The sequence below is a fragment of the Crocuta crocuta genome, unplaced genomic scaffold (assembly GCF_008692635.1).
Source record: "Crocuta crocuta isolate KB4526 unplaced genomic scaffold, BGI_CrCroc_1.0 scaffold727, whole genome shotgun sequence".
NCBI lineage: Eukaryota > Metazoa > Chordata > Mammalia > Carnivora > Hyaenidae > Crocuta > Crocuta crocuta.
The window spans coordinates 307814-379465 of record NW_027527964.1 but is presented as its reverse complement, the minus strand read 5'-3'; the positions used below and the strand labels follow the sequence as shown (position 1 = coordinate 379465).

Genomic DNA, 71652 nt, shown 5'->3' with positions numbered 1-71652 from the left:
AGACACAGAATCCAAAGCAGGCTCCAGCCTCTGAGCTGTCAGCACAGAGCCCAGTGAGGGGCTTCAACTCACGAACCGTAAGATCATGACCTGAGCTGAAGTCGGATGCCTAACCAACTGAGCCACCCAGGTACTCCTATTTGCTTGTGATTTTAAAATCTGGTTTTAGTATTAGAGTAATGTTGGCCTCAAAATATAAGTTAATGTATCGCCTCTTCAATTTTTGAAAGTTTGCGTGCAGTTGGTATTATTTTTTCCTTAAATGTTTAGCAAAATGATCAGTGAAGACAGTTTGGTAGAATTAACCAGTAAAGCCATATAGGTCTAACATTTTCTTTGTGAGAAAAAATTTTAAAACTTTTTATGTTTATTTATTTTTGAAAGAGAGACAGACAGAGTGTGAGTGAGGGAGGGGCTGAGAGAGAGGGAGACATAGAATTCTAAGCAGGCTTCTGGCTCTGAGCTGTCAGCACAGAGCCTGACATGGGGCTCAGACTCATGCACCGTGAGATCATGACCTAAACCGAAGTTGAATGCTTAACCGACTAAGCCACCCAGGTGCCCCTTTTGTGAGAAAGCTTTAAACTATAATTTCACTTTAATTAGTAGTTACAGGGTTATTCAGGTGATCTATTTCTTAAATAAGTTTTGGTAGCTTGTGTCTTTCAAGGAATTAGTTCATTTTATCTCAATTGTCAAATTTATTAGAGAAAAATTGTTTTTAATATACCCTTGTTAACTTTTTAATAGCTGTAGAGTTCTCCTCTCTCATTCCTGATATTGTTAAAAAAAATTTTTTAATGTTTATTTATTTTTGAGAGAAAGACAGAGAGTCAAGCAGGGGAGGGGCAGAGAGAGAGGGAGACACAGAATCTGAAGCAGGCTCCAGGCTCTGAGCTGTCAGCACAGAGCTTAACGCGGGGCTTGAACCCATGAACAGTGAGATCGGACTTGAGCCAAAATCGGATGTTCAACTGACTGAGCCACCCGGGTGCCCCCTCATCTTAGCCGTTTTGAAGTATACAGTTTAGTAGTATTAAATACACTCATAATGTTGTGCAGCCATTGTCACCATCCGTTTTCATACCAGGTGCCCCAATATTCCTGATACTGTTAACTTATTCCTGATATTGTTAATTTTTCTTTTCCTTATCAATCTGGCTATAATTTTATCCATTTTGATGGTCTTCCCAAATAACCAGTTTTGGTGCCATTAATTTATCCCATCTTTAGCGGAAGAGGAAATCTCCATGTCACCCTGCTTTAATTCTCTGATTGGTACTTTTCACTTTTTGACATCTTGTTTATTTACTGATTTTTTTAATTAATAGTCTCCCCCAGAATGTAAGCTCCCTCAGAGAGAGAACTTATCTGATTTCTTCATGACTGTATCCAAATCCCCCTAGAACATGACAAATTTCTTTAGAACCTTTCATGCACATAATGTCGAGTGATGAGCTAAACATAAGAGTATGTTCATTACAAGAAAAATCCTCCTCAGGACGCCTGGGTGGTTCTGTTGGTTTAGCATCCGACTCTTGATTTCGGCTCAGTTCATGATCTCAGGGTCATGGGATCCAGCCTACATTGGGCTCTGTGCTGAGCCTGGAGCCTGCTTAAGTTTCTCTCTCTCTCCCTCTCTCCCTCTCTGCCCCTCCCCCACTCTCCCTCATGCTCTAAAAGAAAAAAAAAAGGAAAAATCCTCCTCTTCAATATTTCCCCTCTTCCTGTAGAGAAAGTCGTTGGTATACTACTACAGTCAGGTAAGGAGGATGACTAATGAACAGATACAACAAACATGAATGAGGGAAATTAGGGTGAATATTTAAGCTGGACTCTGAGATAGAGACAAATATCAATTCATGGAAAGAGAGTAACTGTCATCCCCAAAAGAGAGCACTACCACAATGAGAAAAGCCTCAGAAGAGAAAGAAAAAAAAAAAAAAAGAGTGTGTATTTAGCGGTAATGAATCCAGTCTGTCTGCTCTTCTGACAGGTGAACAAGAATCGGAGATAGAGTTGAAAGGTGGATTGAGATGGTGGCAGAGAACATTGCATACTAGAAGGAGTGTACATTATAGTCAGGAAGCTTTAGCAACATGCTAAAATATTTTTAACTTGACAATAGTCAGTATGTAGAGAGTATTTAAGTGGGAAGAGACTTGGATCAGAAAGACTTATCAAAAAATTACTCTGATTCTTAATAAGGGAAATGCAAATTGACTCCACAATTTCTTCCCTATCAGATGGGCAAGCATTCTAAAGTTTGACCACACACTGTTGACTCTCATGTATTACTGGTAGGAGTGCAACAGGGTGTTAACTCTGTGCAACAGGGTTTGGCCCTATCTAATAAAGCTATAAATGCACTTACCCCCTAACCCAGCAATTTCAGTTTTAGGAATTTACCCTGAAAATATTCACCTAATCCATATAAAAATAATATGTATATGATTACTCATCTGGTAGAATTTGTAATTGCAAAATATGGGGAATAATCTAAATATACTTATACAGAAAGGAGGCTGATTTAATAAAACTGTGTTATAGCCACCCAGTGAAACACTAGAAAGCTGTAAGAGAAAATGAGGAAAATCTCCTTGACTTAATATGGAGTAATTTCTAAGACAGACTGGTTTTTAGGGGGTTTTTTGTTTTTGTTTTAAATATCTTATTTATTTCTGAGAGAGAGAGAGAGAGAGAGAGAGACAGTGTGAGCAGGGGAGGGTCAGAGAGGGAGGGAGATACAGAATCTGAAACAGGCTCCAGGCTCTGAGCTAGCTGTCAGCGCAGAGCCCGACGCGGGGCTCGTTCCCACAAACCATGAGATCATGACCTGAGCCGAAGTCGGACGCTTAGCCGACTGAACCGCCCAGGCGCCCCTTTTGTTTTTGTTTTTAAGTTTATTTATTTTGTTAAGTAATCTCTACACCCGACCTGGGGCTCAAATTTGGGACCCTGAGATCAAGTGTGTCATGCACTTCCAACTGAGCCAGGCACTCCCATTTCTAAGCTACATTGTGACATAGGTGCTGATATGGAAGCAATCTATGTGTCCATTGATGAGTGAATGGATAAAGAAAATGTGGTGTGTGTGTGTGTGTGTGTGTGTGTGTGTCTTCATGTGTACACACAATGAAATATTATTCAGACATATAAAAGAAGGGAGTTCTGCTACTTATGACAACATGGATGTACCCTGAAGGCACTGTGCTAAGTGAAATAGAGAAAGCTGGGGCACCCGGGTGGCTCAGTCAGTTAAGTGTCCAACCTTGGCTCGGGTCACGATCTTGTGGTTTTGAGTTCAAGACCCACATCAGGCTCTCTGCTGTCAGTGCAGAGCCTGCTTCAGATCCTCTGTCCCTCTCTCTCTGCCCCTCCCCTGCTCGGGCTATCTCTCTCCCTCTCTTTCTCAGAAATAAATAAACATTTAAAAAAAAGAAATAGAGAAAACCAAATATTGTATGATCTCACTTATATGTAGAATCTGAAGAACAAACAAACAAACTTACAGATACAGAGAACAGTTCGGTGGCTGTCAGAGGTAGGAAGAGGAGAGTGTGTGAAATGGGTAAAGGTGGTTAAAAGGTACAAATTTCCAGCCATAAGATTTTTTTAAAAGTCCTGGGCGGGGGTGGGGGGTGCACCTAGGTGGCTCAGTTGGTTAAGCAACCAACTCTTGATTTCAGGGAAGTAAAACTGGGGGTTAGGGCTGGGGCATGATAACTGAAAGAAGGCATGCCTGACTCGCTCTATAAATTTCTGTGTTACATAACTCTTTTCTTAAAAGTCAGGTTTATTGGTGTATAATTTACATACAGTAAAATTCACCCTTATTAGGCATACAATTCTGTGAATTTTGACAAATATAGTCATGTTACCACCACCAAAATCAAGACTTAGAGTATTTCCATTGCCCTCAAAAAAGGTCCTTCAATCAATTTTATAGTGAGTTCTCTCCCTCACACCCAGCTCTTGATCTGATTTTTATTCCTTGTAAAAATTTTGTAGAGTAGGTGCGTGTGGGTGGCTCAGTCGGTTAAGCATTCGACTTCAGCTCAGGTCATGATCTCACAGTTCATGGATTCGGGCCCTGCGTCGGGTTCTGTGCTGACAGCCAGCCCAGAGCCTGGAGCCTGTCTTTGGATTCTGTATCTCCCTCTCTCTCTGACCCTCCCTTGCTCATGCTGTTTCTATCTCTCTCTCAAAAATAAATAAAACATTTAAAAAATTTTTGTAGAGCAATAACACATTTGTGTACTACCCATATAAATAAATGTTAATCTCAGTAAGGTTACTTTTCCTCATCCCGTTATTCACATATGTTCATTTCAGGGGAGAAAAAAGGGCAGGAAATATAAACATGGAAGTGGGAGACAACTTCCAAAAACATCTTGGTGCATATTCTTCCAACTTTCTCAAGTAGATGCTGAGCTGAGCCAGGCAGCTCTGACACACTCCTTTAATATGTTTGCTTCCTGCTCTCCAAACTGACTCACAGACTTTCATTTGCCTTAGTAATTGACTTGTTATCCCAACAGCCTTTATTGAATGAAATAAGGTGAGGTTCTGTGGTCCACGTGAGTGAGGTAAAGATCTATATCCTGATGGTGAAGGTGAAGTGAAGATGAGAGACATCTCAGAGATAGAATGGACACAATTTGGCTGCTGGTTGGTTTGGATAGTGTTGGAGATGAGCACTAAATGGGGACACTGAGGTTACTCGGTGAGTATTGAAAGTTTCACGATATCATTGCAAAAATAGGAGAGGCTGGTTTTAGGGGCAAGATAATGGGTTTGGGTTTGGCATGTGGGGCATGCAGGAGGCTCAGGTGTGATCAGAAATACCTCTCTAGATTTGAGAGAAGGTCAGGGATGGAGCTATGGATTTAAAATTCAACAACAAGAGATGGTTGTAGAAGTCAAAGTAGTAGATAAAGTCACCAAGGGAAAAGGACAGAGGGGAAAATGGAGACTTGAGGGTGACCTTGTGCACAGTGGGAAAAAGAAAATATGCTGGTGATGGGGAAAAAAAGGAAGGGGCCATCAAAGAGGCTGGTAAGCATTCAGAAAGTGAGTGTCAGAGAAGGGGGTGGAATCCACAAGGAGTGAGAACAGAATAAGAGCTGCCATCATTAAGATGCTGGTGCACATACATCAACACATTGAGGCTGAAGCTGGTCTGCAGAAAGTGAGAGGACAGAGGCCCCCAATCCTCTATAAAGACCTGAGATCCATAACTCTCACTTCCCTTGATCCTTTCCATCTTTGATCTGGGCTGTGGGTAGTGAGTGTAAGAACATGGAGGTCAGCAGTGTAGATGGTACTATCATCTATTGACCAAGAAGGAAAATTCCAACCTCACACACACTGTGTCCCAGCAAGTGTATAAATATCACACACAAAAAATTCTGATGGGGCCTCTGACCCCCAAGCAAACACCCTGGGATGGATAGGGTAATTTGCACCAATCCTAGACTTCTCTATTCTAAGTCATCTGAGCACCCACTGCCTGGGGGCCTTTTCTAATTAATTTCTCTAAACTATCATTTCTTTTCTTTTAATGTTTATTTATTTTTGAGAGAGAGAGACAGAGACAGAGGACAAGGGGGTCGAGGTGGGGGGGGAGGGCAAGGAGACAGAGACAGAGAATCCAAAGCAGGCTCCAGGCTCTGAGCTGTCAGCACAGAGTGTGATGCAGGGCTTGAACTCATGAACCATGAGATCATGACTGAGCTGAAGTCAGATGCTCAACTGACTGACCCACCCAGGTGCCCCTCTAAAGTATCATTTCTTTTTTTTGTTTTTTTATAAATAGTTTATTGTCAAAAGTATCATTTCTTAATGCACATATTCTCTCTGCTCTCTGCACCCAACATCATAGCAATTTAGACAGGTTTTTTTCTTTCTTTTTTAATTAGTTGCTTTACAAATACTCTATAGCTGCAAGTTCTTTTTCCTCTGCTGGGGGGCATATGGATATCTTCCCTTTCTTTGGTGTCCTGACTCATTAGAGAGTGGGCCTTGGCCAACAGGGAAGAAATGAAGGTCACCCTCTGCACAGGAGTTTTGTCTAGCATAGAGCCACTACAAGAGTTTCTCAATAGCCCCAATCACTCACTGTCTATCCTACTGATCTAGAGGCACCCCACCCAGCATCTTTGTTTGGTGGTCACTCCACTCTCCCATGAGTCACTCAGGCCCAACAGCAGCAAGGCCAGATTAGGACTCAGAACCCCAAAACACGTTATTGTCCTTGTAGATAATTGGCACTTTTTGCCCTGATTGCTTTACCTGAAATGGTCAAGAATGGACCTCTAGGTTCAGCTATGAGCAGCTGGTCTCTGTCAGGCTGGAAGCTGGCATTGGATGACAAGCTGGCACTGAGAAAAGGCCTAGGCCCTAATGGGTAAACCGGCCCAGAAGCATAATCATATTCTACTACCAGCACCCCCACAACACATGTGCACAGGGCCAGCTGCTCATGAAGTGTTTTTTTATGTGCTCTCATTTGGGTTTCACCCAGCCCTTAAGGCAACCATGCCAGGGGGCTTATTAAATCCCTATTTTACACAAAAAGAAGCCAAATATTCATAGCACCATTCACAATAATCAAAAGGTGGAAACAATGCAGATGCCATTCAGCTGGTGAATGGATCAACAAAATGTAGTCTATCCATACAGTGGGGGAAGATTGTCCGGCCTGAAAAAGGATTCAGGTGCCAATACAAGCTACAACATGGATGAACCTCGAAAAAATGATGCTAAGTAAAAGTAAGCACACGAAAGGTCGTATGTTGTATGATTCCATTTATATTAAATACCAGAATAGGCCAATCCACAGAGAGGGTAAATTATTATAGCCAGGGCCTAGGGTGGGGGTGCGGGCAAAAGGAAATGGGGGGTGGTGTCTGCTAATGGGCATGGGCTTTCCTTTTGGAAAACGTTTTGGTAGAGGTGATGATTGTACGATGGTGTGAACTAAATGCCACTGACTTGTACATGTTAAAATAGTTAAAATGGTACATTTTATGTTATGTGAGAAACATATTTCTTTCTGAGAAAGAAATCAGCTTTCAGTAGCTTAAGAAACTTGCCAATGTTACTGGGGCCTATGTCAGGACCCAAAGTAGACTCAGGGCTTCTGAGTCACAAATCAGTGCTTCCACCTCTGGTAACTACAAAATCTGATCTTTTTTTCTGCCAAGTTTGGGCTGTTTTTTGGATTTTATATTTAAGTGAGATCATTCATATACCTTAAACTCACACAGAGCTGTGTATCAATTATATCTCAATAAAAGTAAAACAAAACACCCAAACTCAGTGCTTCATCTCACACAATGCTGCCTTTTAGCAAACCAAACAACCAGCCAACGAAAAACCTAGGGGTTTGTCCCACAGTGAATGAGACACATACTTAATGACATGTGGGATAAAAAGATATCCTAATATCAGCAAAATGTTTAGTATTTGGATGAGTGCTTAAAATGGGTATGTATCGGGGCGCCTGGGTGGCTTAGTCGGTTAAGCGTCCGACTTTCGCTTAGGTCACGATCTCGCGGTTCGTGGGTTTGAGCCCCGCGTCGGGCTCTGTGCTGACTGCCAGCTCAGAGCCTGGAGCCTGTTTCAGTCTGTGACTCCCTCTCTCTCTGACCCTCCCCTGCTCACGCTCTCTCTCTCTCTCTCTCTCTCTCTCTCCTAGAAATAAAAAAAAAAAAAATAATGGGTATGTATCTGTATGTTTTCTGTGTGCACACATATGCTAGAGGCAAATATGTGTTTATATTTACTGGTATAATCGTTAGCAGATATTTGTTGATTTTTCCTGTGTGCTAAGAGCTGGGGATTCAAACACAAGAAACATTCCCTGGCCTCAAGCTCCCTGGCCTCCCCTCACTTCTAGTTAGGGACCAGTCTAGTTAGGGATTGGGCAACAGTACAGGACGCTGTTTACTGAGAAGACTCTATGGAGAGGTGGCCTTTGAACCTAGGGGTCAGACCACCCAGGTGGAGAGATAGAAGCATCTCTCCATCTGAAGGAGCAGGAGGTGAGTTTGAAGAGGTACTTACGGCTTACATCCCAGGTTGAATTTGTATCTCATTGTTTTTGCAAGAGAGAACCTCTGGCAGTTTCTGAGCAGAGCGATGCCGTGCACTGAATGAAATGTCAGTTCTTAGTGGTGTTGAAGGTGGACTGAAGGGGTGGATCTTGGAGGAGGAGAGACTGTCAGAGCCATTACAGGAGTCTCAGCATGAGGGGAGCATCTGAGTTAGAGAGTAAAGTTCAATTTCAGCAAATATTTACTAAGCACCTCCAGTGTCAGAAGCTCTGTCTGGAGCAAAGCAACAACCACGTAGGCAAGATGGGTCCTTGAGCTGCTCACATCTAGTGGCGATGGAAGAATGAACATTTAACCTTAAAGTGAAAGAGAACTTGGCTCCTAGCTGTACTCCTCATTAGCAGTGTGATCTTAGGTCTCGTTTTCCTCATCTACCAAAGAATAAGATTGAACCATAGTCCTTCTCTTGGGCCACTTTTAACTTTAACATTTCTTTATTTAAAAAATTTTTAAATGTTTATTTATTGAAAATATTTTTTAATGTTTATTTTTGAAAGAAAGATACACACAGCGTGTGAGTGGGGAAGGGGCAGAGAGAGAAGGAGACACAGAATCCAAAGCAGGCTCCAGGCTCTGACCTGTCAGCACAGAGCCCGATGCAGGGCTTGAACTCACAAACCATGAGATCATGGCCTAAGCTGAAGTTGGAGGCTTAACTGACTGAGCCACCCAGGTACCCCTTAACTTTATCATTTCTAAAATGAAAAGGAAATGAGAGGGCCTGGCTCAGTTGGAGCAGTGAGCGACTCTTGATCTCAGAGTCATGAGTTGAAGCCCCACATTGGATGTAGAGATTACTTAAATAAACTTTAAAAAAAAAGGAAAAGGAAACATAGGAGATGCCTTTTAAAGGAGGAGGCTGTGGCATTGGTGTTGGGTGACCCTAAGGTTTTGGATATTGGAGCCAGGTGAGTGGTAATATCATGTGCCTGAGTAGCTCAGTTGGTTAATCATCTGACTTCAGCCCAGGTTATGGTCTCATGGTTTGCGGGTTCAAGCCCCACATTGGGCTCTGTGTGAATAGCTCAGAGCCTGGAGCCTGCTTAGGATTCTGTGTCTCCCTCTCTCTTTGTTCTCACCCCACCTTCTCTCTGTCAAAAATAAATAAATACATTTACAATTTTTTAAAGAAATAAGGGAGTCTGGAAGGGGCAAATTACCTAAGGAAAAGCTGAATTCACTTTTCCCTTGCAATTTTTTAAGCTTCTCAATCTTTAAAAGACAAAAGCTGTCAGTCGAAAATGTTTTTAAAACACACTATTCACTGATTACAAGAGAGAATCTAAACATATGATTATGGAAAAAGTAAAAAAAATAAAGAGCATGAACAAACATATATAGGCTGTGCTTGCCAAAATACAGCTGGTATAGGAATATTAAATAAACAGAAAAGCAGAAATCATTAAAAGAGATGAACAGTTTTACTCTGTAATGATAGAAGGTTAAATTCACAGGGAAGGTGTTACAATGTTGCATTTTTTTTTTTGCAACTAGTAATATGGTCTCAAAATATATTAAACAAATATTTATAGGACCACAGGAGAAATAGACAAACCCTAGATGATGGTGGAAGATTTTGGCAACTTCCCTTGATGAGATATAGCCTAGGGGCCCCTGAGTAGCTCAGTCGGTTGTGTGCATGAGTCTTGATTTCTGCTCAGGTCATCATCTCAGAGTCGTGAGATCGAGCCCTGAATGAGGCTCCATGCTAGGCATAAAGTCTGCTTGTGATTCTCTTTCTCCTTTTCCCTCTGCCCCTCCCCACCTCTAAAAAAAAAAACAAAAAGAAAAACAAAAAACCTTGAGATATAGCCTAAAGGCATATATTAGAACAAAAGCTGAAAATCGATCACTTACGTATACATAAGAACTTAGAAAAAGAACACCAATCTGAACACAAAACAGTAGAAAAGAAACATAAAACCAGTAATCAATGAAATGAAAAACAAAGGTATAATCTATAAAATCAAGAAAGCCAAAAACTGGGGCACCTGGGTGACTCAGTAGGTTGAGCGTCCAACTTGGGCTTAGGTCGTGATCTCATGGTTTGTGAGTTCGGGCCCCAAGTCAGGCTCTAAGAGCCTGGAGCCTGCTTCAGATTCTGTCTCCCTCTCTCTCTGCCCCTCCCCTGCTTGGGCTATTTCTCTCTGTCTCTGTCTCTCTCTCTCTCTCTCAAAAATAAACATTAAAAATATTTTTTAATAAAAAAAGAGAAAGCCAAAAACTTGGTGCCATAAACCACTGGCAATCCTGATCAATAAAAAAGGAGGCCAAGTTATCAATATTGAAAATATAATAGTAGCAGATTATTATAATAGCATAACATATTTTGTATAGCTATTATATTATTATATATGATATATGATATATTAGCTAGTTTATATGTATTATATATTTTAGATATAGCTATATATATTATACATTGTTATCTTAGCTGTTATGTAATATATAAAATAGCAAATATATATATACATATAATAGCATAAAAACATGACATTCCTGGAAAACCTTTTTAAAAGTTTTTTATTTTAGAAAGAGAGAAAGTGTGAACTGGAGGGGGGTGAGGAGAGAATCTTAAGCAGACTCAATCCCATGACCCTGGGATCATGACCTGAGCTGAAATCAAGAGTTGGATGCTCAACCGACTAATCCACCCAGGTGGCCCTGGAAATAAACCTAGGGGAAGATATATAGGCCTCTGCATCGAAAATTGCAGAAAACACTGAGGTCAGTTAAAGAGGCCTCACATAAATGCAAGGATATACTATATTGACAGATTAGAAGATTCAGTGATGTAAAATTATTTATTCTTCTGGATGTATAGATTTGATGCAATTCCAGTCAAAATCCCATTAGCATGGTTTGGGTTTTTTGTTTGTTTAATTTTTGTTTGTTTGTTGTTGTTGTTTTATAAGTAGGCTTCACATCCAGGTCCAGGATGGAGCCCAACACCGGGCTTGCGCTCACAATCCTGAAATCAAGACCTGAGCTAAGAGTCAGTGCTTAACCAACTGAGTCACCAAGGAGCCTCTCCCATCAGCTTTTTAGGGTGAAAACGAACAATCTAATTCTAAAATATACATGGAAACTAAAAGAGCCATGAACAGCCAAGTTAATCTTGAAGAACAAAGTTGAATGATTTATCATACCAGATTTTATGACTTATTAAAAATATATAGTACATTAGTAGGGTATTGGTTCAAGAATAGACAAAATATATTAATGACACAGATTTGAGACCCAAGAAACTGATACCACAGAGAAGTAGAGAAAAAGACTGGTTTTTTTCAATAACGATTGCTGGATAAATTGCAGGTCCATATGGAAAAACATGAATCTTAACCTCATACCTCACAGCGTCTCAAAAATCAATTTCAAGTTGACTGTAGATTTAAATATGAAGGGTAGAACAACAAAACTTCTAGAAGATAGTATAGAATTTATTATATGGAGGTAGGCAAATATTCTTAAGGAAGACACTAGAAGCTCCAATAATAAAATAAAAAGTCAATCTACTTTGTAATAAAATAAAACTCATGTTCTTCAAAAGACACCATTAAGANGGATTTTGGCTCAGGTCATGATCTCACGGTTCATGAGTTCAAGTCCAGGCCAGACTCTGCACTGGCAGTATGGAGCCTGCTTGGAATCCTCTCTCTCCCTCTCTCTCTCTGCCCCTCCCCTTCTCTCTCTCTCTCTCTCACTCTCTTTCTCTCTCTCAAAATAAATAATTAAACTGGGGGGAAAAAGGCACAGAATTCAGTAGGAAAATGAACTGTAGGGATAATCAATAAAATTTAAATGCTCAATCTCAAATACAAACTTAAATCACAGTGAAAGACTAATATGTACCCACCAGAACAACTGAATAAAAACATTTCTTAAAGATGAGTAAGACCAAGTGTGGTAAGGATGTAGAGATATTGGAATTTCTGGTGGGAAGGTAATTTGGAGGGAAACTGCTTGGCGGTATTACTGAGTACCTGACAGAAATGCAGTCAAATATTTTTCAAAAGATAAATACAAAAATGTTCATAGCTGTACTACCCTTAGCAGCCTCAGGCGGGAAGCAGCCCAACGAGCCATCTCGACCAGAGCAGCTAAGTGTGGTGTCTTCACACAGGGAACAACACACAGCAAGATGATTACTATACCCCAGAACACGGATGAATCTCACAAACATAATTTGAGTAAAAGGAGGTAGTTACAAAAGAGCACGCTCTGTATGATTCCATGAATGTGAAGTTCAAAAGCAGACAAATACCGTTTTTGAAAACAATAGGGTGATTTTTCTTCGGGGAAGAAGAAACCTAACTGTGAAAAGGGCGTGAGGGAGACTTCTGTGGGGCTGCTGGTGTCTATCTCCTGTAAGTGTGTGTTCATTTTGTGAAAATTCATTGAGCTGTACAGTTAAGATTTTGCTTTCTTTTTTCTATGGATGTCATACTTCAACAAAAAGCTTTATTTATTTTTTTTAATTTTTTTTAATGTTTTATTTATTTCTAGGAGAGAGAGAGAGAGACAGCGTGAGCAGGGGAGGGTCAGAGAGAGAGGGAGTCACAGACTCTGAAACAGGCTCCAGGCTCTGAGCTGGCAGTCAGCACAGAGCCCGCCTTGGGGCTTGAACCCAAGAGCCGCAAGATCATGACCCAAGCGAAAGTCGGACGCTTAACCGACTAAGCCACCCAAGCGCCCCAACAAAAAGCTTACTTTAAAAAGAAGCCATTTTGGGGCACCTGGGTGGCTCCCTTGGTTAAGCATCTGCCTCTTGACTCTGGTTCATGAGTTCAAATTCCGCATAGAATCCCCACTTAAGNTCTCTCTCTCTCTCTCTCTCCTAGAAATAAATAAAACATTTTAAAAAAATAAAAAATAAACTTTAAAAAAAATTAAAATGTTGAGCCCCCTTGTTGGCTCCGTCAGTTAAGCATCTGACTTTGGGTCAGGTCATGATTTCGTAGTCTGTGAGTTCGAGTCCCACATCAAGCTCTGTGCTGACAGCACAGAGCCTGGATTCTGTGTCTCCCTCTCTCTCTGCCTCTTCCCTGCTTGTGCTCTGTTTCGCTCTCTCTCTCAAAACATAAATAAGCCATTTTTTTAAAAAACCATTTACAATAGCAAGGGGAAAAAAACCCTATAAGGTATACCTGGGAATTAATTTGCATATGTAAGTCCTGTATGCAAAAAACTTTAGACTTTTTGGAACAATATTACATATCACCTGAATAAATAGACATTTGGCTCAAGTTTGTAAACAGAGGACTCAGTATTGCGTATATTAATCCTCTCCAAATTAATCTATAGATTCAATGCAATTCCTTTCATAATACCCATAGGATCTTTTCACGGACATTGACAAAATGATTCTAAAGCTTACATTTTAAAAATGCAAGATAAAACAAGACACTTTTCAAGGAGAACAGGGTATGGGTAGTAGTCTCACCAGATAACAGGATTTATTGTAAAGCTGTAGTAATAAATAATGTGATATTGGCAAAGAGAGTGAGAAACCTCGACATTACAACAGTATGGAGACTCTCAAACTAATGTAATTATACATTACAAAAGGCCAAATTTTACTGTATATAAATTATATCTCAATAAAAGTGCAAAATGACTTATATGTTTGGATCTACTTCTAGACTCTCCTGTTCCATTGATCTATTTGTGATTTCTAATGTGAGTACTACCCTGTCTTGAATTCATAGGTTTTTTTTTTTTTAATGTTTATCCATTTTTGAGAGGGAGAGAAGGAGACAGAGCAAGGGTGGGGGAGGGGCAGAGAGAGAGGAAGACACAGAATCCCAAGCAGGCTCCAGGCTCTTAGCTGTTAGCACAGAGCCCAACACAGGGTTCAAACCCATGAACCACAAGATCATGAGCTGAGCTGAAGTCTGGCACTTAACCAACAGAGCCACCCAGGCACCCCTTGAATTTGTAGTTTTATATTGAGTCTCAAAGTCAGGAAGTCTAATTCCAGGAAGTTTATTTGTAATATTGCTTTGGATATTTTAGATTTTTTATATTTCTGCATAAATTTTAGAATTAGTTGATCATTTTATCAATTTTTTCCTTTTATTTTCTTGTCATTTATTTGATGAGAACACTTAAGGTCTACACTCTTAGCAAACTTTAGTTATATAATAGTTTATCAATTTCTAAGGAGAAAAAACCCTGGTGGGATTATGATTGGAGCTGTGTTAAATCTTTAGATCAGTTGAAGGGTTAGAGATCTTAATTGTGAGTCTTCTAGCCCATGAGCTTGGAACTTGTTTATATCTGTGAACTCTTTCATTTCTNTTGTAGTTTTCAGTTAGAGGCCTTAGATTTTTTTTTTTTTGTCTAATTTATTCTCACATATTTTGTGCTTTCTGACATTATTATAAATGGGATTTAAATTTTTCATTTTGCGATTGTTTGCTGCCAGTATAAAACACATTGATTTTTGTATTTCAACCTTGGATCCTGTGAACTTGTTAAATCCACTTATTAGTTCTAGCTGCTTTGCAAATTAGTTGACATTTTCCACATAAACCATGCTGTCATCTGCAAGTAGAAAGATTTTTGAGCCATCACCTCTGCTCTTTGTACTTTTGTTTCTTCTTCTCCTTTTGCCTTATTACTACTGTCTAGGACCTCTAATACAATGTTGAATATGAATGATGAGAGGGGTGGGGGGAATCCTTGCCTGGTTCCCAGACTAAGGGTTAGGGATTTTCATACGTCTTCCATAGGAATGTAAACTAGTATAATCACTTAGAAGTTTATTTATATTATCTTGTAAATAGAACATTTGCATATCTATGACCCAGCAACTGCAGCCCTAAGTATTCAGGCTATAGAAACTCTTACCCATTACCTCATTCTTACCCTTAGGAATGCTCAGAATAGAAAAGAAAAAAGAAAAAAAAAACCTCAAGTAAAGAAAATGGGTAGATAAATTCATATAGTGGAATATGACACTGCTCTGAAAAACTGATGAACTACAGCGACCCTCAACAACATGGATAAATCTTAAAATGATATTGAGTCAAACATGCAAGGCCACATACAGTAAAATACAGTATCATGTGATTTTCGTAAAACTCAAAACAAAGCTAGTCTAAATAATATATTGTATAAGCGTATACATAGATGTGGTAAAAATACTTTTTAATATTTTTTAAGTTTATTTATTTTGACAGAGAGAGTGAGGAAGGGGCAGCGAGAGGGAGAAAGAGAGAATCCTAAGCAGGCTCCACACTGTCAGGGCAGAGCCCTATGCGGGGCTCAAACTCAAGAACCACAAGATCATGACCTGAGCTGAAGTCAGAGGCTTAACTGACTGAGCACCCAAATATTTAATGTGATAAAATATTAAAAATAAAAAACAAAGGAAGGATAGGCACAAAAGCCAGGACCGTGATTACATCTTGGGAAGAGGCAAAGAGATGGAAGTTTTGGAGTACAGAGGTAGGTGCAGATTTTTTGTAATGTCCCAGCTCCTGGGCTGGGGCGCAAATTTATCAAGTTGAATACACTATTTTTTAGCTTTGAAATGTACATAGGCTCTTTTGTTTGCTTTCAGAATATTTTTAAAGATTAAAGAATTAAAAATAGCAACATAATGCTTAGCATACACACTATTGTTGTTTTCCACTTATAATGTCCTGGAGATAATTCCCTATCAGTACATACAGATTTACGTGGTTCTTCCTAATGGCTACATAGCCTTTCACAGTCTGAAGGCACCATCAGTTTATTTAATTAGTCCTCCATTATAATGAACATTAGGGTTGTTTCTAGTCTGTAAACAGTGTTGCAATTAATACTATTACATATACATCCTTATACAGTATATCTATACGGTCAAATTTCTATAACCAGAATTACTATGGTAAGAAGTGTGTTACGACTCTGAATAGATGCCTTAAACTACTTGTTCAACTTCAGGTAGGTGTTTAAGGCAATGGTGTAAAATGCAAATGGGGAAGTCCCACAGACTGCTTTTGCACATGCAAGGTATTTGGAACAGAAGAGGTGTGGAACTGGGGTGAGGGTGACTATGTATTCACCACTTGAGAAAAACATTTGTGACCTAAGGCCTCCAGGCCTGTTGGACAGCAGTTCCACCCAGATCCCTAGACTAAGCCCAACTCTTGCCTACTCTCTGATGATACACCAGGAGAGAACTAGAAGGGAGAGAAGGAAGGGACAAGTGTCCTGACCTTGGATGCCTCTATTGCTGGGCTGGCCCCTAAGGCATCTGGGCTAGGCTTTCTCACAGTGCCAGCTGGCTACAGGTGCCCAGTCCCAGAAGAACACAAAGGTGACCCTGAAAATAACTTCCTGAGAGAGACAAATACTAGCTGGATTCTCTGTTGTCCCCTCAGGGTCCTCCCCCTCTCCCCAGGACAACATTGGAATGAGGCAGTCAGTCTGGGTGCACAAATTATGTCCGTGCTAAAAAAAACCTTCCTAATCCAGATAAAGAATATTTTAATGCAGTGTTTTTAAAATTTGAAATCAGTGCAAAAAATCCACGGTGAGCACAATACCAAAATTTTAAATATTGAAGACCAGATCCAGTCCTGCACTTTACCACCTTGCTTCTCTCGCCTCACTAGCCCTAGTTCCAATAATACTTTATTTACAAAAACATGATTTAAAAAATTCTTTATTATGTATTATTATTGTGATAAAATATACACCATGTAAAATTTACCATTTGAATAATTTCTAAGTGTAGTGGCATTAAGTGGTATATTCACGTTGTTGTGTAACATTTTTAAAATATCACATTAAAATATTATATATTGTGATTACTGACTTTGGGGGCGCCCTAGTCCAGAGCCTCACTCGCCTTACTCTAGTTCTCGCCCTGCCTCTCCCACTCCTCGCCCCCTCCAGGAGCCTGAGAATCGAAAACTGCAAATTTCTCCCAAAAGGCAGCCGCAGAAGAGCTATGCCAGTAGCGGCCACACCACAGAGGATGTCCGTCCACGCAGCCACCCGAGACAGGAAGAGCTGCTCCGCCTGCATCTGCCCATCCCCTTCGCTTTCTTGCGACGAGACACACCTGGCGGGCGCGCCCTCTACCTGCCCGGGGCCACCTGGCTGGGGGCCCGCAGCGGGCGGCCAGACCCGCACGGGCTGCCCGGGCTGCCTGCCGGCCAATGGGGAAGAGGGCGCCTCCGGGCTCGAGCCGCGTCCGGCGGAGCGGCCAATGGGAGCGCGGCATGCAAATGAGCAGGTGCGGTGGCGGCCGGCCCGTCAAGGCGGCCGCGGCTCCGGGGATGNCGCCTCTACGACCTCACTGGCTTCGTGCGGCACCACCCGGGGGGCGAGCAGCTGCTGCGGGCGCGGGCTGGCGAGGATGTTAGCGCCGACCTGGACGGGCCGCCGCACCGGCACTCGGCCAACGCGCGCCGCTGGCTCGAGCAGTACTACGTGGGCGAGCTGCAAGGAGACCCTCAGGTACAGAGCCACCCGGGGTCACGCCCCTCTACTCCCCTTGCCCCCTCCCCCACTCTCCAGGTTCACCTGCCCTCTAGGAGGACCCAAGGTGACAGCCTCCGCCCTCACCTTCGCTTCCCCCTTCCCTCCAGGTAACAGGTCACGACCGGCCCCCCTCCCTAGGACTCGCCCTTGCTCTCCAGCCATTTCCCCTGACCGGCTTCTATCTGCTACTTCACCACCTCCCAAGTTGCTCCCTCCTTCCTACTTGTTCCTTCTGCAGCCTGTGCCATCTGACAATTTGGATCACCTTTTACCAGCCCCTCGCACTCTCAATCTTTCCTTCATTCCCTATTCCCTTCTCAGCCTCTCCCTCTTTGCATTTATTCTTCATTTCTGTTGAATACTAGCTTCAACCTCACCTGTCGTCCCCTCCCCACCTCACCCTGCTCCTGCTTCCAAAAGTTACAAATCAGTTCCCCTTCTCAGCCAGTTTGGATTTCCTGGTGCTGCCCTATTCTGCACTAGGGCTTCCTTGGGTAGCTAGAGGTTAGGGCAGTGTCTTGGGTGGACCATGTCCTTCCATCCCTCAGGATTTCTTGTCTTGCATGGGTGTCCAAAAGATCGAAATGACAGGAGAGAGCTAGTTTTTTAGAGGTGAGGGGATTAGCACTGTGAACTGCAGGCTGCAGGACCGACAGCCTCGTTATGGTAGTTAAGCCTCCAACTGATCCTGGGGTAGATTTGTTATCCCTATTTTACGATGTGGAAACTGAGGCTCAAGGAGGCTCAGTAATTGGCCCAAGGTCAAAGAGCTAGTTAGTGCAAAAGCCAAATGTACCTGGCTCCAAAACTGATGCTATCTCCAGCCCAAGGAACTGTGGGTATGGGAGATGGCCCCTATCCACAGGGCTCCAGGTGGGCAGAGCCAGCGGCCATCTGACTCCTTGGACCCTCCGCAGGCTCAGCTGTAGGACTGTGACAGTGGAGCCATCGTGCTTGGGCATTAAGCCGATAGCTGCTCCCTGCTTCTAGCTCTTGCTTTCAGGGTGGTCCCAGCAAGTGCTTTTAGATCTTTGGATAAAAGGACTTGTCTCTCACTGTTCCTGGTGGCTCTGCACTGGACCATCTCGTTTAATACTTTAATCACTTAATCACTCACTCACTTGGTCCCTTAATGGTTATCAGCATTGACCTAGGCACTGGGGAGGTACCAACCGTCAGAACCAATACAGTCTTCATAGAGCAAACAGGCTAACGAGGGAACATTCTAATTGCATAGTAATTATTTAATTACCTAGTGCTATCAGAATATGGATTTGGAGGTGAGAAGTTGAAGAAGAGCTTTCTTGAGAAAGTAACATTTGCCCTGAGAGCTAACCATAGATACGGTATTAGCCTGGTTAAGTGTGGTGGGAAGAACATTCCAAATAGAGGGAATGGCATGTGTGAAGAAGGCTCTGAAGGGTAAGGGCTCAGCACAGTGAAGGGACAGAAATAAAACCAACGTGGCCAGAGGCTGGTGGGCAAGGAGAGAGAAGGAGGAGGCCAGAGATCAGCCAGGGCTACATCACGCAGGGCCTCCTAGGCTGTGGGCAGGATCTGGGACTTGATTCTAAGAATGACAGGAAGCCCAAGAAGGGATTCAGGAAAGGGTGCGGCATGGTCAGATTTGCATCTTTGGAAGATCACCCTGGCTGCAGTGCCCAAAAAGAATGCAGGGAGCTGAAGTGGGTGTGAGGAGGCCAGGCAGGAGGCTACTGCACAGCCTGGGCACGAGGGCAAGGTGACTTGCATGATGGTGGCTGTGACCAAGAGGAGATGGGGGTTGGATCTGAGAGATTTCAAAGGTAAAATGCCGGGGCTCTGCATTCTGCAACGGGAGCCCCACTGAATCTTAGAAATTGGTGTTTGGTGTCAGGTCATACTGAAGGGGCAGAGGTTTAGCCATAGATAGAACTAAAGCTGAGTGCAGGAAATGAGAGGTTGGGACCAGAATACTAGAGATTTCCAGTCCTGTGATGGCTAATGGGAGCCATCCTGCATCCTAACTGTGTCCTATAAACAGGAGCCTTAGGCATGGCTTCTCTTGCCAGTCCCCTAGTGAGTATCACCGGCCAGCTGCCCTAGATGGCTCCGCCTCCAGCTCTGCTGCCCACCGACATGGGTTTGCTTTTGCTTTGCTTTGCCCTACCTGACCCTCAGGGAGGACTCCGAGAAGACGGAAACCAAATTTGCTTCCTAGGCCTGCGCCCCCTGTTACCCCAAGGGTCCCAATGTGGCCATCTCACAGGCATCCTTATATCTGAGCCCCAATCTGAGGATGTGGGAAAAACCCTAAAAACTAACAACACACTCACAAACCCATGGCTCCGTTTCTGTAGTGTAGTGGTTATCACATCGCGTTCACCTCACAAACCATGGCTCAAACTTGACCAGGAGCCATACTTACTCAATACTGCAGTGGCCTGTGGGTTTCTGTCTATAGATTTCTATCCTGGAAACTAGTATAATGTTGTCTTTAAACCGAGGGAGAAAGGTAGTCAGGAGAGAAATCTGGATTGAACTTGTACCTGTACGGAGAGAAGCCCTCTTCTTAAGGCCTCAATGGAGACATTTCTATTCTTTTTTCTGGCTAAGCCCGTCAAGCACCCTCTATATTACTTTCTTCACCTTCCTTCTCTCCTCCTGCTCGACCAGGGATGCTGACATCTGTTGAGCTCGGAGCCTAGCTCCTGTAATGTGAGGACCAGGAGGGCGGTGGGGAGGGAGAATGTCATGTCCCAGCTGTTTGGAGTTCATTTCTGAACGGTGGCCCTTGGAGGGGTCCTTGGAGGGGAGCGTCCTGGAGCGCTGCTGTGAAATCCCCAGGGAGAAGTCCTGGTCCCTCTACTTTCCCCTCTTCCCCAATTTGCCACACACCCGTATGTACTCTTACACACACATTCACACAAAGGCGCACACACGCACACATGCGCGCGCGCACACACACATACACACAAAACAAGTCAAACTTGTTTGAGCCAACGTACTATGGAGACAAAGTCTGCCATGGCTGTGGTCTTGGACTTGAGGAAGCTGAGCTGCCTGCCTTGAACAAGTGAGAGAGCTATGGCTGAGCAGAGGAGTCAGGCCGTCTTCTCATCCTGGGCCCCAGGGGAGCCTCACTCCAAGCTCAGGTGAGAGCAGCGTTCTTCCAACTCATGTGGTTAGTGGGACATGAGGTCCCTTTACTGAGCTGCAACCAGCACTTAAAAGGAATAAGTAGGAAAGGAAGGAACTGTGAGTTCAAATCTCCTCCCAAGATCATAGATACTGTGTTTCCCAGACTTGTGACATCCATGAATCACTGTCAAGTTTTTTTCTGAATTGGTATACCACTCGAACTATTATACATAATATTTATCTTTAGGTAGACTCACTTTTTATCTTGCCACTGACTCATCCTAGGCAATAATATCAGTGAAAACACAAGGTTTGCATGCAATTTAAAATAGAGAGCTATTAAGATAGGAAATGCTCACCTCTTGTATTCCCTAAAATCATCTTGGGTACTCTCAGTGGAGTAAATATCATACTTTGGAAAACATCCAAAGCAGAGCTTCTTTTGGTTTTAATTAATTTATTTATTTTGAGAGAGAACAGGGGAAGGGCAGAGAGAGAGGGAAAGAGAATCCTACACAGGCTCCATGCTTGTCAATGCAGAGCCCAACTCAGGACTCGATTTCACGAACCATGAAATCATGACCTGAGCCAGAATCAAGTCAGATGCTTAACAGACTGAGCCACCCAGGCTCCCCCAAAACAGAGCTTCTTAAACCTGGGGTTCTGTGGATCATTTTCTGGGCCTGGTGAAAGAGATGAATTCGTATGTAAAATATACATGGCTGTGCATGTTTTTAGTGGGAGAGCCACAGCTTTTATAGTAGTCCAACCAGGATCCTCCCCTCCCTCTGAGCCTGCCGTCACAAGGCTAATAACTGGGAAAGGGTGGCTCGAACCTTCCCATCTCACACTCACAGACCCCTAGAGGTCCTCCTGCAGGCAAACATCTGACCGTGCCTCTGGATAAAAAACTGTCCAGAGAAGACCCTGGAGGAAGGCAAGCCACAACTCCCCAGCCACTGCTGTAGAGTAACACTGGCCTCAAATATCTCTGGGTGCTGTGTACTAATCCCACAGGGTGCATCCATCTCTGAGTGGCTGACAAGTCCTCGGATTCTGCCATGCGTGCTCCAGCCGGCCTTTGGGGGTGGACCATTCAGAGCTCCAGGGCCTGAGTAACTCAGCGGGTAGGATATCTCAGTGCAGGAGGACTTTGAGTTCCCACCCCGCCACTGAAACTGACCTTGCCGAGGTCATTAAGACCTTCGCCTCACTAAACGCGGTCACCAGTTTGCACTTTGCCTCACCTGGCCTGGCAGCCACTTTTGATGCGGTCACCACTTTCCTTCCTTGATCCACTTTCTTCACTTGGCTTCCTGATACCACACCCTTTAGTTCTCCACTAAACTATCATTTTCTATGGCTTCTGTAACAAGTTGCCATAAACTCAGTGACTTAAAGCAACATAAATGTATTATGTCACAGTTCTTGAGTTCAGAAGTCCAAAATGAGTCAGCAGGGCAGACTTCCTTCTGAAGGTTCTAGGGAAGAATCCTTTTTTTTTTTTTTTTTTTACCTTTGCCAGGTTTTAGAAGCTGCCCGTATTCCTGGCTCAAGGCCCCCCACCAGCAACTGCATTGCTCCAACCTCGGCTGTCTTGTCTCTCCTTCTGACTCTCCTGCCTCCGTATTTCACTTCTAAGGACCCTTGTGATCATCCAGGATAACCTCCCCATCTCAAGGCCCTAAATTTAATCACATCTGCAAAGTCCCTTTTGCCATGTAAGGTAACATAGTCACAGGTTCCAGGTACTGGGACACAGACTGGGGTCCTCACCACCTGAACCCCCTGTTCTCAGCCTCCATTGCTTGTTTCTCTTGCTCCTGATTTAACAGAAACGTTCGCAAAGTTTAAATGGAATCATACAACGTGTACTCTGCTAGATGGCTTCTTCTACTCAACACTAGGTCTTGGGAGATGATCTGTGTTTTCCTTACTCTTAACAACAACGGTCTCCACTCAGTCCTAGAGAATCCATGGGCTGTAGAAGGGGGGGAATGGGAAATAACTGGAGGGACAGAGTGGATGGCTTGCACAGACCAAGCACTGATCCTCATGAACGTCCTCATCTTCCTTCCAGGATGTCTCCCCGCTACTCCCCTACTTCGGCCAGAGCCCCGCTATGCTCATTCTTACAGCAATCTCCCAGGGAGGTCTTTTCCTGCCAGTACTTCCTGCAACCCGCTGCCTGGGACCTTTTCTAAAGAGAACGTTGTCATGTTACAGCAATATTCCTGAGCCTTTATGGGCTCCCCATGGCCACACCCTTTCAGTCCAGTTCCAATGCTGCTGCTTCCACACTTGGCCTGACCTGTGTTACAACGTTCATAATGTTCTTCCTTGTTTACTGTATTTTCACTATGTATCTTATCTCCTCGACTAAACTATATACCCCTCCCCCAAGATTGGAATCATCTGATTCATCTGGGTTTCTCTAGGACACAGTAGCACACTGATGAATGCCAACAGAAACTAGTAAATGTTTGAAGAAATGAATGACTGAGCTGCTTGGAAAACTGAGGTGTGTGCATAATTGAAAAGGAAAGGGGGGGCAGTGCCTGGGTGGCTCAGTCGGTTGAGTGACTCTTGATTTTGGCTCAGGTCATTCATGATTGCATGGTTCATGGGATTGAGCCCCACGTTGGGCTCCATGCTGACAGTGTGGAGCCTGCTTGGGATTCTCTCTCTGCTCCTCCCCACTTGTGCTCACTCACGCACTCTCTCTGTCTCTCTCAAAATAAATTAAAAAAAAAAAAAAGAAAATGAAAGGAAAGTGGTAATATTAGCATACACAAGATACTTCAAGAATTATAAAGTTAAGCCTCTTTCCACTTCCTCTTTGTTGGCTAAAAGAGTTGGGAGTTTGATGGGAAGGATGGAGGGCTATCAAGTGAATCACTCATTTCTGCCTTTGCCCTCAGTTATTCTCAGTCAGACAGAGTTGACAAAATGTCTTCCATACCAAGCTACTGCTGTTCACCCATGCCCATGAGTCCCCCTACAAGACATGAAGTGAACTATAGAAAATGCCAGTCAAGGGGCACCTGGGTGGCTCAGGTGGTTAAGCATCTGACTCTTGATTTCAGCTCAGGTCATGATCTTATGGTTTGTGAATTCGTGCCCAACGTCGGGCTCTGTGCTGACAGTGCAGAACCTGTTTGGGATTCTCTCTCTTTCCCTCTCTCTCTGCCTCTCCCCTGCTCATGCACGCTCTCTCTCTCTCTCAAAATAAATTAAAAAAAAAAAAAGAAAATGCCACGTACAAACATTCTTTTTTTTTTTTTTAATGTTTTATTTATTTCTAGGAGAGAGAGACAGCGTGAGCAGGGGAGGGTCAGAGAGAGATGGAGTCACCGACTGAAACAGGCTCCAGGCTCCGAGCTGGCAGTCAGCACAGAGCCCGACACGGGGCTCGAACCCACAAACCGTGAGATCATGACCTAAGCGAAAGTCGGAAAGTCGGATGCTTAACCGACTAAGCCACCCAGGCGCCCCAGTTAAGAGCCTTCTTTGCTGTCAAGGCTGCGAGCAGCTCCATGTGGCTGTAAGGACCTGAATGACGTGCTCAGGCAGGACCCAGGTGGCCTGGATTTCCAGTTGCCTTTACTCTTTCCTGTGTCTTGTCATGCAAATTTCTCTCAAGTGTATATCTCAGAACAGTGATTTCCAATCTTCTCTAATTGCCACTCATCTAGGACGATATGATATCTAAACTTCAGACTTAGGATTTTTTGTTGTGAAGCATAATTCTCCAAATACTTTGTTTTCTTGCCTAGATCGTATATTGCAAAGCATTTAAATAGCGGTACCAAATAAGCAAATTTGGGAGGATTTAATGTACATGACCTGTAATTCATATAGATAGGTTGTAAAGTCCTGTCATAGGAAAACTAGTAGCCAGAAATTCCATTGATAAAGAACATGTGACTACACACGTAGACTAAACCATGTGATCTGCAACAAGTTTGACTGTTAATTACCTACATGGAGTAGTCTCAATTTCTCCTTTAAAGGGAATAGAATTTAAAAGGAGTAGAGTTCTAGTTCTCTACACTTTTCTGTGCCCAGTAGAACCTTCTCCACATTGCTTAGCATTCCATGGTGTTCAGATTTCCTGCTGGAAAATGGAATCAGGGATTTTAGGGATCTCTAATAATGGCTAGTTTTAGTTTTACAAGTTCCAGATGTTATGAGTCTATAATAACCCACTTAGTTGCTGAGACCTAGTCCTTAGTCTTATGTAATAATGAAAGGCTATGAAACGGGCATCATTTATCCACAAGGATAAAAAATAGACCTAGATCTTTAAGTCAATTCAAGGCCCCCACTGTGAGACCAGCTGCCATGGAGGAATATGAAGGAGCATCTATACGGGGCTGAATCAAGACTCTGTGATCCTGTATGCCATCCCCCTAAGGCCAGGGAAAGGTCAATCTACCCTGGTTGAGTGGTTGGTTTCTCTTATCCCAGCAAGATCCATTGGTCAGTCAAGTGTAATGGCTTTTGCAGGTTGGAAAACATGGTGCCATAAAAAATTCAGTTGTTCCTCAGACCTACATGGGAAAGTCCTTGACTCCTAGGAAAGAAGGTCATTGAAAATGCATCTAGTTTTAAAAAAAATTTTTTTAATGTTTATTTTTGAGAGAGAGACAGAGTACAAGGGGAGGGGCAGAGAGAAAGGGAGACAGAATTTGAAGCAGGCTCCAGGCTCTGAGCTGTCAGCACAGAGCCCAATGCAGAACTTGAACCCATGAGCTGTGAGATTATGACCTGATCCGAAGTCAGATGCTTAACCAACTGAGCCACCCAGGTGCCCAAAAATGAATCTACTTTAAATGAAGACTAAACTTTCATAGGAAATGGGACAAGGATTTGGGAGAGGGGAAGTGATTATCTTTTAAAATGAAACAGAAGGGATGCCTGGCTGGCTCAGTCAGTAGAGCATGCAACTCTTGATCTTGGGGTCGTGAGTTTGAGCCCCATGTTGAGCATAGAGATTACTTTTTTAAAAAGGAACAATTTAAGAACAATTAAAACATTAAAATAAAACTTAAAATTGTTTTAGTTTATTTTAACCTGATGGCAAAATTAAAACTGCAATTGTGTGTAGGTCCTTAAATTGAGCAAAAAACGAATCAAGTGGTGTGGGTTTTGTGCATATGTGTGGTTTTTCTGACAAAACTGTATGAAAGTGACAGTGGGACATGCCAAACCTCACACTGGCCATTCACAGCATGACCATAAAGAGAATCGTTTTAGCAAGAGTATTTAGGTGCCAAGGATCTCTCTTGATCCTTTAATAAACAGGTCATTCATTCATTCTCTTTGGAAGAGCCTCATCCTTTGTTGTTTACCTGTGTTTCAGTGTTAAACAGCCCAAATTTGCCAGATCCTTATTTTGCAATAGAATTGTGAGTAAAACAGTTTTTTTCAGTTTCACTGACTATATTAAATTTTTTGTATTTTGGTGTTGATTTTCAATTTCACTTTGCAGTGAGCTTGCATTTTGTTACACTATGTTGTCAGATGATAGCAACCCCAACATCACTTTGCCTAGGTAGACTGTGGGGATTTGGGGGAGGTGATGGTCAATCTTAGAGCAGGAATCAAATTCATAAATGGTCAGTTGACTTGTGAATAGTTGTACATTAAGGGGATTTTTGCCATTCTTTGCAATTTGAATGTTCAGGGACTCAGATAAAGAACACTTGGAAAATAATGATCCCTCTAGGACTAATAATAACACATCCAAATTTGTATAGCAATTTACATTTTTCTAGATATTTCTCATAGATTTCTAGTTGAACCCTTAAGGTAGGTGGGGCAGATGTCCATTCTCCCATTTCATAGATGAGAAACCTATAGTTCTGAGAGACTAGGCAATGTGACTGATGTCCAGGTGCCCCATATTTCCACTGCACACCCATTAGGGACACATCTTAGGCATGAGATTAAACAAAGGGGGATCTTTTTCTTATTGATTTATAATCACTTCTTACATATAAAGGATATTAGCCCATTTTCCATCACATATGTTACTATTTTTCCTTCAATTATTTGTTTTCTGACTTGTCTAATTTTTTTTTCTCTATTTAAGCCTTTAAAATTTCCACACCATAAAACATACTGTTTTATCATTCTTAGAAAAGACACCTTTACTTTACAATTTTATACATAAAAATATTTTAGTATCTTGCTAATAATGTTATGCTTAACATTTTTGCTATTGTTTATATTTGCCTAAGTTTATTATCTACCTGAAATTTTTTTGATATCAGGAAAAAATAGAGATTATTTTAGGTTTATATTTTTCCAAATGACCAACTCGTTATCCCACTAGATTTATGGAATAATTCTTTTTCTCACTCGTTGGAAAAATACCTTTATCACGCATCAACCATCCACAGATATACTTTGGTCCATTTGGGGGCTTTATTCTGTTCCAGTGAAATCATTCATTTTTTTGTTAGGTTTCAGCCATTAGGGGTTTTATTCCCCTTGTTCTGTTCCTCCAGGATTTTGCTCTCACCTGCTCCACCAGAAAAAGCAAAGGGCAGGACAGGCACTGAACATCATTTCTGGGCCATGTTGCTGGCCTTGGGGAAACAGTCTGCCTTTCACGGGCTGGGGCTGCCTGGCATGCCCTGGACCCTGAGGTTGTGTGGCCGGAGCTGCGAGGGAGCAGCTCAAGGAAGCCCACGCAGGCAACAGGCCCCAGGCACCAATGCTGGAAGGGAGGGGGGCATCCAAAGTGGGTGTCCAAGCGGTCATGGAATGGTAGCGATTTCAGTGGGGAATGCAGGGGCGGGGGAGACGGGTGGAGTGAAAGCAGCCTTGCCACTGGAGCTCTGCACAAGGATGCATCCTGTGTACCTTCCCTGCAGTGTGTCCACAGCCTGTGGCTGGAGACTGGAAAAGCAGTGAAGCAGCCGTGTTTGCTAACGGAAACTGGCGTCTTTCTTGCAAAGTGCTATAAATCTCATACTTCTCGTCCCTCGGGCCAAGGAAACTGGATACTTACTCCCCGGCCTTCCCTCACCAAAATCAAATGAGAAGCTTGTTAAAAATAGATTCCTGGGTGTTTCTGGACTGATGGAAATGTCCTGCACCTTGATTTGGACATTGGGTGCAAGGAGGCATGTCACTGTCAAAACACCCTCTTTCCAAATAAAGTCCCATTCACAGGTTCTGGGTGAACATGAATTTCATCTGGGGGGTGGGGGTAGGGGTCACCATTCCACCCAGTATAGATGTCATTAAACAACTCTACCATTCAAACAACCTAGATGGAAGTAAGCATGGTGTGCACTGGAGGTCTGTGTTCGATTTTAGGAGAATGACTCTAGTGGCCACGGAGATTCAAAGATTGAAGACTTGCATGAAAAGTTTGATGTTTTATTTGAATGAAAAAAATGCATGTAAACTAAATCAAAGAATTACTTAGCATAATATAATATGTATTTATATGAGTATATATTATATATGTATTTTTTTTCCTCCTGGGAGCACCCCCCAAATCTATAAAATTAGAATCTCTGGAGACAAGACTCCAGAAACCTATGTTTTTAACAAACACTGTGTGTGGCTCAGAAACACTGTAAAGTTTGCAGCCCATTGCCCTAGAAGGCTAAGAGCAGAGGGGAAATGGGAATGAAAAACTGGAAACATGAAACCTTCTCAGTGAGCAGGTCTCTTGGGATTCCTAAAGAATCAGCATCCCCAGGCTCCCTGCGTGGGGCTAGGCACAGAGCAGTTGTGCAGACGGGCCCCGCCTCATCCACCCATCCAGAAAGAGGAGGAGCCTGGAGTCTGCAGCCCAAGACCTGTGCCCTGGCTGTGTGACACTGTGTGAGTCGTTCAAACTCTCCCAGCCTCAGTTCCCAAATCCCTGTGTCCCTACAAGATTGGTGTGGCTGCAGTGAAATCACATGAGATCTGTAAGAACATTTGATTAAATCAAAACAGGATGATAATAAGCCCTTTTAGTCCCAGCTTCTGCCAAGAAAAGGTAGATTTCTGTTAGGCGGGGAGAGATGGATGTTTTCAGAACCTGAGTTGCTAAGTGCTCAGACCCTATTGGGCAAAGCCACGCACCCCCCAGAGAAGCTGGAGAGTGGTGACATCCCGGTCTCCCAGTGTGGCCCCTCCCCCTCGCTAGGGCCTGTGGGGTCTGTTCCGACCTGCTGCCCTCAGTCCATCCTCACCTGGACAAGTGAACTGGACCAGGGAAGTGACTGCAGTCAGGATGGGCAGTCTCCAAAGATGAGGCTGGCAAAAACCCCACGTGGCCCCAGGGGCATGCAGGGCTGCTTTCTTCTGCCTGCCATCTCTTCCCCTATTCGGGCACAAACAGTAGATTCTCCTCATGCTCAGACTGGGCTCGGTGCTGGGGATAAAAAGACAACTGATCACTGCCCTCATGGGGCATACCTGTCAGTGGAAGGGAGGAGACAGGATAGTTAACAGGTGGTGATAAGAGCTACAACGGAATATCATATATTATCTAGACTATTATAGTCTATGTGTGTGTACATATACATATGTGTATATATTATACAACAGAATAGATCATGTATTTTAGAACATGGACTGTGACAGAGTAACAGCTACAGCTTCTGACAGAAGTAGTCTGGGAAGACTTCTCTGAAGAGTTGATATCTGATGGACACAAAGGAGTTGTCATAAAGGAGAAATGGGTAAAAAAGCTAAAAATTCTAGGCAGTGGGAACAGCAAGTGCAAAGGTCCTGGAGTATGATAGGACTTGGTGGCATCAGGAATCCAAAAGGAGGCTCTTATGCTACTAGAGCACTGCAGGTGAAGGGGAGTGTGGGGTGGGGTGGAGTGGGGAGGGGAGCAGGATCCCAGCCTCTGTAGACCTCATGGTCATTGTTAGGGGGGTTTGATTTTATTTTGAGAATAGGTTGGAAGATATTTAAGTGGAAGACTGACACAGTTGGTCTGTAGTTTACTAGATTGTTCCAGCTGCCATGTGGAGGGTAGATTGAAGGGGTACAAGAGCGGGAGCAGGAAGAGAGCTAAGAAGACATCACTGTTGTCCAAATGACAGAGGGAGATTGCCTGGACTGCGCAGCCATTGAGACAGAAGGAAGCGGTTAGGAATTAGAAATGTCTTGGAGGTGAAACCACTATAACTTGCTGATGGACCAAATGCTGGGCATAAGGGAAAGAATTGAGGATGATGTCAAGGTGACTTGAGTGGCTTAATGTATGGAAACAGTGAATGCCTGGGTAGAAGCCCAGATTTGGGATGGGGTAATCAAAGCCCATTGGGGCCATGTTGGGTCTGAAATGCCAAGGAAACACTCAGGTAGAGATCTTAAATAGTAGCTGAATATATAAGCCCTGAGCTATGCTATCCAATATGGTAGCCACTTGCCACATGTGGCTATTTAATTTAAAATTAAGTAAAATTAAAATTCAGTACTTCAGTTACATGAGCCACATTTAAAGTTCTCAGTAGACATATGGGGCTAGTAGCTACCATATTGGACAGCACAGATCTAGAACATTTCCAGTATCGCAGAAAGTTCTATGGGGCATCCCTGGTCTAGAGCTGTGGCCCAGAGTTGAAAGGTATTTCTCTCTAGGATAATGGGATCCTAATCTGGTGACTTTTGTCCCGGAAGCTAGTATCCCTGTGTTGTTCACAAATAGCTCCTTCTTGCCCTTGACCGCATCAGATTGTGTATTAAGTGATGTCCCTGAGTGATTGGCTGTATCAGAGAGGCACTGACCACCCATAAGGACAGTTTGTCCTGGGGTTGTTCAAGGACATCATCCCTTAAAGCACCTTATAGTGACGAGTATAATCCTGATGTATAATGAACATAAAACATGGGGTACACGCTGTAGCTCACCAGGAGACACCAGTTCTGGGACTCACCATGGCAATTTTGTTAGATGTACAATGAGTTTGGAATTAGGTTAAATGAGAGTGGAAAAGAAGACACAGGCCCAGAATCCAACAGTTTTGTGTTCTAGAACTAATCATACCCCTGGAGACAAGCCAGTCAACCTCTCTGAACATAAACATCGTCGACTGTAAATGGGAAGGAGATTCCACATTGGGGCACGTGAGAGGGAATAGTTTGAATCAGTATATCGGAATTGTTAAAAAAGTAGTAGGTATAAGGCAGGTTGATTTTTGTTGTTGTTATTGTTTTGTTTTGCTTACATAACAGTTCAGTGCCTTCTATTATTTTTGGCAATATAGTCATTTGTCATTTTGTAACCAATGATGAGAACAGCAGTGAATTATCTCAAACTAGTAGATCATAAAAGGAAAATTTAGGAATATTATTTCTGGGATAGTAATATATGAGGTCATTTGTAAACATTGATGTTGTTTCTCTTTTTAAAAACAGCAAAACATAAGGGCGCCTGGATGGCTCAGTTGGTTGACTGACTTTGGCTCAGGTCATGAATTTACAGTTTGTGGGTTCAAGCCCCACATCAAGCTCTGTGCTGACAGCTCAGAGATTGGAGCCTGCTTCCAATTCTGTGTTTCCCTCTCTCTCTGCCCCTCCCCTATTTGTGCTCTCTTTCTCAAAAATAAATAAAAACATTTTTTAAAAAACAGCAAAACATAGGTACACCTGGGTGGCTCAGTCACTAGAGCATTTGACGCTTTATTTCATCTCAGTCTTGATCTCACGGTTGTGAGTTCAAGCCCCACCTTGGGCTTTGCACTGGGTGTGAAGCCTCCTTAAAAAAAAAAAAAAAACCCAGAAGAATAGAGTATTTTGAGGATACTCCTTACAGACTGGAGCATTACATGATAAATCTGAAATGTATTTTAACATAGAAGTTGGGCCGGTGAGGAGATAGTATATGTAAGATGTTTTAAATGTATCTCCCTTGTGCATAGCACATTCTGTAAGCCTTCCTATGGTGCCTCGAGGTCTAAGTCTTGAGAGACTATAGTCTAGAAATGTTGTATCAAGTCCTGCAGGCTGCTGGTACAGCTCATCAGGGTTGAAAGTCAGGTGCTGTAGCACCAGGCAGGACTCTGTAAGGCGGGACTGAGGAGGTGAGCCTCAGAGATCTCCTGTCCACCCTGACCAAGCCCAGGTCCCTCCCTGCAACTGTGGGCTCCCAGCTGCCCCAAATCCCAGAGTCAGGCTTCCATTGGGGAAAAAAAAAAAAAAAAAAAAAGTGTCCACTTGACTCTTGGTGCGTTTCTGGGTATGGACCCTGATCTGAGGTTAGAGGTGGAGAGGAAAGGCTCCCTGGGGATGCAGATGGTCCATGGTAGGCAGGGCCTAGTAGAGAATCAAGTTAACAGCCTGAAAACTTGGGGGTGTATTCTGGAGAGAGCTGAGTAGTTGTTCAGTATGTTTAATCAGCTACCTCCCTTTTCTGATATCCTGGATTGCCCACCTACACTGGCTTTTGCTTGTGGTGACAAGGTGGGTCATGATGTCCTCCACGGGGGATCGTGTCATGAGGAGAAGCAATACAAGGTCCACAGTGAACCGATGTCAAGGAGGTTGGGATGCTCTTGTCCGTGTCCCCACATCTACTGAGCAGGACAAGTTGTCAGCACAGAGCCCAGTGTGGGGCTCGAACTCACAAGCTGTGAGATCATGACCTGAGCTGAAGTAGGACGCTTAAGCAACTGAGCCACCCAGCGCCCCAGAAATGCTTTAAGGATAGGACCTGGCTGCATCGAGCTTCTGATTTGGACCTAGTCTGGCAGAGGACAGCTCATTAGAAATGAAAGCAAGCAGGGGCGCCTGGGTGGCTTAGTCAGTTAAGCGTCCGACTTTCGCNCTCTCTCCCCTAGAAATAAATAAAAAAATATTAAAAAAAAAAAAAAAGAAATGAAAGCAAGCAGATCCTTCCTTTTAGCCCAAATGTCTAGCTACTGAAAGCAACTAGTGGTCCCCTAGAGGCCTCGGGGTGGGCTTGTTACCACAGAAGGCTTCCCCCCAAGGGAGACTCTTGGTGCAGCTGTGGTTCTGGCTTTGCTGCACCGCCCCCCCCATCCTGCCCCCTCCTACCTGCCCAGGACCGCATGGAGTCCAGTGTGGAGCAGAGTCCCCGCCCTCCTTTGGGCCCCTAGAGGCTAGGGGCAGCTGGACACAGGGCCTGGGCACCATCTCGTTTCAGAGAAAGGGTTTTCAGGCCAAACTCAGGCTGCAAGATAAAAGGCCATCTGNTTCACTGCCTCTGGGCTGGCTTGTCTGTTTACCATGCAGAGCGCAGGCTTTCTGTTGTTCTTCTCTTTTCTCTCCGCCTCAGGCACCCTCCAGGCAAACCCTCCTTGGGGACAGCAGGGTCTGGGGGGCTAAGGCAGAGTCCCCGCCAGGGGCCCGGGAGCCTCCTGGTGAGCCCTCCCAGAGGAGGCGGGGGGCAACGTGTGAGGAACCTTAGTGGGAGTGCACTGGACATGGTTTCCCGGGTGGCTGTCCCGGCAACCATTTGAGATTCCTGCAAGCGGGGACTTGGTCCCTCTGTGCCTTTGTTTCCCCCAACTGTGGAATACCTCCTGCCTGTGTCTCAGGGAGAATCACGTCGATATCAGTGAGATGCCGGCCACACATGTGGGGTGGGAATGGCGCTCACCATGGAGGTGGCCTGTGTGTCCCAGAGCCACACGCCCCAGTGGAGGGGGAGCGGGACAAAGTTGGCCAAGATTTCCACTAAAGAAGGCGGCAGTTTGCCTGACACCCGCCTCCCCCCGCCCCACCCCCCAGTTCAGCTTGCCTCTTCCCTGTGAGGAAAACTGAGGAGTGACTTTTCAGGCCCTGAGGAAGGGGAATAAGGCCAGCCCTGGCTGCCAGACAGCAAACAGTGAGCTAGGAAGGGGGGTGTCATGGCTTCCCACCAAGGGCTCTCTGTGCCGGCTGCCACAGCAGGGCTGGTGGGAAGGCTGGGCTGGGCACAAGACCCTGGCGTTTGCCGCCTCCTCAGGGAGGATGAGGGACAGACTCTTTCTCCACACGTCCCGGGATGCCTCTTCCAGTTGTTTTGGTTGAATTTCTTCTCCTTCTGGGGCCTTGTCTTGATCCCAGGGGATCTGGTTCAGGCCTTGTGTTAGCTTCCTGGGTTGCGAAGTCACACCCACTGGGTGGCTTAGGCAACACAGATTTATTGTCTCGCAGCTCTAGAGGCTGGAAGTTCTAGATCAAGGTGTCAGTAGTGGGGGTGGTTTCCTCTATGAGCCGGGAGCTTCTGGGGGATTGCCGGCAATCTTTGGAGTTTCTTGGCTTGTAGATGCTCCGCCTCCATCTCCGCCTTCATCTTCACCTACTGTCCTCCCTGCCCTTCAGATTCACCCCTTTATAGGGACACAGACCATGTAAGATTGAGGCCCACCCTGAGGACCTCATTTTAACTAGTCACATCTACAATGACCCTACTTCCAAGTAAGGTCACATTTTGAGATACTAGGGGTTAGCCCTTCAGTGTGCGAATTAGGGGTTGGGGAGGACGGGGGCGGAATAGGTCAACCCACAGCCGACCTCTGTACTGGGAGGTGAGGCCCCGGAGGTCACATCTGTGGTGCCTGGCCTGCATCTCCGCTGTGATTCCTTCTCACCGTCACAGATTTTATCTCCTTTCCAGTCACACAAGGGGAAAGAGAACCAGTAGATTGGCTTTCTCTTGGAGTCAGTCCTGTCTGCTAAGACTGGAGGGGGGAGGAGGCCGTCACCCTGCGGGCCAGAGCTCCCACCCACTCAGGGCCCTGATACAGCTGGTCCTGTAGGCCTGCCCCGCGTGGGTGCAGACTCCCTGTTGTGGGCCTTGCTCGGGAGAACAAAACCTTTGCTCTTGCCTGTCGGCGCGCGTCCTTCTCTGTGGCTGCACCATGAGGCAGAAGGCCGCGGCTCACCCACCATTTCAGCCTGGCAGACCAGGGGCTGCGTTTGCCCTCAGACAGGTCGGCTTAGCCCACATCCTTTGTCTGTTGGTTTTAAATGCAAAACAAATCTTAAAAATCTGGAAATTTCACACCAAAATCTAGTTGTCCGGCTTTTCTTAGAAATGGGGAGGTCTGTAACACTGAGCTCCTTCCTCACCTGACCTGGACTGGAGTCAGGGCTGTCCCCCCCCGCCCCGCCCCCCAGTGGGGCACGCCACCTCTGGTCCACTGCCCCTCCTTCAAGACCAAGTGACCGTGACCATTGGTTTCTGCTCCTGTTGCGTTTCCTATTTTAATTTCATCTCTAGCAAAAGGGTGCCTCGTGGTTTTGTTTTTTGTTGGTGGGTTTCTTGGTACCTCATGTTTTAAAAATGAGAGTGAGCATTTTTCCCTGTGGAGGTGCAGAATATTCCTACGTTATTATGCAAACAAAATGAGTCTGTATTATGAGCCATGCTCTGCCCCCTTCACCCACTGGTATGGACAGGGCCGGAAGTCAGAGTGCCCTGTCCGGGATAATTTCTTGTTCTGAGAGAAAGATCTGAAGGTCGCATAGCAAGTTGATAATGGAGGCTGGTCTAGAACCCTGTCCCTTAGTCTAGAGGTGAATCTGTAGCCTCTAGAATTTAGAGCTGGTCCCAGACTGATCCTCCTGTCCCAGGGCTGACTCCCTGAGAGACAGGGATATTGAGGGCACCGGCTGGAACCTTAGGGAGCTGGCAGGAGTGACTCCTGGGTCCTCTATGAGTTTGGGTCCGAGGTTGCTGAACTAGGTGTGAGAGAAGACGGAGGAGGATGGAGCCCAGAGTAAGGGGCAGTGGTGTGCACAGGACTCTCTCCACGAGAGGAGAGCTGTGGCTTGGAAATAATGCCTCTTGACCAGCCAGGAACCAGCATTGCCCTGGGAGAAGCTAAGGCTGGCACTGCTGTCCCACTAGCTTCTCTCCTTGTAGCTTTGAACGGTGGCTGAAGGACCCGAGCAGATGGGAACGCCCTCTTTGCTGCCCCCGCCATATTTCCCAACACATTCAGTGTTTCTCACCTCAGAATGGGTGCTGCCTGCCTACGCAGTCTCCTTGGCAGAGCACATTGGCCATTCTTGAGCACGTTGACCTTCTAGGTACACACAGGCTTTGGAAGGCATTGGGAAGCTCTCTACCTGCCCTGCCCACACTTAGGTGGCTTCTCCTGGCCTGGGCCCCTGGAGCCTCAACAGGCCACCAACTATTCATTAACGTATCATCCCACAAGCATGAATACTGACCCTGTGCCAGCTACGGGGACCTAGCGGTGAGCAAGACAGCGGATCTCTGCTCTCACGGAGCTCATGTTCTAGCTTGGGGGACCGTCACAGGGAAATGTAGGAGAGCGAGACGCTTTCAGCCCCAGCGCCACCCTGCTCCAGTCATCAGGCTCATCCCAAACAGCCATGGGCCCCATCACTGAAGTGCTTCTAGAGTGTCTCCTGCCCCTCTTCATAGGGCGGAAAGGACTCGAGGACGAGGAGGTGGGCCTTCCGCCCCGCTCTGTGTGTGTGCTGCCCACACCCGTCTGTGTCCTTCAGGTAGACCCTCTAAGGAGCCTGAGACCTTGCACAGGTGGGCTGCACACCCTGCGTCAAGCTACACTCATTCGCACTTGCGCTGACCAGTGTCACAAAAGCCAACGAGAGCCTGACTACGGAATTCTCGCCTGCTTTACCGAAACACTGAAACTTGTTCAACCCAAAGGCAGAACGGTTTCCGAATACTGGGAAAGAACGCACGTGGTCTTCACTTTCTGACGCGCTTTGGTTTTTAAAGATCTCTCTGGCTTGCCTCCAGGATCAGGAGAGTCTTTTAAATAATGCATTGTGGAAGTTTACAAGAAACCTTTTAAAAAAATATTTTAAAGCTTGAGCTTGTACCCTAGTTCCCAGGAATGACCTTTACACACTTCTGATTCATGGATGGTGTTTGCCTGTGGAATTCAAGGGTGAGCCCGGCTCAACTATAAAATAAACACCGGGGCATGGAAGCCTGGAAAATGTGGCCCAGATCAGTGCGTGTGGGGCAGCGGCTCCCAGGAGGACGCATTCCTGGAACCCTTGTGCCCGGGGTTGGAGGGGAGCAGCCTCCAGAGTGGGGATGGAAGCCCCTCTTCAGGAGGGTCTTTGTCCTGTTTGTGGGGGTGAAGGCGTTTAGGCCTTTGGAAATCTCACAGCGATACTCGAGTAAAATGGTCAATGAAAGACACACTAGAGGACACTTCCTGGTCCCCGAGTGTATCTGCTCCTGGCGGTACCAGCGTGCTGCAAGCCCTGACTCTCCTTGAAGTCTCCTCCCAGACCAGAGGTGTGTACAGTCTTGTGATTAATGACCTGGGCTTCTGCCAGCGAGGGAGGGGTGTGGTCCCGAGGAGGCCACCCAGAGAGCACCTTGCTTATACATGGTCAGTCTGGAACTTATTTGCCAAGAGCATATCACCCATGACATTGCTACCTGGTGGCTCCAGGACTCTCCAGTGGAGATTAAGCTGGGGCCCCAGAAGAAAGGAGGAGACAGACAGGAAGAGGCTGTGCCTGCTCACTCTCCTGCCTCCCTCATCCCTCATCCTCTGTGGGCAGCACACCGCCAGTGCCAGCCTTCGCACTGGCCTCATCCAGGGTTCAAGGGGCCCATCTTTTTTTCTAATTTTATTTTTAATATTATTTTACTTTAGAGAGANTTTGCCTCCCTCCCTTTCCCCCACTATTTCCCCCCTTCTTCTCCCCCATGGTCCTCCGTTAAGAGAGAGAATCTTAAGCAGGCTCTGAGTTCAGCATGGAGCCCTATGCAGGGCCACTACCATGACCCTAGGATCATGACCTGAGCCGAAATCAAGAGTCAGGCACTCAGCTGACTAAGCCCCCCAGGCGCCCCTTGAGAGCACCCCGGCCACTCCATGCTGGCCATGCAAACCGGTGAGCCATGCTGTGGGCATGGCTCTCTCCCACCGCCCTCTTTTCACCTGGAATAGTTCCAATTGAATGAAAAAAAACCGTAAAAGTTCTGTTTCCATTTTAAGCCAACACTCATCTGTGAAACTGGGTTTTTACTAATTTTTAAGAAAACCTTGGAAGTGGAACAAGTGGACATTGGCTGTACTTTGTCACACGTAGATTAGAGAGCCCCACACTGGCCACTTTGAATCAAGAAAATAATCATGCACAATTAGTGCTCACAAAACAATTTTAGGTTGTAATTTTTCTCCATTAATAAATATTTATAAATAGGACCCTTTAAAAAAAGTTCATGTAAAATTGCCAAATGTCCTTCCTTAGGAAGAATTGTCTTTTATTTATTCTGAAAGTATGTGTTTCCTATCTATTTGGTGTTGAAATTTTCTTTCACATATGAAATGCTGTTGATGGTACTAAAAAAATTTTTTAATGTTTATTTATTTTTGAGAGAGAAAGAGAGAGGGGACAGAGGATCCACAGCAGGCTCTGCACTGACAGCACAGAGCCCAATGCTGGGCTCAAACTCATGAACTTTGAGATCATGACCTGAGCCAAAGTCGGATACTTAACCAACTGAGCCACCCAGATGCCTCTAAATAATAGTTTTATTTGGCAAAATAAAATTCTAGCACTCCTGTATAAGTCTCATGCACTTTTAAACTGATAAGAACAGATACTACACTTGATCTTAGCGAAAAGTCCGAGAAGTGATGTCTGATGCACTTTTAATTCTGCTTATCCCTTGTACTTGCCCAAAAGGCGCCAAGAATATAAGGTCCAGATTTATTGCGATTTTGACCCTTGTATCTGGGCACTGTCCTATCCAAAGTGGCATTTTAAGATGGTGTGCTCAGTGTCCCGGGCCACTTGTCTCATCTAAGCAGGTTTATTTTACATTTCCAAGGGGGCCTCAGGGCTTTATCCCCAGCAGCCACGCCTCCAGAAGCCACGCCCCCAGAAGCCACGCCCCCCCACTGCATGAGCCTCAGGGAATCCTGGCTGTTTTGCAAAGAACATTGCAACATGGTCCACTCAAGAAATAATGAGTGGAGCACCTAATGTTTTCAGGAGCCCGTATTAGGGACCCTAAGAAAGAGGAAATGTATTCCCTATTGGAATCTATAGCTCCATCGCACAAATGATATAATTGCCCAAATATACATTGCCCAAGCAAGAGTCAGGAAATTATAAATACCAACTGAGGCGGCGGGCGGGGGGGAGCAGGGGGAAACACACATGGAAAGTCTGATTTTTAAAAAATTAACAGATGAGGGACGCCTGGGTGGCTCAGTCAGTTGAGCGTCTGGCTCTTGATTTCAGCTCAGGTCGTGATCTCATGGTTTGTGGGATGGAGCCCCGCATCCGGCTCTGCGCTGACAGCATGGAGCCTGCTTGAAATTCTTTGTCTCCCTCTCTCTCTGTGCTCCCCTACACTCTCTCCCTCCCTTCCCCTCGCTCAAAAATAAATAAATATTTTTAAAAAAACTTGGCAAGTGAAGAGATCATGTGGTTGTTCATACACTTATTTTGAAGCTTAAAGGGCTGGGCACATAGTAAGCATTTGTGAACATTAACCTTTGTCATCATCCTGGAAGGATGACGTTTAAGAAGGAAAATGCTGGCTAAAGGGGAAAATTAGAGTTAAATCCAGGGGCTTAACAGCAGAGAAGTTTGGAAATACAAGGGAAAGATTTTATATATAGGGAAGTCAACCATAAGTTAATTTACAGGGGCTAATACTATGTTCACTTTTAGGAAGTGGTGTCAGAGGGGACTGCACGGCTTTGGGGTCAGACCATATGTGGGCAGTTGGGAACATTCTCCTCAGGCAAGGAGTGGGGCCGGGGTCCAAGAAAAAGAGATGGAGAGGCCTGTGGGCTGATGCTGTGGCACATCAGGGATGCTCGCACGTGTGTGGATGGATGAATGGCTGAAAGCAGTAGCTGTGGATGAGAGCCGTGTGAGAGGAAAGACGTGAGGGAAGAGGCAGGGGCCACGGTGATGCCACACTGAGACCGTCAGGCCTGAAGAGGAAGCTTCTAGGGAGCCAAGGCTTCCTGTCCCTGCAAACTCTCCCTTGCAGGTCTCATATTCAGGCTTTCTCTGCGTTCCGCTGCCTGCCGCTCTCTCCTTCACCGCTGTTCTGAGCGTCCCAACCCTCACCACACATCTTTTGGGGCCCTCCAGTGAAGAGGTGTGCAGGTCCAGATCATCGCCTGGGCCACACCAGCTCTCCACACGATGCCAGCAGCAGACATCCATACGAAAGGCTTCAGGGGGCCAGAGACTAAGTGAATGCGCGCATTGGGCCGGTGGGAGCTCAGGTCCCCTGCTGTTCCACACCAGGGAGGCACGGAGCCCTTCTGGGTTCTGTACTGGCCCCCGTCACACCTGCCTTAGAGGAGGAACCGTGGGCCAGTCCAGACTTGAGTGAGCAGAAACACAGGTTGGATAGATGAGCGCTCTGTGCCCAGGGCCGTGAGGCGATGGCCCTTTCTTCTGCTTCCGGTGGTTGTTCAGGTAGGTGTGCCCAAAATAGATTTGTGTCTGCCATGCAGGGATGTCTGAAAGGTAGCACAAAAGCACTAAATGACAATATGTGTGCTAACCCCTTCCCTGTTTGGGATGGGCGGGCAGGACCCCAAGACGAGCCTTTTGTTTTGTGGAGAGAGGCAGATGGAGTTGCGGTGAGTGAGGGTGGGCCTGCAGAGAAGGATCAGATTACCCAACTTAAGAACGGATTTGGGGAGCCCAGAAGAAAAGAACTACCTGGCAGGGAGGGAGAATCAATAGCTCGGGGCTGGGGGTGCTCTGGGGTATTTAGATGGTAGAACGGAACTAGAAGGGACAAGTTCATTATGTGATATTTATATTGGATATTTAGGGAGATTCATTGTATGATACGCTCTAAAATCCACTCTTCTCTGTCCTTAAGAGGTCATTCAAGATCCTTTTTTATTGTTTTCTTTTTTTTTTTAATGTTTATTTATACGGGAAAGAGCAAGCCAGGGAGGAGCAGGGAGAGGCGGAGACAGAGGATATGAAGCGAGCTCTGCACAGTCAGCACAGAGACAGATGCAGGGCTTGAACTCACAAACTGTGAGATCATGACCTGAGCCGAAATCAGGAGTCAGATGCTTAACTGACTGAGCCACCCAGGCACCCCTTGAATTCTTTAAAAAAAAAACGATCTCAGGGCACCTGAGTGGCTCAGTTGGTTGAGTGTCTGACTTCGGCTCAGGACATGATCTCATGGTTCATAAGTTCGAGCCCCCCTGTTGGGCTCTGTGCTGACACTGCAGAGCATGCTTGGGATTCTCTCTCTCTCTGCCCCAACCCTGCTCACTCTAAATAAATAAATAAACAAACCTTAATAATGTTGAAGGAAGGAAGAGAGAAAGAGAGAGAGAGAAAGACAGAAAGAAAGCAACAAAGAATGAATGAATTCAGGTATCAGCAAGGTGACCCCGACTAAAAATACTGACATATCCACCCCAAGACAAGACCGCAGAAGCCCTCTTTTACTTGGGTTTATGTGGATTTCCCCAGAAAATGCCAGCATCACTGTCACCACCAGGTTCTCTTGGTTCATTTGAAAGCAAAAATGTAACAATTGTGCCAATAGAAACCCCAGGTTTGCTCCTCAGTCCTTGCCAGCACCCTGCTTCTGGCGTCCCCACCCCACCTTTCTCCTGCCCTCTCCAGCCTCCCCAACCCCCCCATGACGTCAGGGCCAGCTGCAGCCATGTGACTGTCCCAGTACTTTCCACCATCCCATTTCCTTCTGACTTGGCCTCTCTGCGACTTCGATTTCACCTTGAGCCCATCTGGGCACCTCTCTGCCGGTTCTGCCCCACGTACAGCTGCTGACCCACGCACAGGAGCTGCTAGAGGGACCCTCTCCCTCGCTGTGCTGAGTTTCTTATGGGCACGTGGACCTAGATGCCCCAGCTTGTGACCCACAGGCTCTGGAATTACCGGGAACGGAGGGAGGTGGGGTGGTCATTGGGACAGCACAGTGAGCCTGCCAGGGGCCCAGAGTGCCACCCCGTGCCTCCCTCTTACCTGACACCTGCCAGGGACCTAGAGAGAGAGAGAAGCTGGCAGGGACCCCCTTGACCACAGCATACCCACTGATGGCTCTCACTTCATACAGCCTCTCTGCCAGCTTTTTTTCTCTTCCATATCTTTCTGCCTCTTGTTCTTACAGAAATTTATTTATTTATTTATTTATTTATTTATTTATTTTTAATGTTTATTTATTTTGAGAGAGAGAGAGAGACAGAGCGTGAGCAGGGGAGGGCCAGAGAGAGAGAGAGGCACAGAATCTGAAGCAGGCTCCAGGCTCCGAGCTGTCAGCACAGAGCCCGATGTGCGGCTGGAACCCACGAACTGCAAGATCATGACCTGAGCTGAAGTCTGACCCTTAACTGACTGAGCCACCCAGGCGCCCCCAGAATTTTTTTTTAAAGGAGAAGAAAAGTGCAGGGAGTAACACAAGTAGTGTGTGCCTGTTTTCAAATGCACTCAGTGCCCTTGATTTCCACCCACCGTGCCCCAGCAAGAGGCTCTTGCCGCTGTGGGGCGGCCCACTGTTCCCTTCCCCCATCCCCATCCCCAGCACCAGAGATAACCGCCTGTATCTTCTCTCCCCAGGGCTCCGTGGAGAATGGGGCTGTGGCCTCTGTGAACACTCAGAAGATAGACCCTTTGATGGAGCCAAGGCTCAAAGTGGTGGACTGGGACAAGGTAGCTGGCCCAGGGCAGGGCTGGGTGATGATCGAGGGCTCCTGGGGCCAAGGCGTGAGTGTGTGGAACCAAAGGCTGGGCTTATTCATGACATTTTCCAATGAGGGTTGAAATAGGGAGCAGGCGTTCATAGCTCGAAAGCAAACCAGAGCCGAGGTGGTGGTGGGTGTGGGGAAACTGTGCACAAGGGGAGTCTTCACACCAAACACCCCAGACGGTGGTCTCCCACAGAGCCTGGGGCTGAGAACACAGTGACAAGTTCAGACATCTAGACACACCCAGCTTGACCCCTGCAGGCTGCCCCCAGGCACCAATAATCACTCTCTAGACTCACTGGCCCATACAGGCAGGGGTGGGGGTGAGGGGGAGCCTGCTGAGGCCACGGGGAGACACCTGGTGCCATTTACAGCATCTGTCTGCAGTGCTGGACCTCTCCTGCTGTGATGAAGCAGACCCCATGTGCCGGTTTTGGGACTCCTGGACGAGGTGGCCCATCACAGGTGGAAGTGGGGTCATTCAGTGGAGCAGAAATAGAAGCAACATTGCCCGGGGATCTGGAGGAACCAGACTTGAGTGTCATTTCCCTCCAGCCCGGGTTGTGGGACTGTCCCGGTCCTGGAATAGACACCACTGTACACATCCATGAATGTCCCCTACCTGTGCTGGACACCAGGGACAGGAGATGAATGGGACAGGCCCCTGCCCCCAAGGAGCTCACAACCTGCCGGGAAGGACGGACCATCCCGGCCAACAGTTATTACAACACGGGGAGGTGTGAGAAGCGCACCCAGAGAGCACAGGTGGCCAGAGATAGGGAGGATCCACAAAGCTCATTGTTTCCTGAGCCCCTTTTGGGATGCCAGGAACTCGGAGATGGCATCTGCCACATGGGAATTACCACTACCTTCAAGGAAGCCCATCAGCCCATGGCAGCCCATCCCCACCAGCATGGAAGAGAGGCCTCCCTCCTTCCTCCCCTCCCAGGGCCAGCTCCTGGCTCCTTGCCAGCCCAGCCGGACTCACCTTCCCTGCCCCTCTATCATTCTCTTTTGCATACTTTCTCTCTTCCTCCTCCCCCTCCTTCTGTGTCTCCCGGCTGAGAGAGGGCATGGGGCGCTGCTCTGGCAAGGGGGCCCCAGCCCCACTGGGGACGGGGCTGCGTAGAGAGCTGGGCTTCCCAGGGAGAGTGACCAGTGCTTGGCTTGCTTTTACTTTTTTTTTTTTTAAGTTTATTTCTTTATTTTGAGAGAGAGAGGCAGAGAGAGAACATGAGCTGGGGAGGGGCAGAGAGAGAGGGAGAGAGAGAATCCCAGGCAGGCTCAGCATTGTCAGTGCAGAGCCCCACACAGGGCTAGATCTCATGAACCACGAGATCATGACTGGAGCTGACATCAAGAGTCAGATGCTCAGCTGACTCAACTACCCAGGCGCCCCGCTTTTTCTTATTTTTGCATTCATCTACCACATGGTCAATCCCAGTCTCTTTTGGGAAGTGGAGAGGCTGGGCAAGCCCCCACGCCCCTGGTCTGATTTAAGCCCTACATTTGTTTCTGCCCCAGGCCAGGGGCTTGGGTGCGTCTGTTGGGTCAGTTGGGTGCGTCAGTTGGGAGCTAGGGAGAGAGGCCGAGAGGGCAGTGGCTTTGCCTCAGCCGGGGTTCCCCAGGCCTGGGGTGGACTTGCACACCGCTCCTGGGGCAGAAAGACTTGACAAACCCTTTGTGTTTTGCATCCAAGGGAGCACCTCTGGGGGCTGCTAAAGCAAGGAGTCTTCGCTTCCAGGGTCCAGCCTCCCTAGGCCTAGAAGTTGGAAGACAGAATAGGCTGTACTGGGAAGAGTGAGGGGAAACTGAGATGGGGGTACTGGAGAAAGGGCAGAAGGTTCTGAAAGGGCCAGGAAGCAAGCTCAAGGTGCCTCACCCCGCTTAGAGGAACAATATCCTCTTGACTTTCAGGCTCTACATGGGATTTTACTGGAACAATGTCTAAATCGTTCCTTGGATCACTCAGTCAGGCAGGACCCAGCCTCCTTGTGGGACAAGAAACCACATGGTAGCTCCTCACCCTAGCGTAGGCCCTACATGTCTCTCGCTGTGTTCTGGAACCCAGCCAGCCTGGAGTTTGTCCAGGAATAGGTGGCCTGAGCTGCCCACCGCTCCTGGCTTCTCCATGCACCTGTCCTATTTGTTCCACTGGCTCTTTTCACCACCCGACTGTCCATTTCAGACTCTCCGTACCCCCAGCCTCCTCCACCCTTCCCACTTGGAGGGCCAGCCTCCCAGGAATCAGCACTGGTGGGAATTAAGGATTTGCAAAAGTTCCCCACCCAGAGCCCCCTGGGAAGCAGAGTTAGCCCTAGAATTAACACTTCTTTTATTGAGCTCTTACCAGGTGCCAGACACTGGGATTAGCACTTTATGTATATTGCCTATTATCTGATTTAATCATTTAACACCAGGACATGCAAGATAAGGATTAGAATAATCCTGATTTGGGGTACTGGGTGGCTCAGTCAGTTAAATGTCTGGCTCTTGATTTCAGCTCAGGTCATGGATCTCACAGTTTGTGGGTTCGAGCCCTGTGTTGGGCTCTGTGCTAACAGTGTAGAGCCTGCTTGGGATTCTGTCTCTCCCTCTCTCTCTCTCTCTCTGTTCCTCCCCTGCTCATGCTGTCTCTTTCTCTCTTTTTGTTTCTCTCTCAAAATAAATAAACTTAAAAAAAAATGATCCTGGTTTAACTAATGAGGAAGAGCTAAAGTCTCCTGCCCCTCGTGACTCTGCTGGTTGGCTTAGTGGTCCTGCCTGTGGTTACTGTTGAGCCCCCTCCCTTGACCTGTCCCTTCTGTGTGTCCTGGACCCCTTCTACCCTGACAGCTGGCCAAGAGTAAGAACTTTAGGCCTGTACAGGGAGAAAGGAGGGTAGAAGGGAGGGAGGAGGCCGAGGTATAGTCTTCTTCCCCATCTTGCCGTGAGCTGAGCCAGAAGTACTCTAGTTCCACAGGCTACCAGGGGGCGAGGCCCACTCTCTTCCCCTAAGAAACAGGTAGAACCATCCATCCAGGTGTGTCACAAAGCAATAAGCAGTGGGAGACTCGCTAACCGTAGGTCCCCTATACACCCCCCCCAACATAACCATCCGTGTCAGGGGCTGCTCCGGGGGTCCCCACGGCCTACAAAGATGTTGATGTTGGCTACATGGGTTTAACCTTTGAGGACCCCCCATATAAGTCACTGAGAACTGGGGAGAAGAGCCCCTGGATCTGGACAAGGGCCCTGTTGGCCAGCCCACATCTGGGGAAGGGTCAGCCTCAACACTGTGGGTGCAGGCCTGGCTCACCTCCCAGCACTCTGTCCCCTGGTCACCTTGGGTCTCCTTGGGCCTCCTTTCTCACCTTGACCCTCCTTAGGGTGGGCATCAAGCAAGTCGGGCTGCCCAGAGAGACCCACTGGGACCTCCCCAAGGCTGTTCCTACAGGACCCGTGTCTCCTGAGTCTCTTCCCTGCTTGCCTACTTGCCCAGAACTCCTGGCTCCTCTTCCAAAGTGCTTAGCAGTGCCCAAAACATACCTGTCCCCAGAAAGAAACGAGGCAGGTGGGCTGGGTGGGCACTTCCCTCTGTGTACCTGAGAGGGTATTGGACTGGACAGACTGGGAGACAGGAGACAGGCCACAGACAGCTGAGGTCTGTGTATCTGTACGTTGGAAGAAATTATTCCCACCCCATACTGTGTGGGGCCGCCAAGCGGGTCTGGAAGGATGTAGAAGGTTATAGAAAGGGTAAAAGAAGATCCTGCCTCGTGTTGGGATGGGGGGCAGGGCAGGTCCCCTCTGCTGCCATCAGCCCTGAGGATTGGGGTTGCACGGGCTTTCTGTATGACATGGCCAGACCCCTTCTCTCCCTGGGGCCTGGCCCTTCACCTCCTGCTCCCCAACCACTCTCATCTTGGAACCCTCGTGGGGGAAGCCTGAGGCCACCACTTCCCCGGGTATAGGGAGGAGGTAGGTGGTCCAGAACTGCCTTTGTGGATTTGAGCTTGTCCAGCTGGGGACCCCCATTAGACAGTACAGGACAGGCCTCCAGCCACCCCCTCAAGGCCCCTTTGGGACCCTCAAAGCCTCTGTGCTGGTCAATTCACAGCCATAGAGGGGTCTGAGCCCTCTGATAGGAGGCCTTCTGGCCCTGTGGTTGAGACCTCGGGCTCTGGAGCTGAGCTGGCTTGGATGCAGGTCCCGCCAGCAGGATCTGACCTCAGTCTCCTCACCTGTAAGATGGGGCCATCTCAGGCTCCAGCTCTCAAAATCACAGCTTATGAAGGATAATGGACATGAAGTCTAAGCCCAGGGGACCTGTGACAAGGACAAAGAAACAGTGGCCAGGATTCTTACAGAGCTTCTAGTCCCCACTCCCCTCTCCACTGGCCACTGCTGGTTGGAAGCCCATCCCCTACCTTCCAGGCTCAGAAGCCATCCCTGGAGCTACTAGCTCTGAGGTTTGGGTGGACATTTCTTTAAACAGTTGCCTTAGGTTATGGCTGCAGAGGTGGGAGGAGGTGCTGGCACAGAGCAGCCGATCCCTCCTCCCAGGGGTGCCCTGCCTGGGGAAGAGCAGATTCCCAGCTTGCCACTTCTGAGGTGAGGCTAGCCCTGGGAAGAGTTCTGTGCCACCAGACCCCTGTGCTGCCTGGGAGGAGGGGGACCTGGGGAGCAGAGGGGGCCCCCTTCCAACCCTGGCAGCATGCAAGCCCTTCCGGGCTCCCTCTGGGCAGCAGGCTGCCCTTTCCCCCTGCAGGCCTTGCTGCAGCTGCATTCCAGGCATAGCCCAGGAGAGCCCTCCCCCTCCCTTGGGTCAGGGGCAGAGCCAGGTGGGGGAAGGGCTTGGGACTCTGAGCCAAGTTGATCCCAATTTACATATGTTTTCTGGGGCCCAGCTTGTAGCTCAGGATTTTTGATTCATTAAATGACCCTCCCAACAAGCAGTTTCTGGGTATATCCTTACCCTCATCCACGCAGTCAGCTTTAGCTGGGCACCCCTGAGTGAATCACTTGCTGTCTCTGAACATCAGGTTCCACATTTGTAAAAGGAGGATTTGCTATTGAGAAGGTTGCTATGGAAGCCCCCAGATGCCTGGGAACTGGAGGTGTGGTCAGTGATCTGTTCTCCCCGCCTTTCCCCACTCAAGATCTTACAAAGGCTACAGACCTTTGCCCTTGCAGTTCCGTTTCCCAGAGCCCCAGGACATAGAGGTGGGGAGGGGCCAGGACCTGGGTCCAGCTTGGGATGGGGAGGAAGAGAGCCATTTGTATGGGAGGACTAAGGAGCCAAGGGGTCCTCAGCTGGGGAGAAGAGGAAGTGAAATTTACTTTGAGATCTTTCCCATCTCACTGGATTCTGAGCTCTCCTCTCGTCCATCCCCCCTTCTCAAGACCAGTTCCCTGCCAGCTGCTATGTTGGAAATGACCCAGTAAGTGAGAGGTGTTGGACCTATTAGCACCCAGCTGACACTTTCTCCAGCGGGCATCAGGGCTGGAAGAGAACTGAGAAAAGATACCCTGTCAGTGCGTGTATATCTAAATCAAGGTTGAGCATATGGTGAATGTCCCAGCTCCTAGGAGATTATGTGGAGGGAAGGGGAGGATGGGGGGGGGGGAACGCCCCTGCACCAGGACCAACCAATCCAATCTCAAGAGTCACTTGTACCCTCTGGGCCTCAATGCCCTTAACCATAAAATGGGGAGGAGGACAGCGGGCCTGGATTTCTGTGCTTGCGTGGAAGGCTCACTTTACTTCCCCTGCAATAGTGGGCTAATGCTCCGTAGTGGAAATATAGGTGTTGGGACTGAGGGGAATGTTTGCAGAGGGAAAAATGAACCTCCTTGAGATTTTTTCAGAGCAGTGCCTCAGCCCTGAGAGTGAAATGGCCCTCCTTGGCACCAAGGAGGGCTCCCTCACAGAGATGTACTGTGGGCTAGACATGGAGTCAAGCTTAAGGTCCTCCAAGGCGAGTGAGCAGGGCAGAGGCAGCCTTGTGACAAACTCTAGATAGCAAGTCTGCCATTCACTCAGGGGCCAGTGCCAGCCTACCCAGGGAAGAACTAAAGTCGTGTCCAAAGACCAGGTGGACCACAGGGCATCAAACAAGAGATGCCCATGTTGAAGGTGGTGGAGGGCTGAGGGAGCTGGCCCTGAATCCCACACCTGTAAATAACCAGCTCCCCACACCTGTTCTGTCCTTTTCTTCTGTTCCCTTTGCAATAGGGTGTAAGATTCGGACTAGATTCCCAGCTTACTGCTCACCTAGACATTCTTCCTAGACAGCTGAATTAAGCTTATAAATCATCTGCTGTTTTTTATTCACTTTATGAAATAAGGGCAAAAATGGATCAACAGGTAAAAATTTGCCCAAACCACTGCTAGGCTGAGAGAGAGGCCTGCCTGGCCATACCCTTGTGTTATAGCTAGAAACGTTCATTGTCCGAGGTAGCTAAGTCTGAATTTAGTGTGCAAATGAAAAACACGCAAAAATGGAACATATAAAAGTCAGGGAGTTCATTCAAGATAGATGGTAATAGATTAAAGATGCATATTATTATCCTTAGAGCACAGCTGGGGGGAAAATACAAAAACATAGCCAAAAAGCCAATAGAGATTATAATATCGCATATTTTAAAATACTTGATTAATGCAAACAAGACAAGAAAGGAAAGTGGAGGAGTCAAATAGAAAACAAATAGCAAGGTAGTAGACCTACCCCCCCAGCATTAAATATAAATGGACTAAACACTCCAATTAAGAGTCAGAGATTGACTATATAAAAAAAACAAGATTCAATTATAAGCTGTCTGCAGGAGATGAACTTTAAATGTAAAGACATATGCAAGAGGAAAGTAAAAGGGTAGGAAAAGACAGACTGTGAAAACACCAAGCATAAAAAAGCCCAGTGTGATTCTATTAAAATCAGATGAAGTGGGCTTTTTTTTTTTTTTTACCAGTTGATCCATTTTGCCCTTATTTCATAAAATGAGTAGAAAACAGCAGAGGGAATTAAGGGACCAAGATGGGCATTTCCCAATGATAAAGGAGCCAACTCATCAAAAAGACATAACTGGGCAACCTTGGGCAAGTTACCCAGACTCGTTTCCCATCTGCAAAATAACAATAATAATAATAGCTATCCAGTTAGGGGTATGGCAAGGATCAGATTATTTAATTCACGTAAGGTGTTTAGAACCATGCTGGGTACATGACAAATATACAAATGACAAATGCTCTGTGAATGTTAGTTCTAAGGTTATTGCAATTGGGACAAAGCTTCAAGCTCTCACTGTGACCCTGGCTCAGCTTCCTCTGAGGTGGGGCTCTGACGGCTCCTGCACGATAATGTGTAAACACAGGCCACTAGCTGGTTCCTCCAGTTCTTTTTCCTGGTGGCGATGGTGGTGGTGTGTGTGTGTGTGTGTGTGTGTGTGTGTGTGTGTGTGTAGAGACCTGAGGCAGAGGAATGGAAGAAATGAGACAACGTGCCCCAAGTGAATCTATTTTCTGAGACATGGGGACTGGGGGCCAGGAAGGGAGCTGGGACAAGGTGAGGTTAGGGTGATTGCCAGATATAACTGGTGCTGGATGGATGGCTCCAGGCTGACCTAAGTCATCTTCTAGCCTGAGAAGCAGGAAGGCAGCCGCCACCTGGGAATTACCAAGTTCACATGGCAGGAACCACAAAGATTTGGGGCCTTTCCCCCTGGTCACAGGCACAGAAAGAATTCCAGTGAATTCCCTACTGGCCATGAGACCCCTACTCCCCCGCTCCTAGGCTGTGATAATGGGGCTAGTTTCAGCTCTGGCAGGGCTGGGAGATCTACTGAAATCACACCAGCTTTGTCTTGGAGCCCTGTGCAAGGATGACATTCCAGCCAGGGATGCGGGAAAGCAGGTTTCTGAATCACTGTTGACTCCTTGTCCCGGGCTCGAGTGTTCTTCCTCCACATACACACTCTTTTACTTTCCTGACACTGCCTCCCTTCAGTGGCTGCCTAACTCCCTTATATTGGAAACTTACTGACACCTACCATGCACGGGGCACATCCAACCCCCTCTCGTATTGTGGGTGGAAGGTCAGGGCGTACCCAGCTTTATAGATGCGAGAGCCTAGGAGCTCCAGAAGTTAAAGGCACTTGCCCATGGCTAATAAATGGCTGGCTTTGAAAGTGGTCTCTCACTACAAGTTCATTGTTCCTGACCAGTCTTGGTTTACTGGTTTTGGTCCAGATTAATCTTCTTCAATACACGGACTCCTCAGAAATCTTTAAGGGCTTTGCGTTTCCTAAAGCCGCAGCTTCCAAGCTTTCCTGAACTTGGATCCCTATGAGTAAAACATTTGGAGCACATTCTCTCTTACATGTCTGTTTTAATTATCTATAAATTATTTGCATGTGCTAATGTACTCTTGTATTGGAAGATATCCGTATGTGGTTTAAAGATGAGATAGACATATCACAAATAGAAAGAGTCTCTAAAATTTTCTCCCTACATCTGTGGACCAGCCATGAGTGTCCCCGGGGGATGCATACATCCCACCATGGAGACAGCTGCCCAGGAGGATAAAGTACCACCTCCTGGGCCTGGTATAGGGTGTTCAGTCATCTAAACCATCAACAGATTTCTTCCTACTGCCCTGCAGATTGGTGTCAAGGTACCAGATGGCTCTCAGTCATTCTCAACTCTACATCTCCTTCTGCACCCTTCCCCTCTTCTTTCTAAGTCCTCCATGCTTTGTGAGCTCTAACCCAGACCCTAGGTTTTCTGCAAAGCCTTTCTCTTCTACCCTGGACCCAGGCATTGGCACCAATCATTCTGCCTTCTGATCTCAGTCTGCTTGCATCACTGCTAAACTATTTCACGTGGCGTGTTTTATCTTGTCAAATACTTTATGCAGGTATCATTACTTCCATCTCATAGGCTCAGAGAAGCCAATAATTTGCCTAAAGTCACACAGTAAGTGATGGAGCCAGGAATTGTACCTAGGCCTGACTCTAGAATCACCTCTAATTAAGCACTAAGCTATATAAAGCAAAGATGGTCTTTTACCTTCCATTTATTTTTCCCCAGCTGCTTACATAAAAATATATATACATATATGAAATATCAAGCAAATTTTTCAATGAATGATAGTTTGAATGGGTGAGTAGATGAATCATCCAGACCAACATCAAGAAGAAAGCCCATGGTAAAAGGGAAAAGGCCTATTTTATTACTAGTACAGTTTTTTTTTTAAATGTTTATTTTTGAGAGAGAGAGAGAGAGAGAGAGATAGAGTATGAGTGGGGGAGGAGCAGAGAGAGAGGGAGACACAGAATATGAAGCAGGCTCCAAGCTCTAAGCTGTCAGCACAGAACCTGACGTGGGGCTCAAACTTTTGAACTGAGAGATAATGACCTGAGATGAAATTGGAAGCTTAACTGACTGAGCCACCCAGGCGCCCCACTAATACAGTTTATGTTTTTTGTTTTTTATAGTTTTTGTTTGTGCAGGGACCAAATATTTTCTCTAGCTAATCTCATAAAAATGCAGACTTTACATGCCTTTCATAGTTTTTTTTTTCCCCATCCATATCTAAGTTCATACCTACAACATGACCATGGGTTTGAGGGATTGAAGCTAGATTTGGAAGGCAGTTCATGCATCATTGTTACATCAAGTGGTCATATTCAAAATGTGCAAAGAAACAAAAATTACAGTGGAGAAGAGCAAAGATGTACAGAAAGCTTAGGGTCTCTCTCCATACCAAAATCTCGTTCCAACTTCCTGCTTCAGTGCTGCTGTGCTATCAGAAAAGACCTGTGTTGGATGCCAGCCATGACCTTCAAAACAGTGTCTGACGGCCTTCACTTTTTGTGAGGTTTACTTGGTTGCTGAGCATAAAGGCTTCACGCCACTCTTATCCCAGTCGGGTACAGAATTCCAGAGTTAACACTGGAGAATTCCAACAGCGTGTCACCTCCAATTCCATGCAGGCCTGGATTCTAAACATTCCTATACGATGCAGGCATCGACCCTCTCAGCTGTGTCTTCAGGATGCTGCTGCGCTTTTTGTCCCGCCTTCAGCTGAATGTGCAGGCCTGTTGTCTGAGGCTTCTGCACCTAAAGAGTCCTGCGCAAGACTTCAGTCTTCAGGTGTGGCTGAGTCCCTGTGCTCAGGTGTCATCACCAAGATTCAGTGTCTCTAGTCCCTAGTTGGCCATCCTCTGTGTTGACCAAGTCATCAGGTAGGCTCTGCTAGCAACTCCAGGGTCATACCATGCCAGCTTAGCAACCTCAACAGGAAGAAAGGGTGTCTGACAGTTCATTGAACCAACTTAGGTCGTGGACCTGTCCTGGATCCCGTTTCTGTGACTGGGAGACTGAGATGAGTGGCTTGATCAGTTCTAGGATCATTGAAGTAGAGGAGTGGGTACAGATCATGTGAGCTGAGGTGGAGGATGGGGTTTGGGATAGTGTGACCAGGAAATGGGAGAGTGAATGTGCACAGGTGTGAATATCAAGTCTACTTGACTTTGTATCTTGCAGGATTTGGTAGACTGGCGGAAGCCCCTGCTGTGGCAGGTAGGCCACTTGGGAGAGAAGTATGATGAGTGGGTCCACCAGCCAGTGACCAGGCCCATCCGCCTCTTCCACTCCGACCTCATCGAGGCCCTCTCCAAGACTGCCTGGTGAGCCCTGCTCTGGGCCTATGGTGGGCTATCCCTCTCTCCTGATGCTGCCAGTCAGATACAGAAGGGGAAGGGACAGTTGGGTCCCTCCCCAGAGCTATACTTTAAACTCTTTGGATTGTGGAACATGCCATAGACATTATCCATTCCTATGCATGGTTTGTCCATTGAGTGAGTGGCAACCTAACATGTAGCCGGAAACCACTTTAAATGTCATCTCATTCTTTTTTTTGCAGTTTGTTTGTTTGTTTGTTTGTTTGTTTTGAGAGAGAGCATGAGTCAGGGAGGGCATAGAGAGGGGGAGGGAGAGAGAATCCCAAGGAGGCCCCATACTAAGCCTAACACCAGGTTTGAGCCCACAACCATGAGATCATGACATGAGCCGAAATTGAGTCGGATGCTTAACCGACTGAGCCATCCAGGCCCCCACCCCTGTTCTATTCCAGATTCTCAAGAGTTTTCCAGCCTGGAAAGCCCATGGGAACAATTTTGCCTGCAATTGGCTCCTTTGCCACAAGAGGTCAGCATCAATCCAGCTGCACAGAGTCTAACCACAGGATGCAGTTCTTTTCTGCCAGTAACTCATTTCAGAGACAGAAGGAGATAGATTTGCAGCCTCTCTATTCTTTTTTTCTCCCCATCCCCAGAGCCGTCTCCATATGTTTTCCGCACATGCTTTGGTATCATTTACTCCTTCTTGTAGTTGAGAGATGCATCTCTGGGGACGCTGAACCCTGTTGAGCCCCTGCGCATGTATTTATTTTTCTCATCTTGTGGGTCTTCCTGCAGGTACAGTGTCCCCATCATTTGGACCCCCCTGGTGCTGTACCTCAGCTGGTCCTACTACCGAACCTTTGCCCAGGGCAACGTTCAACTCTTTGCTTCCTTCACCACAGGTAATGGTTCCTTCCTGATTTGCTCCCCTGGCTTCTGGAGGCAGGAGATTTCAGTGGTGTCTCTGGTCCTGAGTTTCTAAGAACACAGAACCCCAAACCACATTGCAGACGTTTGTAAATGAGACCTATATGTAGCAATAGATTCAAAGAAACCTGTCAGTCTCCACCCCATCCCCAAATGGATAAAGGGGGGGGTGGGGTGGGAAACAACCCAGCAACATGTGAGCAGAAACTAAATGAAATTATTTCATCAGGAGGCATAGCAATCAAGGAGAGGGCTTCTTGCTGAATATAAATAATACTAGAAAATGTATGACTTGGGATTGTCAAAGCAACTAAAGGAAATCATTTCACCGGGTGCACAGCTGAGAGCTTAACTAAAACGGCCCACTGAACACAGCACAGATTAGAACCTGGGAGAGAGAGATCTGGGAGTGTCCTCCAGTGTGTTCTGGGCGAAGGCTCATGCGACAGAACCCCTGACTTGGAGTACCAACCCCACTAACCACTACTGGGCACTTAACACGTGCCAGGCCTAGGGTTTCCCAGGGACCGTCTCACTTAACCCTCCAAGCATCCCCATGAGAAAGGTACTATCATCATGCCCTTTTAGAGGTGAGGACGTTGTGCCTCAGAAAAGTCAAGCGAGTGATTCAGGGTCATGTGGCTAGGATGTTGATGTCAGGTGCCCCCCAGCTTTGGGGATCAGGGAAAGAGGGAAGGGCTGACATGGGACAACTTCCCAAGAGCCTATGAGACTGAGTCTCTAAGGTTTGGGGGTGGTCACTTCTGCCAGCTGCCTCCCAAGCTTACCGCCTGCTTTGTGCCTCTCAAACAAACCACCTGCGCAGATGGTCCTGTGTCCTGGCATAACCTGCCTCAGAGAGGTGCTAGCCTCTGGCGGGTGGCTCAGACCCAGGCAAGGTTAGGGGACAGGCAGGGGAGGGATGCTGGGAGCGGGCGAGGCGAGCTTTCCTCTCCTGATCACAAGTCTCACATTCCTGACTGTGAGCCTTCAGAGCCTCCCTCTCTCTGCCAGACACAGGCTCCTTCTCCCCACACTCCAAGGTTGCTTCCCAGCCCACCTCTGCTGGGAAAACAAGTTGCGGGCCCGAATGGTTTAGGTGAGAGGGGCCCTGGCCACAGTGATGGGAGCCTCAGTTTTCCCAGCTGGCCCAGGTTGGGATGGGGGACGAAGAGGCTACAGGAAGTCCCCCTGAGCCCCAAACTGCTCCCGGTCACCAAGGGTTAACATGCACGCCCCACATGCCAAGGTTACCCTTTTCTGCCCACGCTGAATAGCTCAGGCACAGCACAGGGCTTGTTGCTCAGAAGGCCTGCTCACTGAATCGCCCACTGTCCACCCGGCGCTCCCCTAACAATGAGCAACAGTGGCAGGGCCGCCGGGGCTGGCAGCCGGAGGGGGCAGGGGATGCCGGAGCTTTGGCCCAGGTCCCTCTGCAGGATTCCTCCAGAGATGCCACTCGGTACCAGCTCCGGCCGGATGGGCCGACAGGGGTGATGCTGGGGTGAGGGGGCGGGCAGAGACTTGACCTATAGGAGGGGACTCTTCTCCGTGGCAGGGAGGGTGATCTGAGGGCTTGGTCTGAACGCAGACCTCTGCAGAGATCTGAGATGTGCTAATAGAGGTTCAGTGTGGAGTCTGTGACCACGATGCCAGTGGTGATGGCATGAGAGAGATGTGTCCACATCCCTCCCTCATCCCCCAGCTCATGAGGCAAGGCACAGGCCGCTGGCAGAGAAACTAAGAGCCAGAGAAGTGAGGCACGGCACTGTCCCAGTGCAGCTGGTGGACAGAGGCGCCGGAATAGAGGCAGAAGACTCAGGACACCCAGAGGCAGTGGAACCTGAACAGAGACACCAATGCGATGCTGAGATTCCTAGATGCAGGGGTTCTGGAAACTTCGGATGGCCCCTAGAGCAGTTCCTGGGAACATATGAGAGTGAGTGCTGAGCCAGGACCATTGCCGAGCAGCACCCCAGGTGGCAATGCTGGCCTCCAATGGGCTCTGATGTAGGAGCCTGAGCCAAGGTCAAGACCAGAGTCTGTGGCCACAGGATGTTCCTGTGTGTCCAGTCCTTTCCCTGCTGCCAGGAAGGCGAAGCAGCAAGGCAGGGCTCCTGCGCTCTGGGAAGGGGGAGGCAGGGGGCTGCAGGGGGTTAGCGAACTCCTTCTTCAACCAGGGACCCTGCAGACCTCTACAAGGAGAATCAAGAGAAGGTGGGCACAGTAAGACCACAAGTTAGAACTTAGATGTATTTTGCCTCGTATTTAAATGTGAATGGTCTGGGGCGCCTGGGTGGCTTAGTCAGTTAAGCGTCCGACTTTCGCTTAGGTCATGATCTCGCCGTTCGTGGGTTCAAGCCCCGTGTCGGGCTCTGTGCTGACTGCCGGCTCAGAGCCTGGAACCTATTTCAGAGTCTGTGTCTCCCTCTCTCTCTGACCCTCCCCTGCTCATGCTGTCTCTCTCTCTCTCTCCCCTAGAAATAAATAAAAAAATATTTTAAAAAAATGTGAATGGTCCCATTTAAAAATTACAGTAGCTAAATAAATCAATAAGTATTATAGTAGCTACTTATTATATATAAGGAGCATTATATTATTATCAGTATTACTATATAATGATATAGTATTCTTACTATGTAATATCTATACTTATCATATAACTAGATGTTCTATTCCCTCCATCCTAACAGCGGCTGTTCATGATGGATAGGGTATTTTACTGTTGAGAAAACAGCGAGGTAGGTGGCGCAGAGCTAGGATTTAAAGCCAGGTCTGCAAAGCCAAAGCCCGTGCTCTCTGCACTTCACCAGTGTGTTTGGAAGGACCCCAGAGGTATTAGGGCCCCCCTGGAAGCAGGGCTTCTCACCTACCAGAGCAGCTCAGCCAAGGCCAGGCGGCCACTCGCAGAGTTGTTAGGCAAGCATCTCATACCAGCTGTGGACGCAGCTTAGGTTGATGTGCTGATGAATTTCCACCCACTGACCTCACCACAGTGGGAGCTGCAGGTCAGGACCAAGTGGACAGAGGAGGAAGCCAGCCTTACAGTGCCAGTTCATAGGGAGCTGGCTCTAAATGACCACACTGTGGCTGGAAGGCGCTGTTGGGGGGAGGGTGGCAAAAAGCCACGGTTCCCTCCCCACTCCCCACTGAGCCAGCAGTCATCAATATGGTCCCATTTGAGAAGTTTGGTCATGATTATTGGCCACCCTTCACCCCATTCCTCAGCTCAGCCTGGCACAAAAGGTCAGGTTCACGTTGGTCTTTCATTGTTTTGTCAGAATGGGGCTGGGCCTAGATTCTGTTCCAAAGAGCCAGGAGCTCACCTCCTCCTCCCTGCCTTCCTGGGCTTTCTTCCTTCCTCAGCAGCTACCTGTGGCCATTTACACTTCCTTAAACAGAACCAGAAGCTGCATTCCTCTAGGCCCTGATTCTGCCCTTAGAAAGACACAGATCAATCCTCCTGTGGGTACAGCCCTTCAGAGGGGCTTGCATCCACCCACCCATCTCTCAACAAGTGTCTGAGCACCTGCCGTGTTAAGCCCTGGAGATATAAAATGAAGGGCCTCCCCTGCCCATAAAATGGGGACAAATGGGAAAACCCATGAGCAAGCCACAGTGCAGTGTGATAGTTGTGATATGAGGGGCAAGGCAGGAGCTTCATAACCCGCCCGGGTGGGGATGGAGGGCATCTACGGAGGTTTCTGGCAGGAGACATGTGAGCTGAATCTCCAAGGATGAGGGAGCAGGGTGAGAATCCCAGAGAAGAAAATGTGAACAAAATTAGGGATAAGGTGAGGAGGAGGGAGTACGTGGTACCTCTAAGGAGCCACACACGCTTGGGTTTGGCCCCAGTCTCGTGCCCACAGGGCTGAGGCGGGGATGTGGCTGTCTGCACGGGTCTCAAGGGACTCTGAGTGCCTCACTGAGCGTTTGCACGTTACCTGAAGATAATAAGGCACCATAGAAGGGTTTGCACAGTGCATGGAGGCAGGGGACTGGCACGGGAGGCTGATGCCATAACGGGGTAACAGGCGATAAGGCAGTAGGGATTAAGAGCAAAGAACTGACCAGAGAGATTTTTTTAATTGGGATGAGATTCACATAACATAAAATTAACCATTTTAAAGTGAGCAATTTGGAGGCATTTAGTGCATTCACAACATTGTGCAACTGCCACTTCTGTCTAGTGGGCATCCCCCCCAAAAGGAAGTCCCATTGCTCTCCATATTCCACTCCCCCAGCCCCTGGCAACCACCAAGTCTACCTTCTGTCTCTACACATTTGCCACTTCTAGATATTCCATACAAATGGAATCATACCAAACGTGGGCTTTTGTGTCTGGCTTCTTTTGCTTTGCCAAGAGATGTTAAAGAGGGGGAGCCTATAGGGCCTGGTGCCTTGGTGGATGTGAGAGAAAGGGATGTTAATCCTTTGGTCACGTGTGGATATTGGTACTCCTGGCAGAGGAAAGAACCCAAGAGGAGCATCGTGGGGTGATGGGTTCGCAGGAAGAAGAGGAGGATTGGTGTTGTTTGGCCACAGTTGACTTTGGGGGCCTGTGGGGTGGAGTGTGGGTCTGGGGTGGAGTGTGGGCCTGGGGGCGGGGGATGTGGCCAACTTCCCAGAGCGAGTGGTTTTGTGAAAAGTAGAGCAGCAAGGCTTTGACGCTGGAGACTGAGGCAGCATTTCGATGATGGAACCTGACAAGGGGCATCTAGAGAAGAGGAGAAAAGCCAAGTGACCCAGCAGACAGGGAGAGGAGCTCTATATTCTAACCACACTGGTCATAGATCCTTGGAAATATTCTGAGAAGCTGTGGACTCGCTTTCCTGAAAAACCGTACAAAGAGACATCATTTGGGTTACCATCTCAGGAGCTTCACAGACACCCTGGAATCCAGCTGAGGACTCTGGATGTTCATCAACCTCAGCTTAGGAGCCCGAGGGGCTCCAGATTCAAGGAGAGACTGGTCACTAATATCATATTCCATAGCCAAGTGGGGGATGAATTGAAAAGCTTACTAGATCTGGGAAGAAGTACATCCTGAATAGCCTTTGCAATTCTAGTGGATTGGGGCAGAAGACAGAGTATAGGGGGTTGAGAATCAAATGGGAAGCAATCAAGTAGAGCTGTGTGTCTAGTCTGCCTTTTCCATAGGTTTGTCTATGAAGGGACAGTTTATGATGGGAAAGTCCACTGGAGAAGAAGTTGAAGAAGCCCAGAGAGGGGTTGGTTGGGATGGAGGGGCTCGGGGAGGAAGCAGGCTGTGGCCTCTGCACTCCCTAGTGGGCTGAGCCTGGCAAGTATCTCCTATCTTCCCTCATATGGGCGATGCCAGGCATCCTTCATAAGGTCGCAGTGAAGGGAAACATGAAGTAATCCATGTAAATCATTGAAATCAGGCTTGGCATGTAGGTACTGATCAGTATACACTTGCTGTTACTATTATTACCACCATCCAGTACCTGGGTGCCTGAGTGCATATCTCTTCCCTGAGGAGTAGGAAAGACGTTCAAGGGTGGGGCAGAATTGGGTATGGTTAAAGGTAGAAGGTAGGGTGTGGAGGAAGTCTGATGTAGGAGGCTGGGTGGATGGAGAGGGGAATGTTTGAGAGCAGCAGGGAGGGATCTAAACCTGGAGACATAAAAAGGATCACCAGCAGAGCTGAGGTTGAAGGTGCCAGACGCAAGGCTACATAGCTCTCCCTCTGTGCTCAGCAGCTTATACATGGGGAGGACAGACAGGTTCTTGCACTGGGTTGAGGGTTCATGGGGGTGGGTAACAGAGATGGAGGAAAGATCAAAAGAGAAGGGTTATCTTTGGAAAACAGTTTGGTGGTTCCTCAAAAGAGTAAACATAGTTACGATATGACCCAGCACCTTCAGTCCTAGGTTTATCCCCAGGACAACTAAAACCATGCCCACACGAAAACTTGTCCGTGAGTGCTCATGACAGCTTTATTCGTCACAGCCCCAGAATAGAAATAACCCTAGATGTCCATCAGCTGATGAATGGATAAACAGGTTTATCCACACCATGGAAAAATAAGGAAGGAAGGAAGGAAGGGAGGGAGGGAGGGAGGGAGGGAGGAAGGAAATCCTGATATATGCTACAACATGGATGAACCTTTTTTTAAAATGTTTATTTATTTTTGATGGGGAGTGAGGGGCAGAGATAGAGACAGACACATAGAGGATCCAAAGCAGGCTCTGTGCTGTCAGCAGTGAGCCCAGCATGGGACTGGAACTCATGAACTGTGAGATCATGACCTGAGCCAAAGTCAGATGCTCAACTGACTGAGCCATCCAGGTGCCCCTATTTATTTTATTTTTGAGAGAGAGAGAGGTAGCAAGAGGAGGGGAGGGGCAGACAGAGAGGGAGACAGAGAATCTCTGCGCTGTCAGAAGAGAGCCTGATGTAGGGCTCAATCTCATGCACTGTGAGATCAATACCTGAGCAAAAATCAAGAGGACGCCTGGGTGGCTTAGTCGGTTAAGCGTCCGACTTTCGCTCAGGTCATGATCTCGCGGTTCGTGGGTTCGGGCCCCGCGTCGGGCTCTGTGCTGACTGCCAGCTCAGAGCCTGGAGCCTGTTTCAGTCTGTGACTCCCTCTCTCACTGACCCTCCCCTGCTCACGCTGTCTCTCTCTCCTAGAAATAAATAAAACATTAAAAAAAAAAATCAAGAGGCAGACACTCAACTGACTGAGCCAACTATGCACCGTACATGGATGAACCTTCAAAATAGTGTATGTAAAAGAAGCCAGTCATAAAAGACTACATATTTATATGAACTGTCCAGAATAGGCAAAACGTAGATTTGTGGTTTCCATGGGCCGAGAAACGGCAGGGGTGTGAAAGGAAGTGGGCAGTGACTGGCAGTGGATACAGGGCTTCTTTTGGGGGGTGATAAAAATGTTCTAAAATTGACTAGTGATGGTGGCACAGTCCTGAATATACTAAAAACCACTGAATTGTACACTTTAAGTGGGTGAATGGCATGGTATATGAATTACATTTCAGTAAGACTGTTATTTTTAAAAAGGGAGGGCAAGTCTGGCCAAAGCAGTGGCTTGTGGAGAAAAGTAAAGCTAAGAGGGTGAGAATAGGCTTGGAGAAAACAGTGACCAGAGCTGACGTCACATGAAGTCAAAGAATGAACAGGGAGACCCTCGGGGGCTGTGGGCTGGGTGTTGGGAACTCACACCTGATGACAGTTACATCTCTGCAGTTTTCTGTCTCCAAGCTAATCATCTTCAGTCTTTTCACGTCTCCCTCACATGCTGTGATTTTAAGTCTTGCCTGTTAAGATTTCTCTGCTTGGGTTTTCTCGTCCCTCCTGCCCTCCCCTGCCCACCCCCTTACCTATCCCTGCTCGTTAACAGTTTTCATCAGTAACCCCCTGCTCTGCTGGCTTAATTGGGTCATCCCTCCCTCTCCCTATGCCACTGAAGAAAGTCACCCTCCCCACAAATGTCAGCCATTTGGACGGCTTTAACCAGACGTCACAGCCTGGGTGGCTTATAAAAAACAGGAATTTATTGCTTCTAGTTCCTAAGACTAAAAGTCCCAGATCAGGATGCCAGCCTGGTCAAGTGAGGGACCCCTTTCAGGGCCTGAACATCTTGTATCCTCACACGGCCAAAAAGGGAAGGAGCTCTGTGCGGTCTCTGTTCTTCTTTTTTTTTTTTCTTTCCTTTTTTTCTTTTTTTAACGTTTATTTATTTTTGAGAGAGACAGAGCATGAGCGAGGAGGGGCAGAGAGAGAGGGAGACACAGAATCTGAAGACAGGCTCCAGGCTCTGAGCTGTCAGCACAGAGCCTGATACGGGGCTGGAACACACAAACCGTGAGATCACGACCTGAGCCAAAGTCGGACGCTCAACCGGCTGAGCCACCCAGACGCCCTGCAGTCTCTTTTATAAGGACACTAGTCCCGTTCATGAGGGCTCCCCCTTCATGACCCAATCACCTCCCAAAGGCCCCCCCACCTCCTAATACCGTCACATTGGCAGTGAGGTTTCTCTTCTCATAAGAGTTTGGGAGCAACATGTTCAGACTATAGCACCAGAGAAACTTCTGGCACCAGCACTGGCAACAGCTGCTCCCCTCGGCCCCCCTGAGGAAGATCTCAGACCCCTGGTCAGCAGCTCCATCGTTTCCCAAGAGGACCCCTCGGAGCCCCATAGAGATCCTCACGGCCTCCTTCCCGTTTTGACCCAAGCCCCACAGTGTGGCCCGGCCCATAGCTGCTGGATGAAGAGCGGCAGCCCCCAAGGTGACGGGAGCCACCAGGCCTCACCACCCGCTGCGGCTGTCTGCCCTGACTTTGCCCCTGTCTGGCCATTCTGCAGAGTACTCCGTGGCTGTGCCTAAGTCCGCCTTCCCGGGCCTCTTTGTGCTGGGGTTACTCCTCTGGAGCCTCACGGAGTACCTCATCCACCGCTTCCTGTTCCACATGAAGCCCCCCGGGGACAGCTATTACCTCATCCTGCTGCACTTCGTCCTGCACGGCCAGCACCACAAGGTGAGTGGGACAGCCTCCCGCCTGGGGCCCGGCAGCTGTAAGCCGTGGAGGGTTGGGGGCTGCTGGTCTTTCCGGGAGTCAGGCTGGGAACAAGAGGCCATCCGGGTGTTCGATGTTGCTCAGAGGGATGACTGGGTCCTAATCGGAAGCGGGCATGGACAGGGTGGGCGTGCGTGTCTGCACACTGTCATTATTAACACCAGGCCCGCTGCAGGTACATTTCAGCTGCCATCTTTAATCCTCACAGCAACTCATTCATTCATTCATTCACCAGACGTTCACGGAGTGCTCATTACCTGCAGGCACTGTTCTAGACACAACTGAACAAAACAGTAAAAATTCACTGTCCTGGTGGAGCTTCCTTCTGAGGATGGTGCTACAGTTCTCCCCATTCCACAGAGCAGCAAACTGAGGCTTAGAGAAATCAAGAAAATGAGGAACTTGTCCAAAGTCACACCTGGTACAACCAGGATGTTGGGCCCCATTCTGTGAGCCCCAGAGTCTGTGCTCTCAACCATCTACCACCTTGGAGCTCTTCAGGGACAGTTTGTCATCCATAGGCCGGGAGTGGAAGCCAAGGCTGCCCAAGGACGCTGCATCCCCTGGCTGCCTCTGTTCCTGCACTGTGCTGGTCTCAGCCTGTCCCTGGACATCCCTTTCTTGTTTTCTCCCTCCCTCCTTCCCTCCCTTCCTGCCTTTTTCTTCCAGGAGCTGGCCCGGGCGGTGGGGGGGGGGGCAGGAGGGGAGGAGGGGGAGGCCCATACGCGAACCCGCATCATTGCTCAATGGCTATCACCTGCTCTCTGTCTCTCTTCTCCTCCAGCCCAGAGAGGGTCTGTCCCTTCTCAGAACACTCTCCAAGCAGTGTCTAAAACCTTACCTCTGTGCCAGGCCCTTGGCTGTTGAACTCCAGAGTCTAAGACTTGACTCTCTTAGACTTGGTTCACTGTGACCTCGCCCCCTTGGAACAAAGAAGGGCTCCCATTAGGAAGTGGGGATGGGGAGACCGACCGGATCCACTAACACTTCTGGTACCGTTCCACCCTGTGAACCTGCATTAACTTCCCCTTGTCGGGGTGCTGGCCTCCTGGACAACGTCAGGCCTCTGTCCAGGCACCCCGCAGGGTGTTTGGCAGCGAGGCTCCTCTCTAACACCTAACAAATTCCCGAGCCAAAGTGGCCTCACGAGCCGTGAGCATGCCGCCTACCACACATCCACCACCATGTTCGTGGTCAGGATTCCAGGGCCCACCCTGGCTTGGAAATTGGGAGCGCGACAGTCTCTCAAGGGCTTTGCCACTGAAGGTGCCACGCCCACCTGGCAGGTTGCTGCCGCCTCGCTGGAAGGTGGGGGTGAGGGGGGGCGCTCTGTGCTGTCCTCTGCGGTACTGTGACTGCAGGCAGGCCAGCCCGGCCGTCTGCTGACACGCGAGCCTCTCCATCCACAGGCACCCTTCGATGAGTCCCGCCTGGTCTTCCCCCCTGTGCCGGCTTCTCTGGGGGTTGCCTTCTTCTACACATTCCTACAGCTCCTCCTGCCCGAGGCGGTGGGGGGCACTGTGTTCGCTGGGGGCCTCCTGGGGTACATCCTCTACGACATGACGCATTACTACCTGCACTTCGGCTCTCCGCACAAGGGCTCCTACCTGTACAACATGAAGGCTCACCACGTCAAGCATCACTTTGCACATCAGAAGTCAGGTGAGGCCGCCACCTCCCAGCCTCCCTCATTTGTTCTCGTATTTATTTGAGCCCCTACCAAGGGCTGTGTATCGTTCTGGATACAGGGGATACACAGCAAGGCAAGGCGGGGCTCCCCCTACTCACTGGGAGACAAACAAGGAAATCAGTAAGTAGCAAAGATAAATTTTAGACAGTGATAAGTGCCACAAAGAAAAGAAACCAGCAAGATGTAGGGTCCAACTCTGTCTAATAAAATATAATGCAAGTCACAGATGTGATTTTAGATTTTCTAGTAGCCACATTAGCAAGTAAAATTAAACAGATATAATTAGTTTTAATAATATATTTAAGGGTGCCTGGGTGGCTCAATTGGTTAAGTGTCTGACTTCAGCTCAGGTCATGATCTTACAGTTCGTGGGTTTGAATCCCAGGTAAGGCTCTGTGTTTACAGCTCGGGGCCTGGAGCCTGTTTCAGATTGTGTCTCCATCTCTCTACCCCTCCCTCTCAAGCTCTAGCTCTCTCTCTCTCTCAAAAATAAATAAACGTTTTTAAGAACACCTAAGTCAAAGTCAGATGCTTAATCAAATGAGCCACCCAGGGGCCCCTCATTAGAAATACTTGACCTAAATATAGATATATAGGGCTCCTGGGTGGTTCAGTCGGTTAAGCGTCCAACTTCAGTTCAGGTCATGATCTCGCAGTTTGTGAGTTTGAGCTCCGCATTGGGTGGGCTCTGTGCTGATAGCTCAGAGCCTGGAGCCTGCTTTGGATTCTGTGTCTCCCCTTCTCTCTGCCCCTCCCCTGCTCATGCTGTGTCTCTCTCTGTCTCTCAATAATTAATAAAAATGTTAGAAAATTTAAACAATAGATAAATATATATTTTTATATATGTCTAGGTATATATAGAGAGATATATATTTAATTGACTATTTTAAAAAGTAGATTCACATTATGTGAGTTGTCCTAAACATGCCCAAAAGTTTTCCAGTAACTCGGGGTACCTGGGTGGCTCAGCCGCTTGAGCAACTGACTCTTGATCTTGGCTCAGGGCATGATCTCACAGTTTGTGAGTTTGAGCCTGGAGTCAGGCTCCATGCTGACAGTGCAGAGCCTGCTTGGGATTCTCGCTCTCACTCATTCTGTCTCCCTCTCAAAATAAATAAATAGGGATGCCTGGGTGGTTCAATTGGTTAAGTGTCTGACTCTTGATTTCAGCTCAGGTCATGATCTCTTGGTTTGGGAGATTAAGCCCCATGTGGGGCTCTGCACTGACACCAGAGAACCTGCTTGGGATTATCTCTCTGCCTCTCTCTCTCTCTGTGTCTCTCAAAATAAATAAACTTAAAAAGTAAATTAATTAAATAAAAAAAGTTTGCTACTAACTTAATCAACTACATAAATTTTTAAGTTGGAATTAAAGTTAATTAAAATAAAATGAAATTAAAACTTAAAAAAAAAAAGTGGTGGGCAAGGCTGGCACCCAGGTGGCTCAGTCGGTTAAGCATCTGACTTCAGCTCAGGTCATCATCTTGCAGTTTGTGGGTTCAAATCCCACATCGGGCTCTGTGCTGATGGTCAGAGCCTGGAGCCTGCTTCAGATTCTGTGTCTCCCTCTCTCTCTGCCCCTCCCCTGCTGGTGCTCTGTCTCTGTCTCTCTTAAAAATAAACATTTTTTAAAGACTTATAAAATAAAAGTAAAGTAAAGTGAAATGAAATGATATTAGGAATCGAGTGCCTCCATAGCTCTAGCCACGTTCTCAGTGCTCAGCGGCCACACAGGCCAGTGGCTACCACGTTGGATGGCACAACGCAGGTAAAGTGGTCCAGGAAGGTATCGTTGCAGAGATGCCTTTACAGCTGAGGCATAAGCTGAGAGAAGCCAGCATCCAGTGTCTGGGGAAAGAACATCCCAGGAGCGACAGGTGCAAAGTCTCTGTTCCAGCCTCCGCAGAAGGAATGAACTTGACATCTCTAAAGAGAAGGAAGAAGCTGAAGTGTGAGACAGAGGGGAATAGGGTCAGGCAGGGGCCAGGCTCTCCAGAAACTCAGGCTGCATAAAGAACTTGGGTTTATTCCAATGGCATCCTTGGGAGACTAGAAACACAAGTACTCTGCTCTTGACCTCTGCCAGGATGGCCCTGAGGGCTGGGAAGGCCGGCGGGGACGGATGTTCAAACCTGCCTGCGAGGAAATTTCTCCGACGCCTCCACCGGTCCCTCATCTTCTCCCCATGTGTCTCCCTATCTAGGATTTGGCATCAGCACTAAATTGTGGGATCACTTCTTCCACACCCTTATGCCAGAAGAACCCCGCCTGAAGATGCAGTGACAACGCCCAGCTCCGCAATCCTCCCCGCAGCCCAGCGTGGCCCCTGCCTCACCCCTACCCCCATCCAGACCCTGCAAAGAAGGTTTGCTTAGCCAGGCGAGACAGGCTTCGTCCGGCCTTTGGGCTGGGTGGGGGCATGCTGGGGAGGCCCAGAAGACTGAGACAGACCCTGAGACTGCCCTCCTGAGCCACCACGGGAGGGTCATGTCCACTAGGCGGCCAAGAGGCTCTTAGGGACTAACTAACTCTTTCCTAGAGTATTCTGGCCTCTCCATTAGCATCCTAGCCCAGAGCCTTAGCCCACAGGATCGTTTCACGACCTAGCCAAGGAGGAATTTCCCAAGGGGAATGAAGGAAACTGACCCCTAGGGCCAAGCCTGTGACCCACCCGTGTCTTAGCACCTTGGACTCCCTGGGAGACGCCCCCCCCTTCCCCCCGTGGAGCTGCCGGTGTTAAAGAGTGGTCTGCGGGCCTGTGGTCCTCATCTTCCTCCCCTTCCCTTCCTGGGGAGGGTACATGGCTCTGGCTGTTCTCCTGCTGAGTGGAGAACACGGAGGTGGATGAAGGGCTCTCACAAAGAGAGAGACAATATGATGCCTCCCACAGGCCACCTCCAGACCCAGGGTAGTGCCTTTGTCTCTTGCCAATCACAAATGCCAGATGCACCGCCGGATGCCTCAGGCAGCAGCACACACAGCACCCACGCGCTGGGCCCTCTCCGGTAGGTGCGGAAGGGGCCGGGGCTGCCGGCATGCCCTCCAGGCTGGTGGGAGCCCAGGCCCCTTTCTTGAAGAGCCGCCAGCTTCTCTAGCCACTCCCCACCTGCCTTCAGAATCACAAAGCTTTTCCCCAAGGGAGGCTGACAAGTCGTCTCCATGGACAGGAGCCCCAGCCCATCTCTGGCCATTCTTGACCTCCCCCTGGCGCAGGTGGGCCTCTGCCGCCTCACTCAGGACCCTTCCAGCCAGCACTAAGAAGGAGCCTTCATGCGGTGCCTTATCCCCCTCCCCCGCTGCTTCCCTGCCCCTCCCCCCCAGCAGATGTGGTTCCCACCTCTTCTTCATCATAACCAAAACCCTCACTGCTCATGAGAGGGTCTTATTTATAAACTATATAAATGCTCTTAGTCTGGCCCCCGGCCGAGTAGCTGCTCAGATTACCCTGTCTAATCCTACATGTCAAGCTTATGTAAAAAATTTTGTCCCCTTTTTGTTGCCTTCTTACCCACAAACCGTTACTACTTGAAACTTTTTAGAATCTTGACTAGTGTAAAGGCTAAAGAGAAGCAGCGTGACGGATCCTGTGATTTGTACTGTTTACTGTGGAGTTATTTAAAGACTTTAGAATAAATATACAAACTACAGTTGTGAAATAAAGGTGTAAATTAATTGTATATTTTGAAAAATAAAAACATTGAAAAAGAAATCAACATAAGTTAGTTGGCACTTGTTGATTGGAGCCTCACCAGACTTCGTGGGGGAGGGGCGGCAGGCTGGGGTGTAGAGGTAGCTGGTCCAGCAGGGAGGAGTGTTTATGTTATCACTAACCAGGCAGTGTAGACTTACTGGAGCATACTGATGACAAAAAGCTTACCAACTCTTTTTTTAAAGTTTATTCTATTTATTCTGAGAGAGCAGGCATGAGCAGGGGAGGGGCAGAGAGAGAGAGAGAGGGAGGGAGAATCCCCAGCAAGCTCCATGCTGCAAAGCATACCAACTCTTATCCTCTTACTCAGTCTTATTACTGTTTTAAAATTCTCCGCAGACCACATCTCCCCTCACTGCTGGGACCTGGAGTGGAGCTAGAGGGTTAACATTCTTACCAGCTGCCTTGATACAGCACTGGGGAGATGTTTCTTCTGGAATTTATCAGATCCCAACTGCGATTCCAGTTGACTTTCCTAAAATGAAGGCAGAAAGGCTGTAACAACAAAGGCCCACAGTGGGAACTAGAATTTCAGGCTAGCTTAGTCTAGATAAAATAGTTTCCTGGGATGCCTTCCCAGCCATGTCAGTTCCCACCTGGGGAAGCTGTCAAAGCACAGATCCAAGTCCTCAGCACTCAGGGTCTAATTCAATAGGTCGGGCAGACGCGGGCCCTGGACCTGCCTGCCTAAAGGTGCAGATGCAGAAGCGGAAGTGGAAGCAAGCTAATGTTGGTGAGACTCTGGTGACAAGGCGAGAGCTGCCGCCCCTGCTGCCTGTCCCTGCTCCAGCAGCCACGTGGTGGCTTTGTCCATGTGGCTTCCAGCCTGAAGATAGGTGTGACCTGTCTGAGCCACCCATCCCACAAGCTCCTGGAACTGGGCCCATCCAAGCAGCAGAAATCACAACCTGTTTCCTCAATGGTGCTGGGAGTCTGACCACAAAGCATCACACTCAAGGAACAGGAAGAAATACGAAGAGCAGAGGAAGAGACTGTGTAGGTGTAAACATGCAAGTCTGTCAGAGAAAAGTCTAAGATGAGCAAGTCTGAGCAAAAAAATCTTTGGAAAAAAACTCATTTTCCTCTGCCCACTAGAACTTTCCAGGGGGTTAGGAATTTCCACAGAGCCGTTGGAAGATGGTGAGCCTCACTGTACAGAAAAGAATATAAGTACCATGAGGCCCTTAACCTGAAGCAAATTGGCACTCGCGGTGCATTCCCTCCTCAGTGACTATCTAGTAAAGTCAGGGAATGTATTATCATGCGCATGAGACTTGAGCCAAAGATCAGATTCTAAAGCAAGCAGGGGGCATTATCAAGATGCCAACACAGCTAGCACGATGGGAAAGCCTGGGACTCATGGTACACGATAATGGTTATTTCTGTAGTGGGAGAAGACACAAAGCCACCAAGAAAGTTTAATGTGTGCTTAGGCAAAGGGCCATTGAAATTCTGATTGGTGTAAATATTCAGGCTGAATGATTCAGTGATCCGAGCAACTTACCTTATCTGATTCTGTACCAACAAGCCAGCTGCCCTGGCAGAGGACAGGCCCGTCGCCATTATATGTATTTCTGGCTCTGTGCTTCTACTTCTAGATAGGCCGTCTTTGGACGTCTCCTGGCTGACCTGAAGAAGCGCCCTCTTAACTGGACTCCTTTCCGTTCCTCCATTGGCTCTGGCTTCTGTTCTCCGTCTTTGAACTTTGTACCATTTCTTTTTGTGCCCAGCACAATGCCCAACTTGTAACAGGCCTCAATAAATGTTAGTCTTGTCTCTGTCAGATCCCTGACGGGTTACATGGTCTGAGCCTCGCTTCTCCAACTGTTCCCTGGCCTCTGCTGCCCTCTGGTGACAGCATGGGGCTCTGCCTCTTGTGACTGCCTTCTCTGTGACTTTCTGAATCAAATGTTGGGTTGTAAAATTCCAGCACTTTCCCACTTTACACTTTCTCTTGACTTACTGTTTTGTCTCATCTGCTGTTTTTGAGGGAAACTTGGAACTATGTTGATGAGTTTCTGGTTCTAATTTTCTATGAAGATATGATGGCTGTTGGGGCACCTGGGTGGCTTAGTCGGTTAAGCATCCGACTTTCGCTTACGTCATGATCTCACGGTTCGGTTCGTGGGTTCAAGCCCCGCGTCGGGCTCTGTGCTGACTGACAGCTCAGGGCCTGGAGCCTGTTTCAGAGTATGTGTTTCCCTCTCTCTCTGACCCTTCCCTGCTCACGCTGTCTTCTCTCCTAGAAATAAATAAAACATTAAAAAAAAAAAAAGATATGATGGCTGTTGAGATTTGACTGAGTTTCTTTGAGTTTTCTATATGCAAAATTATGTCGTTAATGAACAGAGATAGTTTTACATCTCCTTATCCAATTTGGATGTTTTTTTTTTCTTAGCTAATTGCTCTGGCTGAAACTTGCGGTAAAATGTTACATAGCAGTGGTGAGGACTAGCACCCTTCTCTTGTTCCTTTTTTTTTTTTAATTTTTAATGTTAATTTATTTTTGAGAAAGAGACAGAAGACAAGCAAGGGAGGGGCAGAGAGGACAGAGGATCTGAAGTGGGCTCTGCACTGACAGCAGGGAGCCCGATGTGGGACTCGAACTCACCAACCGTGAGATCATGACCTAAGAGGAAGTCTGACACACAACTGGCTGAAGCACCCAGGGGCCCCTTGTACCTGATATTAGGGGGAAAGCATCCGGTCTTTCACCATTAGGTATGATGTCTGCTGTTGGTTTTTCATAAGTGTCATTTATCAGGGTGGCTGGGTGGCTCAGTCAGTTAAGCATCCAGTTCGGTTTCAACTCAGGTCATAATCTCATGATTCATGAGATCAAGCCCCATGTCAGGCTCCATGCTGACAACACAGAACCTGTTTGGAATTCTCTCCCCTCCACTCCTCCCCCTGCTCCACTCATGCTCTCTCCCTTTCTCTCTCTCTTTCTCTCAAAATATATAAATAACTTTTAAAAATAAATGTTCTTTTATCATATTGAGGAAGGTCCCTTCTATTCCTGGTTTGCTGAATATTTCCATCATGAAAGAGTGTTAGGTTTTGTCAATTTTCTTTTTCTGCCTCAACTGGGATGATCATGTGGGTAATTTTGCCGTTTTTCTATTAATATAGAGTATTTCATTGATTTTATATACTGAGCCAGCCTTGCATTCCTGGAATAAAACCCATTTGGTCATGGTATATAGTCCTTAAGTATGTTCTGCAATTCAGTTTTCTAAATTTTTTTGAAGAGTCTTGCATCTATATTCATCAATGATATTGGTTTGTAGTTTTCTTTCTTGTGTCTTTGTCTACCTTTCGTATCAGGGTGAGGATGGCCTCCTAAAATGGGTTAGAAAGTATTCTCTTCTGTTTTTGGAAGACTTTGAGAAGGCTTATTATTAACTCATTTTTAAATGTTTGGTAGAATTCACCAGTGAAGTCATCTGAATAGGCCTTCTCTTTGTTGAGAGGGTTTTGATTACTGATTCAATCACTTTACTTTTTTATAAGTCTGTTCAGATTTTCTATTTCTTCTTCAGTCTGTTAGGTAATTTGTGTGTTGAGTAATTTGTCTCTCTCATCTAGGTCATCTAATTGTTTTGCATCCACTTGTTCATAGTATTATAGTCCTTTTTTATTAATATTATTGTGGAAAGAACATTTAACATGAGATCTACTCATTTAACAATTTTTTTAAGTGTCTAATATGTTACTCTTGAC

At 47.3% G+C, this 71652-nt stretch overlaps 1 protein-coding gene and 1 pseudogene across 1 annotated transcript; one reads left to right on the top strand and one right to left on the bottom strand.

Annotated features, from left to right (window-relative positions):
• The first annotated feature begins 12007 nt into the window (after positions 1–12007).
• On the top strand, positions 12008–67922 carry FA2H (fatty acid 2-hydroxylase). Its single transcript, XM_077752809.1, has 9 exons — positions 12008–12063; positions 17010–17308; positions 17353–17576; positions 42246–42338; positions 52899–53041; positions 53831–53937; positions 62319–62491; positions 63940–64192; positions 66424–67922. The coding sequence occupies exons 1-9, from the start codon at positions 12008–12010 to the stop codon at positions 66501–66503; spliced, it is 1428 nt and encodes a 475-aa protein (XP_077608935.1). The 3' UTR covers positions 66504–67922.
• Positions 38098–38301, bottom strand: LOC144222324 (U2 spliceosomal RNA; annotated as a pseudogene).
• Positions 67923–71652: the final 3730 nt, after the last annotated feature.